The sequence below is a fragment of the Meriones unguiculatus genome, chromosome 3, assembly GCF_030254825.1.
Source record: "Meriones unguiculatus strain TT.TT164.6M chromosome 3, Bangor_MerUng_6.1, whole genome shotgun sequence".
In the NCBI taxonomy this organism is placed as follows: Eukaryota; Metazoa; Chordata; class Mammalia; order Rodentia; family Muridae; genus Meriones; species Meriones unguiculatus.
In genome coordinates this window covers 67,662,525-67,734,613 of record NC_083351.1, presented here as the reverse complement: position 1 = coordinate 67,734,613, position 72,089 = coordinate 67,662,525, and the positions used below count along the sequence as shown (strand labels likewise).

At 39.1% G+C, this 72,089-nt stretch overlaps 5 gene segments (V, D, J or C); all 5 read left to right on the top strand.

Moving 5' to 3' along the window:
• Positions 1–13,193: 13,193 nt before the first annotated feature.
• On the top strand, positions 13,194–13,973 carry LOC110553959 (T-cell receptor beta chain V region LB2-like). The segment is given in 2 exon segments: positions 13,194–13,423; positions 13,552–13,973. Coding segments are annotated over 2 exon segments (549 nt in total).
• A 15,659-nt stretch (positions 13,974–29,632) lies between these two features.
• LOC132653080 (T cell receptor beta variable 16-like) lies at positions 29,633–30,208 on the top strand. The segment is given in 2 exon segments: positions 29,633–29,757; positions 29,869–30,208. Coding segments are annotated over 2 exon segments (444 nt in total).
• Positions 30,209–41,668: 11,460 nt separating this feature from the next.
• On the top strand, positions 41,669–42,272 carry LOC110553961 (probable non-functional T cell receptor beta variable 23-1). The segment is given in 2 exon segments: positions 41,669–41,736; positions 41,878–42,272. Coding segments are annotated over 2 exon segments (444 nt in total).
• A 2,735-nt stretch (positions 42,273–45,007) lies between these two features.
• LOC110553962 (probable non-functional T cell receptor beta variable 23-1) lies at positions 45,008–45,611 on the top strand. The segment is given in 2 exon segments: positions 45,008–45,123; positions 45,225–45,611. Coding segments are annotated over 2 exon segments (405 nt in total).
• Positions 45,612–46,995: 1,384 nt separating this feature from the next.
• On the top strand, positions 46,996–47,690 carry LOC110553963 (probable non-functional T cell receptor beta variable 23-1). The segment is given in 2 exon segments: positions 46,996–47,094; positions 47,215–47,690. Coding segments are annotated over 2 exon segments (525 nt in total).
• The last annotated feature ends 24,399 nt before the right edge of the window (positions 47,691–72,089 follow it).

Here is a 72,089-nt window from a genome sequence, read left to right as displayed (position 1 = left end):
TTACACCCATGAGAATGGCCAAGATCAAAAACTCAAGTGATAACACATGCTGGAGAGGTTGTGGAGAAAGGGGAACCCTTCTCCACTGCTGGTGGGAATGTAAACTTGTACAACCACTCTGGAAATCAATCTGGCACTTTCTCAGACAACTAGGAATAGTGCTTCCCCAAGATCCAGCCATACCACTCCTAGGCATATATCCAAAAGAGGCTCAAGCACACAAAAAGGAAATTTGCTCAACCATGTTTGTAGCAGCTTTATTTGTAATAGCCAGAAGCTGGAAACAACCCAGATGCCCCTCAACTGAAGAATGGATGCAGAAATTGTGGTACATCTACACAACGGAATATTACTCTGCAATGAAAAATAAGGAAATCATGAAATTTGCAGGTAAATGGTGGGATCTGGAAAGGATCATCCTGAGTGAGTTGTCCCAGAAGCAAAAAGACACACATGGTATATACTCACTCATATAAACATACAACATAGGACAAACCCACTAAAACCTGTGCATCTAAAGAAACTAAGCAAGAGAGAGGACCCTAACTAAAATGTCCAATCCCCATCCGGAAAGGCAAAGAGGATGGTCATCAGAAGAAGAAGAAAACAGGAAACAACCTAGGAACCTACCACAGAGGGCCTCTGAAAGCCTCTGCCCTACAGACTATCAAAGCAGATGCTGAGCCTGATGGGCAACTGTTGGGCAGAGTGAATGGAATTTTATGTAAGAACTGCGAAATAGTAAGAGCTGGAGAGGACAGGGTCTCCACAAGGAGAGCAACAGAACAAGAAAATTGGAACACAGGGAACTTCCTAGAGACCACACTCCAACCAAGGACTATTCATAGAGATAACCCAGAATCCCTGCACAGATATAGCCCAGGGCAGTTCAGAGTTCAATTGGGTTACATAGTAATGTGAAGAGGGACTGCCTCTGACATGAACTGACTGGCCTGCTCTTTTGTCACCTCCTCCTGAGGGGGAGCAGCCTTACCAGGCCATAGTAGAGGACAATGTAGCCACTTTTGATGTGAACTGATGGACTAAGATCAGAAAGGAGAGGAGAACCTCCCCTATCAGTGGAATTGGGGAGTGGCATGCATGCAGAGGGAGGAGGGAGGGTGGGATTGGGAGGGGAAGAAGGAGGGGCTTATGGGGGGATGCAGAATGAATAAAGTGTAATTGATGAAAAATTTAAAAAAAAGGGAAAAAATAATTTAAGAACCTTAAATGACTTTCAAAAGTGGAGGAAAACATGGAGTTAGTCAATTTACATGGAGCATGTCTCGCCCCTGGGGGCAATGGTCTCCTGAACCTACTCAGACCTCGGACACCACCACTGCTAGTCCTAGAACTGATGCAGGATGTTCCAACGAGGGGGTTAAGGCTTCTCATAATATTTCCTATAAGCCCACACCTGTTTGTTTATATCCCCCATTTCTATCCATTATTAGCCAGATAGAGCCAAGTAATTGTGGTAATGATACTTGCTTTTTTGCCCAATGCTGGAATGCTAGTAAATTTACTAGCTGGTTACTCGCATGCCTCGCTGGGTGCCTGTGCCCGATGATGCCCCTCACGCTTTGACTCTCTTCAGACAGAAAAGGGATCTTGGAATTACAGCCGCCATTGTTACTGCCATCTCATTGGCTGTTGGAGCTACCACTGTGGCATTAGCCAGGAGTCATACTGTGCAGACTGCTCAGACCCTGAATGACCTTTTAGCCAATGTAGCTCATGCCTTAGATGTACAAAAAGGAATTAATGCTCAACTAAAAGGAGGCTTGATGGTGTTCAATCAGAGGATTGACCTCGTGCAGGAGCAAATTGATACCCTATGGCAAATTGCTCAACTTGGCTGTCAATGGAAGTATGCTGGACTTTGAGTCACTAGCATACAACATGAGAATTTTTCCTGTGCTGCAAATCTGTCTAAACAATTGTCTAGCTATATTTTAGGTAATTGGACTGGAGAATTCGATACTATGATGGAGCAGCTGAGAGTGGCCATTGTCATGGTAAATTCTACCAGAGTGGACGCAGGACTAGCCACAGGATTATCATCATGGATTGCTGCAGCCATGAATCATCTGAAGGAATGGGCGGGCATGGGAGCGTTAGCAGGCCTTCTGGTGTTGGTCTCCTTGGTTTGCCTGTGGTATATATGCAAGATTCGAGTCTCACAACAGCGTAATGCAGCCATGACCATTCAGGCCTTTACAGCCATTGAAGCAGGACAGTCTCCCCAAGCATGGTTGGCTAAAATGTTTTGCTCAGGATGCGAGGCTAAGCACTGCACTCAGGGTCAGCCACTTTGGACCCAGGGAAGAGCATGTCTGATTGCATGCGGGTTGATGCCCCAGGTCCTTCCTCTGAGAAAAAGGTGTCGGACGGGTCTGATGCTCTTTGGGTGGATGACACCTAAATGAACATCGGTACAAAGTCCCAATTTATTTCTAATATCAGAGATCAGACCTCTACTCTTGCCTGATGCGTCTAAAACAAAAAGGGGGAACTGTAGAGAGCTGCGTAATGCCGGGCCTTAAAGATGGAGCTGGTTTCCGCCTTCCACCTTCCTGATGGTGAGTGCTCTCTGTCACGAACAACTCCACATTTGGCTAAGGCTGAGGATCTGGCTTGCTTCCATGTATGTGGACCTATCTGCATTGCCCACGTGGCATGCTGGGGTTGGCTACCCAGAGGCTATTTAAGCTGTGGGCTGCCTTTCCCCAGAGTCAGATGATTGTTCAAGGTTCCTGAATAAACTGCATTGAAAAAAAAAAAGAAAAAAATTCATACTAATAAGAAAATAAAGCTGTGTATTTTTGCAAAAAATGTTAAATCTCTTTTAGATATTTGACACAACAGGATTCCTCAATGTTTTTAAAAATAGACTAATATTTTTATTTTTTAAAAATGCTGACAATGAAATTTACATAATATAAAGGGACAGAAATTTAATGCCACATCAAAACCTGCTGAACATTCTGTCCTAATCTCAAATCTAAAGTTATTTAGCCATTTTTTTGAATCTCAAGATGTCAACTCAAACATTATTTTTTAAAATGGAGAATTCCAAAGAATTATAACTCAAGCATTCTTGATTCTAACTTGATACTTGCATGGTAAGGAGTGATCAGAGGAAAAAGTAAAAGTCTTTGTTCTCTGGAAGTGAACCATGATGTCTCAATAAGAGCATAGACATTTTTATACACATTAAAAAGAGTACAATCCACAATGTACAGCAGTCTTGACTCTGTGCTGGTGTGTTTCAGGTTTCATCGATTGCCACTGCATTTCATGACAGTTTTCTCCTGGGCTCAGAACCAAGGCTGCAGTGAAGTCACCGAAGGCTTTACTGACTAGTGCCATGTCTCAGATTCATTATATACTTTATTAAAAATTATACTTTATTAAAAATTTATACTTTATTCAAAATTGCACTTTGAATCTTCAGAAATGTTTTAATCTTATCATTTTTTTTCTGTGACTCCTCACATTATACTACCCCATGTGGGTTTGCAACCCATAGTTAAAGAAACTGTGTCCTGGAGGAATGTAAGATAGAGTATAAAGGGCAGGGATTTGGTGTAAGAAGGGTCAACTTGGGGTGACAGCAGAGTAGAGTAGGTACTATGCTAGGTGCTTCATACATGGTCTTCTGCTTAGTTTTCTCCAGTTTCCCAGAAGATGTGTACTGTCTTTCCATTTTACCAATTCAAGGACAGTTGATAAGAAATACAGGAAGCTTCTTGTCTAATGTTTGAAATGTCTTCATGGGGTTCAATTCACTGTTATCATCATGTTTAACTAAAATTGACAAAAGAGTTAGAACAAGCAGTTAGAGAAAACTCCAGATACAGAGAGCTCAGGAATGATTATCAGAGGCAGAGAAGTAGGAAGCCAGGTGGCATAGACATTCCCAGGAAAGTAAAAAGCAGCAAGTTTTGTGGGAAAAAAAAAGACAAGGCTGAGTGAATTTCCTAGTATTGGCCATAGATTTGAGCTCCGATGCTTCTTCTTGTCCTGTGACTGCAGAACTTGTGAACAGTTGTGGAAAAGTCTGCTATCGCTGTCTTCATCACCACCTTGACTAGATTAAGAAATATCTAAATGATTAAGTAATATCTGGGTGTGACAGTGGTGTTTCCATGGATGACTTGGTTAGAAGGGCCCTGACTCAGTGACTAAGTGAAGCCATGGATGGATTAAAAACGTAAATAGAATTTGGGGAGTGGTGGGCTGTGAATGGGTAGATGGGTCTGCTGGGGGAAACTTCGTGAAAGGAGCCGTGTCCTTGGAGGCTGTGTCTGACTGTGGCATCTTTCTTATTACTCTCTTCTGATTCCTGTCTATCACGATGTGAAGGGTCCCTTTATCTGCTTCCTGGGTGTTGAGATTTAAGCTGTGCTTGTCCTGGGCTGGCATGGGATTGATTGGTTGTCAACATAACAATTTTAATATAGTTTTCTTTCTCTTTTCTTGTCTTTTTATTTTATTTTAAGTTTATTGTTTTTTCTTTTGTTAGAAATGAATTTTTCCCCATGCAATATATTCTGATCACAGTTTCCCCTTTTCCTACTCTTCTCAGATTTTTTCCCATATCCCCTGCCATCTGGATCCACACCCTTTCTGTCTCTTGTTAGAAAACAAATATGTATCTAAATAATAATAATACAACTATAAAATAGATAAATCAAAACCAAACATATTAGAATATGGCAAAACAACCAAAAGATAAAGAGCCAAAGAAAAGACACAAGAAATACCTAATTCTTATAGATGCAGAGACACAAATATTTGCATACACAATAATCTCATAAAAACACAAAACTGGAAGACATAACACTATACAAAAACCTGCAAGGTGAAAGAAAAACAACCTACTACCACCAGCAAAAACCAACGCTCTGACCTAACATTATTAGAGAAAGAATCTCTAAAGATGCCACTGAGCTAGTTTTGTGTTGGTCATCTACAGTTTGCCTTTAAGAGTGGCTTGTTTCCCAAGAGTGACTCCTTTAGAGAAAACCGGATTTGTTTTCGCAAGTGGGTATCACTTGGAGATAGCTTCCGGGTTAAGGATGAGGTGGGCATCTTCTTTTCTCTTCAGCTCTATCTGGTGTAAACCCATGCAGGCCCCAGGCATGCTGCCTCATTCCTTGGGAGTTCATATGTGTGCCAGCCCTCTTGTGTCTAGACCTTGATTCCTTGATGTCCTTTATCGCCTTATGCTCTTACATTCTTTCAACTTCTGCCTTTGCAGAGTTCCCTGAATCTTGAGAGGAGGAATTTGATGAAGACATCAGTTTTAAGGCTGAATGTTCCAAGATCTCTCACTCTGTATGTTTTCTGTCTGTGGATCTCTGTATTTGTTCCTATTTGCAGAAAGATAAATGTGGTATTAGTTGCTTATATGTAGATGTTAGCTATTAAATCATTGATAAACAAGCTATTTGAATAACCACATAAAAGCAATCTGAATTAAATCCCCAGATAAATTTCTTTGTAAAACAAGGAAATAAACAACAAATTCCAGTGCTAAAATCCAGGGGCAGATACAAAGCAGGCTAGATTTTGAATGCAATAAATGCTGCAATGATTATTCTGACCTCTGCCACAGCCTCTGTAAAATGGTGAGAGCCTACTGATCAAAGAGCGCCATTAGCAAATTCCTAGGTGCCCCAGACCAGTCCATTGGAGTTTGAGCAGGAGCACTTCAGGGAGACAGATACGAGCTCTATGCCAAGCATTATGTTTCTTAATTACTCAGAGAGAACTAGACTTTCCATGCTTCGCTGTCCCTGTCCTGGCATCAAGACTGATCATGCGTTTCTCCAGTTCCTGTCTGTTTCATTAGTATAATCCCTCTTCTGCCCATGTTCCAGGTCCTGCCTCTTTGCCCTTCAGTCATCCAGAGATGATTATGTCCAGTGATATGTGCAGATTTGGACAGTGCAGAGATATCTCATACTCTAGCATTCATGTCCAGAAATGGAGGAATGAGATGTTTGTTCTTGCAGCAGAGTGATTTGTGAAGTCACTCCTAATAAATCTATTCTATCTTTGTTACTTTTCCTGTTGGTGCGATCCTCTGGCTAAAATGCTCAATTCCCATCCCGAAAGGCAAAGAGAATGGACATCAGAAGAAGAAGAAGAAGAAAACAGGAAACAACCTAGGAACCTACCACAGAGGGCCTCTGAAAGCCTCTGCCCTACAGACTATCAAAGCAGATGCTGACACTTATGGCTAACTGTTGGGCAGAGTACATGGAATCTTATGAAAGAAGTAGAAAATAGTAAGATCTGAAGAGGACAGGAGCTCCACAGGAGAGCAACAGAATCAAAAAATTTGAACACAGGGGTCTTTCCAGAGACTCATACTATAACCAAGTACCATACATAGAGATAACCTAGAACCCCTACACAGATGTAGCCCATGGCAGTTCAGTGTCCAAGTGGGTTCCATAGCACTGGGAAGAGGGACTGCCTCTGACATAAGCTGATTGGTCTGCTCTTTGATACCGCCCCCTGAGGGGGGGGGAGCAGCCTTACCAGGCCACAGAAGATAACAATGCTGCCACTTCTGATGAGATCTGATTTTTAGGATTAAAACTCCTTTCTAATAAGGGAGGACCTCCCTTATCAGTGGACTTGGGAAGGGGCATGCATGGAGAAGGGGGAGGGAAGGTGGGATTAGGAGGGGAGAAGGGAGGGGTTTATGGGGGATACAAAGTGAATAAAGTATAATTAATAAAAATTTAAAAAATTATATTAAAATAAAGAAAGAGAGAGAGGAAGGAAGGAAAGAAGGAAGGAAGGAAGGAAGGAAGGAAGGAAGGAAGGAAGGAAGGAAGGAGAAACAGTTCATAGGGGAAAGGAGGGTTTATTTTGGCTTACAGTTCAAGTCATTCATGGCTGTGAAGACCTGGTGGCAATAGTTTAAAGCTTCTAGCAATATTGCATCTACCTTCAGAAAGCAGAGGCAGATAAATGCTGGTTGCAATAAGAGAGTTTTTAATTTATTTTTTATTTATTACAATTTATTCACTTTGTATCCCAGCTGTAACCCCCTCCCTAATCCCCTCCCAGTCCTGCCCTTCCTCCCTTTACTCCTCCTATGCCCCTCCCCTTCCCATTGACCCTAGCCTATCAGGTCTCATAAGGACTGTCTGCATTGTCCTCCTCTGTGGCTTGGTAAGGCCTGCCCCATTTGCTCAACCATGTTTGTAGCAGCTTTATTCATAATAGCCAGAATCTGGAAATAACCCAGATGTTCCTCAGTTGAGGAATGGATACAGAAATTGTGGTACACTCACACAATGGAGTACTACTCAGGAGTTAAAAGCAAGTAAATCATGAAATTTGCAGGCAGAAGATTGTTTTAACAACAAATTATACACCAGAATGGGTAAAGGTCAGTCTTCAAGTCCTAGAGAAGATAAGAGCCCCAGACCTAGCAAAACTCAGAATTCATAAAATTATAAGCAATCCAGTGATTCTCAGTGAAAGAGAATGACAAGGCCAAAAAAACCCTTAATGACTTATACTTTCTTAGTATAAGGGACTTAGATTCCTCATGGAAGATAAATTCATCTTAATTAAGAAAAATCTCTCTTAAAGAGTTATTGAAGAGAATCTAAAATAGAGAAATGCTTTCTTTAGGTACAGAATTGACGGAAGTTATTAATAATTCAATGTCAGATGTGACAAAGGTTAGAAGAACTGAAATGGCCCTAAGATTCGAAGAATAAGAGTATGACCAACAAACTATAGTCTGCAAACAGAAGAAAAAGAAAACAGAGATATGTATTCAAATTCAGCTATATATAAGGTGCATCCGTGTTTTCCTCTTTCCATGGCTGGGGTTATCACAATTGCTGTACCACACCCCAAGACATGTGCACACATGTATACATGCACATACACACAGAGAGACATGAAGGCACAATAAACCTTCTTTCTACCCTCCCGTCTACCTCGCCCAGCAGGTGGCAGTATTAGATTCACAAAGCAGTCTATTCATTACATTTTCATTTTAACATTACTTAAATAAATTTTATTGTATATAATTAATAATCAGATACATTTAGATAGTGAAATGGTTAACAGAGGCAAATCCACTTATCCATCATCTTACATAGTTACTTTATTTTTGTGACAATGGCAGCTAAGGGTCTATTAAGTAAGAATCTTACAAGTGATCTGATATTAACTACAGTACTAGGGACTCTAGGCTCATTCATCATAGAAACCTGCTACTTTATAAGGTTTGAAGTATATTGTACCACTGTTCAACAACACTGATTTTATGTGGACATTATCTTCCTAAATATAAGTAAGATCATGCACTATATATACATATATTTTTGCTATCTGTCTATTTTCCTTGCTATATTGTTTTCCACATTAAATTATTTTGTGGAAAATTTCAGGATGTCTTTTTAAGGGTAAATAACTCTCTGTTGTATATATTTACCACAGTTACTTGTCTCTTTGCACATCCATGGACACTTAAGTTATTTGCCATCCTACCTATTGTGCCTAACACCATGATGAGCAGAAGAGCTCCGATATTTTCATATGATACTCAGTTTATTTTCTTCATGCACATGTCCAGGTGAGTATCTGTCAGGGCTCCTGGTAGTCATATTATCAGTTGCTTTGGGAGCAACCATAGTTTGGGTAGTGGTTACATCAATCTACATTCCACAGGCAGCAGAGAAGGCTCTTCTTGCCCACACCTTCAGGAAGCAACACTTGTCACATCGTTGTTTGATAATAGTTTTCCTAATGGGTATGATGTAATATCTCTTATGTTTGACTTACATTTCTCTGATGGTGAGTCATCTGAAGCGCCTTTAATTGTCTGTAGGTGAGGGCTCTGTACTTTGAGAATTTTGCCACCAGAAGAAAAATTTCACTCCTTTGGGTGCTCAGGATAGAGAAAGGATCTGGGCTTTCCATCAGAACTGTAGAATTTGAATTAGAAGGTTGGACCAGGCAAACCCCAAGAGCAAAGATTGATGTCCTCTATGTCAGTGCCGCCAAGGCTTAAAGATTCCAGCTTGGAGTAATGGTGACTTAAAAAAAAAGTTTCTTTTTACAGTACCTGGAAAAGAAAGTAAATACGGATATAATTTTTATTCATATAAGAAAGAAAGCTCTTTTGAACCTAGGCATGTATCCATGATTACAGAGAGTAAGATAGATGCATAAACTCAGGGGACATGGGTCGCTGGAAGAATTTATAGAGTGTTTTTTAAATGTTTATATTTGAATTATTTATATAAAACTCAAATGGAATGACATAGGATGGGAGCTGTGAATAACAAACTGTAAAATAAATTTCTTTCAAAATTATTGGGCCATTGCTGAGCTGAAGTGGGAGGGAGGGAAACTGAGAAAACTGAAATCATTTTAACCCTAAGCTATGTTCATTTTAACTTTCCTGTTTCCTAACATGTTTATATAGGTGTGACCTCTGGTAAATATCTCTGTTTAGCACCAGCCAAAAAATTGGAAATATTTGTTAAGAAGATGAAACACAGATAATAAAAACTGTGCTTAGGCATTTCAGTGTTTAAGAACGATAAACTGAAAATGAAAGTATCTTGAGCTCTTCCTCTTCCACAAACATGTTGAACCATATTGTATGTAGTTAACAAAATATTTAGCACTTTGACTGAAATACATGGTTAGTTCTAGGACACTATCCACTGGGCGATAAAGACCTCACAGCAAGCCCAGCCCACAGGAAGTAGCTAAAAAGTTCAGCTTTCTAAGGCTCACTTTTATGCCTCATTCTGCAGTGGGCACTACACTTCCTTCCTATGTTGCTCCTTGGAGTAGATGAGTTCTGGGCCAATTAATCAGCACCATTGGGTTCTGTGGCTCTGTTTGTCTCTGTTTCATAAAGTATATCCTGGACCTATATACTACCCAATGATTTTTCTGGTCTATACCAACACATATGAAAATAAGTAACTGCAAAATGGAATAAAAAGCAAATTTCATGTAGATTTTTAGTGGGATTTAAGGGACTGCAAAGATATTTGACCTCATAATGGTCTACTTCATTAAAAGACACACATCACAGCTCTGTCTTGTAAACTCTCTTCTTCCCCAATGTCCCATGAATGCTGGTCTCACCCAGAACCCAAGCTATAGGTTGAGGAAGAGATGAAAGGTTACAAATCTTCACTGTGAAAGGACAGAGTCATGGTGTATGGTATAGAAGCTTCTGGAGGAAGATCTGAAATTCATGACTAATACTAATACTCTTATGGCTAGAAAGGGTATTAGTCCAGGAATGCTGGAGAAATGGTTCTCTGATAAATATCCCAAGGAGAAATCCAACATCCCAAAGATGGAGCAGGCAGAACTGGAAGAGCCAGTGGTATATTTATGTGCTGGGTCATCACAGACATCAATTCAGACTCAAATGTTTCTTTGCCAGGAAGCAGCATGGCTGAGGGACACACATCTGTGTTATCAACATACCAACCTCAACACAATTTTCAGGTTGTGCATGAAAGTAGATGAATGTTACTAAACATGGAACATCTCAGCCCACCATGCTCAGGGAGTAAAACTTCACTTAAAAAGCATAAAGGATTAAGATGAGAACAATTGTCAAGCTGAGCATAAATTGACCTACACAGCTCTTCTCCTCTTTCTCCACACTGCATATGAAGTCAAATATCTTACACTTTACACATATCATTTTATGAGAGCCACTGAAAAGTTAGGGAAGGAAAACATTTTACTAATTTCATCACAAGTAAATTTTCTCCACCAGTTGGGTTTTTCTTTCTCAAAAATAAAATTAAATTAAAGGAGGAAAAGCAAAGAATAGTGGGTGACAAGGACAGGATTCAAATCCAAGAGTGCATGGAGTAAAAAGCTGTGTACTTTCTATGACACCATGCTGTCTGGTGTTCTTTATTGCACAATCTTTGCTTTGTTCTTTAAGTAGTTCCCACACAGGCTTGGACAGATGACAGGATGAGTAACCTTCTGTTACAAGCTTAAATGTCTAAGATTAAAATGTCTAGGAGATGGGCTAGACATGTAGCTCAGTGGTAGAGTATTTGCCTAACATAAATGGAACCCTGGGTTCCATTCACAGCCCTGTAAAGCTGGAATGGTGGCTCTTGCCAGAGATCACAGCCTATAATCTCAGACCTTGAGAGGTAGAAACAGGAGTATCGGAAGTTCAAGGTCTTCCTTAGCCACATAATGAGTTTAACACCAACCTGGGCTACATGATACCCTGTCTCAAAAATAAAATAAACTGCAAAATGAGAGTATTTTAGAGATGTTGGAAGATGAGCTGTATAAATCTGGAAATGCAAGAGCCCACAGAGCTTGGTCATTGAAATGCATCACCTCCAATGTTTGCTGCCTCAGTGTTTGTTTATTCTTTTCATTTGACAAATAGGACTTTATTGTTATCTGCTTGTATGAAGCAATTTCTGAAAGTCAAAAGACAGGCAAGTGCAGAGTCATCTCAGATGACAGCACAGGTGACACCTCCCGGCATCGCCGGCCTGGAAGATAAATCATGGCACTGCACTACATGTTTTATGTATCATCTTGATTTTTCTCAAATTATTTCAGGGGGTTCTGTTTCTGCCTCACCCACCTCGGAAAGAAAGACAGAAAATAAAGAACAAAAAAGTTTCATAAGATAGAGAAATGCTGGCTGGAGACAACACTAGAAGAAGAAGATAACCCCTTGATGACCCGAGAGAAGTGAAAGGGGAGGTGAGGTTCACCTATCCACAGCACCAGGCATGTGGTTTATTTTACACTTTGGTTTTTTATTATTAGTATTGTGTGTTTGTATGGATTGTGTACATGTATAAAAGTGTATGCACACATGTCAAGTGGAAACACATGGGAAGGTAGAAGGACACTTGTAGGAGTTGGTTTACTCCTAGGATCTGGGGTTGTATTCAAGGTGTCAGACTTGCACAGATCATGTTTTTACTAGCCGAGTCATAGTGCCCACTCAAAGTTTGAAATTTATAATATCAATTTTCCAAAAGTATTGCTTCTAAGGGATATCAAAATAATGATGTTTATAATAAAAATTGCAACAACAATGATACTAATAACAATAATAAAAGCAACCAAAGAAAGGTGGAGAGTTCTCTGACAACCATTTTAGGAACAGAGGAAGAAAATGGAGAAAACTTAGAACTCCACCAAACCAGAGAAACACAAATTAAGAGGGCTCACATTAAACAAGTAAATAAACAAACAAAAATTTCCATACACAGAACTAAGGAAGAGTTAAGCAAAAATAGTTTGTTTGTTCCCCTGAGACAGGATTTCTCTCTGTAGCCCTGGCTGTCCTGGACTGGCTTTGCAGACCATGCTGGCCTCAAACTCTCAGAGATGTCCCTGCCTCTGCCCCTCTGAGTGCTGGGATTAAAGACACATGCTACCACTTCTGGCTGACAAGAATACTTTTAAAGAGTATGTGATAATCCCACCATTCAGGGAGGCAGAGGCAGGTAGATCTCTGTGAGTTAGAGCCGAGCCTGGTCGACAAAGCGAGTCTAGAATAGCCAAGGCTACACAGAGAAACCCTGTCTCGAAAACAAAACAAAACAAGGTGTTTCAGCAACACAAGTAGACAAAAGGGGAGCCGATTACTAAAAGTTAAGAAGAAAAGCAGCAAAACTAAAAGAAGTAAAAGAAGAAAATGACTGAAATAAAATAAAATAAAAGAAGAAATTCAAGAAAGGAATTAAAGACAAAAACATTAAAATAAATAATGTAGAAGAAAGAATCAATGCAAATGAAAATTTGGTAAGGAGAATTTGAGGAAGGCAAAAAAAAAATATGTGTAGGGCTTGTAAGTGCTTAAAGAGGTAAAAACAACTGGAGGGAGGAGGCTGAAAAGAAGCTAAAAGTGACTATGGGGACGAGATGGGTTCAGAACATCACTGGTATCAGCTGAAGTGGGCTCCTGAGCCACACCGTGCCACACTTCCACCACAGATAGTTGAGTAAACCCTGGGATAGTTGAAGGCATCAAAAAGGAAGCCCATGGCCATGCATAACCAAGGGTCTATAATCCTCCTATAGCAGTCAAAACAATATAACCTCAAAATGCAAGCCAGAGGGCTGGTCTTAATAAGAAAGCTCCTCCTCCCTGAACTGTTGCAGATGCCTGGAGCTCCTGGCTTGTCCTCTGGTTTCCCTCCCCTTCTGCCACACTAGGAAGCCCGTTTTGAACATCTCAAGAATCTTCCTCCTACTCTAGTCCTCAGATTTAGCCACATGGAGCCTCTCAGCAAGCAGCGCTCCTTGTCTCTGTTGCAACTAATGCTCAGAGTCAAAGAGAATTACTTCTCCACTGTGAGCAAGCAGGTGCTGTTCTGGGTGGCCATTTTTCTCTTTGCAGTAGGTGAGTACTGGCTCTGGAGTAAGTTCCTGTCCCCTAGTGCACCTCTTAATCCCCCTGCCTCAGATAGTAGCACCAAGCCCTTCCCTGCCAATTTCCAAACTCACTATTTTGTTTTATTTTTTCACTAGGAACCACCCATGGTGGCATTACTCAGACACCCAAATTTCTGATCAGTCAGTCAGGGCAGAAACTGACCTTGAAATGTGAACAGAATTTCAATCATGACACCATGTACTGGTACCGACAGGATTCAGGGAAAGGACTGCAACTGATCTACTATTCAATAACAGAAAAAGATCTCCAAAAAGGGGAGCTTTCTGAAGGCTATGATGCCTCTCGCGAGAAGAAGCCATTTTTTCATCTCACTGTGACATCTGCCCAGAAGAACCAGATGGCTGTCTATCTCTGTGCTAGCAGCATAGCACAGTGGGGAACAGCCACCTCCTCTCTAAGCATAAACATGTCCAAGTCCTGCTTCCCCACCAGGTGGCTCTTAGGTCCTCCGCCAACACCTGTCCTTTCACTTCAGCCAGGATCTGAAACAAAGTAGCTACTGCCTTCTGTACGTTTTTGTTGTTGAATTGGGTAAAACTCAACCCATTCATTAAATTGGCCTCTAAAATTGCATACATATTCATAATACATAAATATATATCTATTACATATACATAAAAGAAGGAGTCAGAAAGACAGAGAAAGGGGAAGAAAGAGGTTGATTTTTTGTTTTGTTTTGTTTATCCATTTTTATTAATTAATTCAATTTACATCTCGATAATAGGCCCCTCCCTCCTCTCCGCCTAGTTCCACCCTTACTCCCTCATCCCTGTTCCCTTGAGGAATAGGGGAGTCCCCCCTTACTCAGACGCCCCAGCTCATCTATTTCAATGAAGAGTGAGTTCATTTTCCTCCCTATAGGGAATTCTATCAGGGAGAAGTGTTCAAAAAGCAGGCACCATAGTCCATGTCAGGTTAATCTTTGTTGCATAAAAGCTTTAAAAAATTTGTACTGAACACCAGAAAGAGAAAAATTGTTCCTTCCCTTGAAAAACAATAAAACTCCAATGGAAGGGAGGTGGAGAGAAAGAGAGAGAGAGAGAGAGAGAGAGAGAGAGAGAGAGAGAGGAAGAAGAAGAAGAGGAGGAGGAGGAGGAAGAGGAAGAGGAGGAGAAGGAGGAAAATAAACATGGGAGCCTTATTATTATGTGTGTGCTTCAATTAGAGTTGTTGGTGGAGTGCAGGAACTCCTGCAGCCAGTCTGGCCTGGTAACACCTAGAAGGACTTAAGGAGAAGGAAATTCTGTGATTAAAAGAAAACACACACACACAGCAAACAGCACAGACACACGCACAGTTATGAACAAACAGGACAAGAGTGTAACAGGTATAGGATGTCTGAAAGAAGAGTGATGAGATCAAGTCAGGAAAGGAGGTTGACAGATCCAGATGTGGTGAGAAGTGTGTGGGGGCAGGAGGGGAATTTGGAAGAATAAAATATGCTACTGAAAAAAAAATATAAGGTTTTCATCAGGCTTCTGTGTGGGAGACATAAGTAAATCTGTATCTGGAGTTTATAACAGATTTGGGCTAGAGAGAAATCTCTGAGTCATGGCCCGGTAGACAGGTGGTAGGTAAAACTATGTAAATGACCTTGATGTCTTCTGTAAATATTCTTCCTTTAAGTGTTACCATCTTCCCACTGGATTAGAAAACTAATGTTAATTCTTAGGACTATGTTTGTTTATAAATATTTATATGTTCACAGAGCTTTCTTTCTTAAAATATGTAATAGTCTCCACTATCAACAGCACACAACTGGGATTTCTTATTGAAATGGCTTAAATGATCAGTAGAAATGTCAAAGTTTCTGCTGTGTCTTTTAATCTCTGGTCTAGCTGGATTAATGTGGGATTTCTGGAGCATTTTTTCCAGGGTACCAGCCTTGACTCTATGCATTCTCTTTTAATTCCTTCCTTGATACGAGGTTTAGCTTTGGAGTTTCCTCTGTGCAAGCTGAGCCCAGGCAGTCACACAAAGACCAAAGTTTCAAAGATGTTGTGTATTACTCTTAGTTAGGATTTCTGTTGCTGCAAAGAAAAATCACGACCATGGCAACTCTTATGAAAGAAAGCATTTAAATGGGATTGATTAATCCCTTATCGTCGTGCTCTGAAGCATGGTGCCATGCAGGCAGACAAGGTACTGGAGAGGTAGCCAAGAATTCTGCATCTGGATGTGCAGGCAGGCATCAGGAAGGGAGAACCCTACTGGGGCTAGCTTGAACATCTGAAACCCCAACGCCCACCACCGGTGACACACTTCCTCCCACAAAACCATACCTACTCCCATAAGACCACACCTCTTAATAGTATCGCTCCCTATGAGGCTATGAGGGCCATTTTTACCTAAACCCTTCTTTTTGCTCTAACAACATGCCACTGGGAAGCAACTGAAGGAAGAGAGGCTGATCACAGCTTCAGATGACGCAGTGCTGTTAAGCCTCGGCAGCGAGAAAGTGTTTGCAGCAATGGGAGTTACAGCATCAGCTTTTCTCATGGCACCAAACAGTAAATAGAGAGCTCAGCCAAGAACTAGAAAAATATTGTCTTTGGTGCTTTCGCTCAGCAACTTAACTTCTCTTAGCTTGGCCACACGCTCAAAGGTTCCTCAATGTCTCCAGACAGAACGACCACCTGGGAACCAAGGGTTCAAACGCATGAGTTCACTGTAAGGTACATTTTACATTTAAACCACACATAGCATTCTTGGTCTTAAGAGGCTAACGGTTTTCTCATAATGCAGAATTTATTCAGCACAACTTCAGGACTCCGTGTAGTCTTCAAAGTCTCAACACTGGTCAAAGTTCCCGAGTGCAGTGCTCCCTCTGAGTTCAAGCTACTCTTTTGCCTGTGCCCCACTCTCAAACCAAACCAAGTTCCACACATCTGCTGGAAAGTGGTACAGAATAAATATTCCCATTCACAAAAGAAATCACAGAAGGACAGCAAGAAGAGGCCAGACCAGAGCAGTAACTGAGGTACAATGGTCCTTGATAGTCTAGCTTGATAAAGTATTACTTTTATTCACGATGGCCTCAACTTGAAAAATTCCCACGTATTGGAAGTGGGGAGAGGTAGAAGTAGAGCTGAGACGGACGTGGAAGAGTTAGGGGAAGCAGTAAGGGGTGACTATGAGCAAAGATATATATATGTATGTATATATGTTTGTATATATTTATTGTATGGATGTATGAACTTTTCATTCTCAAAAAATTAATGACAATAAGATTTTTAAAAGAAGAGCTCTTGCCATGAATGTGAGTGCTGGAAGATGGCCTTGGTCAGGCGGCATCCCTAGATATATCACAATTATTTGAACCTTTTCATTAATGTGTAAATTTGTATTAATATTTTAAAATATATGTTTATTTAATAATCACTTGCTACATTTACCCTTGCTGTCTTTACAATTTTCAAATAAAATTTATTTTGATGTACATGTAATGGGATTCTGTGTGGTGTTTCACACAATTCTGTGATGCTTTAATCAGATTAAGCTGACCTAGCTCCTCACACATTTATCGTGGCTTATGGTGACACATTCAAAACCTATTCTTTCTGCTTTTAAAAATATTCTCTCTAATGAACAGTAGCACACCAGAACTTCTCACTGCTATCTCACTAAAACCTTCTCTCCCCATCCTGTTGTGACTAGAATCCTATAATAAGGTTCTACGTGGTGAACTTTTTAATTCCACGAGTGAGGTCACAGGGTATTTACATTTTGTGTATTTGATTCATCTCACATAGTAAAACTATCTCTGTTTCGACCATGCTATTGCAGTGATAGAATGAATATCTCTGATAGATTTATTTCATTTCCTTTGGATAAGTATCAAGTTGTAGGATTTCTGGTCATATGCAATTTTATTTTAAGTTTTTGAGGAAATCCCACACTCTTCTGTAATGGCTCTATCGATTTATATCTCAAATAATAAAGCGCAAAAAGATTTGTTTTTCTTTCACACCTATCTCAGAATTCATTACCATAGAAAAAATGTTATTTTTTAATTCTTTATTAATTACACTTTATTCACTTTGTATCCCCCTGTAGTTCCCTCCTTCCTCCCCTCCCAAACCCCTCCTTCCCTCCCCCTTCTGCATGTATGTCTCTCCCCATGTCCACTGAGAGGCGAGGTCTTCTTTTCCTTCCTTCTGATCCTAGTCTATTAGGTCTCATCAGCAGTAGCTACATTGTCTTCCTCTGTGGCCTGGTAAGGCTGCTCCCCCATCATGGGGAGGGGAGGTGATCAAAGAGCAGGCCAATCAGTGGGGAGGGGAGGTGATCAAAGAGCAGGCCAATCAGTTTATGTCAAGGAGAGTCCCTGTTCCCATTACTATGGAACCCATTTGGACACTGAACTGCCATGGGCTACACCTGTGCAGGGGTCCTAGGTTAAATCCATGAATGGCCCTTGGTTAGAATATGAGTCTCGGGAAAGACCTCAGTGCTCAGATTGGAAAACTGTAAGATCTGGACAGGACAGAAATTCCACAAAAAATTAGTATTTTTAAAGATTTTTTATTTCCTAAATATATAGTGTTCTGCCTGCATGTACACCTGCCCACTTAGACGAGAGCACCAGATCTCACTCTGGATGGTTGCTGGGAATTGAACTCAGGACCTCTGGAAGAGCAGCCAGTGCTCTTAATAGCTGAGCCATCTCTCCATGCCCAGAAAATAATATTTTATATGTAGGATTGTTTTGCTTGCATCATGTGCACGCAGTACCGTGAAGGCCAGAAGGGGATGTTGTATCACCTGGGTCTTTAGTTACTGAGGGCTGTGAGGTTCCTGCAGGGATTAAACCAGCTTCTTTTGTAAGAGTAGCCAATGCTCAGGAACCCTAAATCACCTTTCCAGCATCTATATGTATTGTTTTTATCATGGCATCTTATGTTTTCATTTGTGTTTCTTTGATTAGTATATTTCACACCTGAAGAGAAAATTTCATTAACATTATGTAATATCTTTTTAGTCTCGTGTTTTATACAGCCACAATGTTAAGCCTAGTGCTTTTTAATGTTCTGTCATATTGTAGTACATAATGTCTAATATACTTGGTTTTATTTTCATTTTTGCATATTTATTTTCCCACATTCTTTTTACCCCTCATTTTCTGACTTATTTTGATTAAGTTTATCCCATTTCATTGTTCCCTTCTAAAAATACATGCTTTGGTCTAGTCTGTGATAGTTAACCATAAAATTTTTATCACAGTAACAAAACCTAAAATTAATCCCATCTTTATGTTTCTCTGGAGCATATATAAACCATAGAATAACACTTTTTACTCCTTTCTTGTTTCCTAACAGTCTGAAGGGTCAGATTTTAGGTCTGTCTGACTTTAATGATTAGTATTATCTTTCTGCTAGCATTTACAGTCACTTTCCTGTGTAGACACACTGTAGTCAGTACTTTCACTTTGTAGATTTGCTGTATAAACTAACTCTGAGCAGAAAATTCACCCTGCTCTGCCTCCTCCCTTTTAAACATGGTGCTTTGCTGCTTGCCTTTAATTACCGATGATGTATTTATTCTGAGCAGAGATGTAGAGAGCTCTCCCTCAGGGGCTGCTAGTCCTGGGTACCAAGGCTTATTTGCTGTTATCTGTTCTTCAATGCAGTGATCCTTAGACTTGGGCTCTAGCTTTTTCTCAGTGATCCTCACAGATACTACAATATTAAGTCTCCAGATTCCAAAAAGCATAGACAAAAAAAAAAAATGATACTGAAACAGTCTAAGAACTACAGCATATACTGATTGTTGACAAATAGATGGCTTCGGCCACAGCTAATTCATAATTTTAGGGCAGCATCAATGAAGACGAAAATATTATAGCCTTAACTAACATGGAACCAGAGGAAAAAAACCTTCCAACATTCAGGAACAAATAATTGATTATATAAATCAGGCCTGATATAAGTGGGGAAGAAAACAGATTAAAACGGCAACAAAAAATAAAACCAAAAACAACAACAACAAAAAACCAAGTTAAAGCCCCTCCAAGCTGGCTCTGGGGAAGGCGGGTGTAAGCTGGCTGTGGGTTCTGAGTGTCCCATACATTCTCAGGAAAGCATTTGATGTGAACCCCTATGCAGCAGCATGGGAGGCAGCTGGTGCGCAGAGCTAGATATTGAACAGGGAAAACCCTGAGCAATTTAGATCGCACTGATAACTTTTGCCTCCAGCAGTGCTGGAAGCTGAAGTTGGCCAGTGTTCTACAACTGAGCTATCAACACAGCCTAGCACCTTTGGAACTTGTTTGTTATGGCTTCAGATCAATAGTGACATTCAGTAAAATGATGGCAGCCGTCTTCCCTTGCAATTTCAACCCTGTGAACAACATCAGCCCAGAACTGTGTCAGGACAGAACTTCTCAGGAATATAGTTCCTGCCCAGCTAAACTAACACAGTAATAAAACACAGAAGAATACACCTGATGGCAATTGTCATTCCAAAGGACGAGGAAGGTTTCCTTCTGATTTCGGATGCTTCCAGCCATTTCTTTCCACCAAGTATCTTTTTTTTCCTCTTTTTTTTTAATTTTAATTTTTTTCTTCACCACTAATTCATTATACATCCTGATTGAAGGCCCCTCCTTCAGCTCCCCCAGTCCCACCTCCCTTCCTCTTCCCTTCATCCCCTTCTCCTGGTCCACTGAAAGGGGGAGCTCTCCACTATTGCCATCAACCCATCGCTTGTTAAGTCTCATCGGGACTGCTTGGATCCTCTTCCTCTGTGGCCTGGCAAGGCTGCATCATCAGGGCAAATGATCAGAGAGCAGTCAACTGAGTTCATGGTAGAGGCATCCCCTGCTCCCCTCACTCTGAGATCCACATGGAGACTGAGCTGCCAATCAGCCACATCTGAGCAGGGAATCTAGGTCCTCTCCATGCATGGTCCTTGGTTGGTGCATCAGTTTCTGCAGGACTCCCTGGGCTCAGAACTTTTAGTTTTGTCGGTCTCCTTGTGGGACTCCTGCCCCTTCCATGCCACTCTAATGCCACCCCATCTTCCTCCATGAGCAGTTTTATTTGAAATGGCCAGAATCTGGAAACAATCTAGATGTCCCTCGATGGAGGAACAGATACAGAAATTATGGCACATTTACACATTGCAATACTACTCAACTTTTACAAACAAGGAAATCATGAAATTTGCAGATAAATGGATGAGGTACCTCCCGAGTGAGGTAACCGAGAAACAGAAAGACAGGCAGGGTATACATTCACTAATAAGCGGATATTAGCCATATAATATAGAACAGCTATCTACAGACCTAAAGAAGCTAAACACTAAGGAGGACCCTAGGGAGGATGCTTACATCTCATTCAGAATGGCAAACAGGATAGACACCAGAAGTGGAGGAAGAGATCAAACAGGATGGGAGTCTACTATAGAGGGTCCTCTAAAAGTATTCACCCAACAGGGATCAAAGCAGATGCTGAGACCCAGCAAGTATCTTAAGCAAGCTGTCCTTGTTTGCTGCAGAAAAAAGTAGTTTCCATGAGGTAGCCCCATACTGATCAGACCCAAATTAGAGAAGAAAAGGAGTGCTGCCTCAGCAGCAGGCAGCTACCTTTTAACAGCTACATGAATGCAAATGTGGCACTAATGATATTTATAATAAATAAAACTTTCTGTACACACAAACAAACATACGGCGGGTTAGTTCTTAACTTCGCCTTCCTAGTAACTTGGGCCCAGAAATGCAGATGTACAAATTAAATGAAAGCACAGCAGGAGGTTGTCATGCAAGTGAAAGGAGAGTGCTTTTGGAAAAATGACAAAACAGCCTGCCAGCTCATAACAATTTCTGCACATTTCCAATACTTATCCATTGAAAAAACTACCCACCTCTGAATAAAAGATTAACCCAGCACATGCAAAACAAAAACAAAACTTCTTATAACCTTAGACCAGTGATTGGACAGTAACTAGTTTGACCTTCACTAGAGTAAAATTATTGTAAATAAGCTATTATCATTATCCTGTTTATATGAAGACATGGATCATAAGTTGTTACAATTAAGCCTGTCGATATTAAAAGAACATCATGCTATACTGTCATGTTATTATCACAATGTTGTATTTAGAAGACAGGAAAGCGTCCTCGCCAGTACTGTGAAGAAACGCTGAACTTCTAGCCTGGGTATTGTGGGCACATATGATGGTGTCAAGCTGAAGTCCTAGTGGTTAGCCATGATTCATGAAAAGTCTTGGTGTGAGAACTTTGCCAATGGAAGCAAAAGACTAATTCTAATGCCAAAAACATATCATTTCCATTTAAGAAACCCACTTAATCATTTCAGTGGTACATATCTCAGAGTGCTTTCTGCATTTAGAAGTCAATCAAGATGTTTCTGAGGCTTCTTTGGGCATGTATGTTTCTTGGCTCATGAGGGAATCTATGTATTCTGTATCATTGGCCAGGATTACCATCAGGGGGCAGACTCGGGCTTAAGAGATCAAGCTTCCAACCTCCCAGGGCTGGAGAAAGGACAAGGCCAGACCCCTTTTCAGAGAAGGTGGTGTGAGGCCAACACTGAAGATGTTGCTGCTTCTGTTAATTCTGGGGCCTGGTATGAACCTTGTTATACCTTGGAGGTTATGTATTTGTGTGTGTGCATGTGTGTATGTGCGCGCATGTGCCTGTGTGTGATGGGAAGTGGGGGACAGTGATTCTGGTGTGTCACAGAGGATGCTTGTGTAAGTACAAAGAAAGATTGTTTTCAGGAGCTTAAAAAAGGTGCTAGAGTGAGCCTGGGTTTGTCTGGGGTCATCTCTGTGTCAGGCTATATGTGCTTCTGGAGCTTCTGAGATCTTTCATCACTCTGACCTCTGTTTTGGCAGGCTACGGGCTTGGTGCCATGGTCTACCAATATCCCAGAAGGACCATCTGCAAGAGTGGAACTTCCATGAAGATGGAGTGTCACTCTGTGGGCGTTCAGGCAACTACTGTGGTTTGGTATCGTCAATCCCCTCAAAAGGGGTTTGAACTGATGGCAATTTCCACTGTGAGCTCTGCAGTCCAATATGAACAAAATTTTACCAAGGACAAGTTTCCCATCAGTCATCCAAACTTGACCTTTTCATCTCTGACAGTTTTAAAAGCTTATCCTGAAGACAGAGGCTTATATCTCTGTGGTGCTAGGGACACAGCGCTGGGCAGGAACAAGACACCTCAGCAAGAACCTTTGCAACAGCCATCCTTCCCCGCCACATAAACTGTAAGTACAAACCACAGCCCCTCTGGTTAAGACATCTGAGTAAGAGGGAGAGAGAGAGAGATAAGGAGAGAGAGAGGGAGAGAGAGAGAGAGAGAGAGAGAGAGAGAGAGAGAGAGAGAGAAATGGAGGGGCAGAGGAAGGAGAGCTTTTGAAATGATGCCTTCCATATTCAGAGTGTGACTTTTTATAAGGTAAGAAAAATTACTCCCAGGCAGATCAGCAGGTCAACCGGATCTGGAAAATCCAACAAGAGGTTCTCTTTTCTCAAGTGGTTCTAAATTGTGGTGAATTGATGATGCGTGCCAAACTTTTCTAGGAAATACAACACACAAATCTACTCACCCTAGCTAGGGATCAATCCCACAACAGACCAAAGTATGGATACCACCAAAGTCCAAGTTGGTGAACCAGTGAGTTATGTTGAGGTTACTTACAGGAATATAGGTGAGAGGTTACCCACAGGAGCAGAAATTACCCAGACAGCCTCATCACCAAAGCCTACCTGAGCATGGGGACCAGCTTACAAGACTGGGAAATCTGGAGCACACTGCACAGCTTGTAGGCAGATCAATAGGTTGGAGAGTGTCCTTTCCAGTCTTCCAGGCAGCTAGTTAGTTTCTGCTTCTTCTTAGCAGCTAGTTTAATCTCAAGAGTCTTCTTTGCATTTTTTCTCTTCTGGGAGTCTTCTTTGCAACTCAGCTTCTTCCATGTGAGGAGGACTCTCAGCTTTTTTTGCTTACTCTAGAAGGAAAGGTGCTACAGAATCTGTTCAGTTTTAGGAACTTCCTGAATCTATTTTGAATTGTTTACCTTCTCACTCCAGGAGCATCCTGCAGGATGGAATGTTTTAATCTAGGATGAGATTATTATGTAACAGTTGTCATCTAAACTATCCATCACATATTCCTTGACCTTTACCAAAGTGGGATGTAACAAAATAAAATGGTGTGTTAGTTACTTTTATCATTGCCTTGGGCAAATACATGATGAGAGCAACCTAAGGAGGAAGAAAAGTCTTATTTTAACCCATCGTTGCAGAATATAGTCTGTCCTGTCTGTGAATAAATGGAGGCAAGAGTTCAAGTAAGATAAGTGACATTTTAGACTCCTGTCAAAAGGGATGATGAACCTAACACACAGATAACACTCTCATTTTTATTCAATTGAATAAAAGACCTCTGCTCATGTCATGGTGCCAGTCACATTCAGGGTGTGTTATTCTTTCCCAGCCAAACCTTTTAGGAAACTGCCTCATAGACATTCCCAGGGCTATGTACCAACAAAGGTTCTAAATCCAGTAACAACGAAAATTAACCCTCCCATCGTACTCTTGGTCACCTCGGTACCCAAACACACCATTTTAAAACAACATTTCACTCTTGACTCACAAAGTCTCATTTTCATCTCATGACATAAAATCAACTTCATCCATTTTTAGGAGTCCTTTAAGTCTTACCTTGTTCAAAAACTGATCAAAAGCCAAAGATTTTCATCTCTTTTCAGACTCCAGGCAATGTCTTTAACTGTGAACCAAAATAACCCTTTCTTTCCTTAAGTCGCTTTTGTCAGGTGTTTTGTCACAGCAATGAAAGAAAAGTAAAGGATACAGATGAGAACTGCCAAGCAATACATTTTCACAGATTACATTTTTAATGTTTTATTGAATAGACAGCAATTCAAGAATAATGTGAGGCCAAACTGCACATGGTTTGGATACTACCAAGGGTGTACCATGTACTCTGCCAGTTGTAAAAGATTATAAGGCACCCCCCCCACCACCACCAAGACAAAAAGATTGATGGTGTAGGGTATATTTGTCAGTTTCTGACTTTTTGATCTCCTGTTAAATTGAAGTTCTTTATATATTCTGTATATTAGCTCTCTGACAAATATAGGGTCAGATATAGATCCTTTCCCAATCTGTAGACTGTCGTTTTGTTCAGTTTCATGATGTCCCATTTATTGATTGTTGATCTTAGAGCCTGTGCTGTTGGTGTTCTGTTCGGGCTGTTCAGGAAATTGTCTCCTGTGATGATGAGTTCAAGGCTCTTCCCACTTTTTCCTCTAACAGGTTTAGTATGTCCATTTTTCTATTGAGGTCTTTGATCCACTTGGATTCTCGTTTTGGGCAGGGTGATAAGATTGAGTTTTTCTACATGTAGACATCTAGTAAGACCAACACCATTTGTTGAAGATGCTGATTTCACCTTAAAACCATAGAACGGCTAAGATAAATAACTCAACACATGCTGGAGAGGATGTGTAGAAAGAGGAACCCTACTCCATTTCTGGTGGGAAGGTAAATTTGTACAACCACTTTGGAAATCAATCTGGCACTTTCTCAGACAATTAGGAATAGTGCTACCCACCTATACCACTCCTAAGCATATATCCAAAATATGCTCAAGTAAACAAGAAGGACATTTGTTCAACCATGTTTGTAGCAGCTTTATTTGTAATCGCCAGAACCTGGAAACAACCCAGATGTCCCTCAGTTGAGGAATGGATACAGAAATTGTGGTACATTTACACAATGGAATACTACTCAGCAATTCAAAACAAGGAAATCATGAAATTTCCAGGCAAACGGTAGGATCTAGAAAAGATCATCCTGAGTAAGGTATCCCAGAAGCAGAAAGACACACATGGTATATACTCACATATAATTGGATATTAGATATATAATATAGAATAATCATACTAAAATGTGTACACCAAAAGAAGCTGAGCAAGAAGGTGAACCCTGTGTAAGGTGCTCAATCCTCACTCAGAAAGGCAAATGAGATGGATATCAGAAGAGGGAGAAAGCAAGGAACAGCACAGAAACCTATCACAGAGGGCCTCTGAAAGACTCTACCCTGCAGTGTATCAAAGCAGCTGCTGAGACTCATAGCCAAACTTTGGGAAGAGTGCAGGGAATCTTCTGAAAAAAAAGGGGGAGGGGGAGATAGAAAGACCTGGAGGAAACAGGAACTCCATAAGGAGAGCAACAGAACCAAAATATCTGGGCACAGGGGTCTTTTGTGAGACTGATACTCCAAACAAGGGCCATGTGTGGATTTTACCTAGAACCCCTGCACAGATGTAGTCCATGGCAGCTCAGTGTTCAAGAGAGTTTCTCAGTAATAGAAACACAGACCATCTCTGACATGAACTCATGGAATGGCTCTTTGATCACTTCCACCTGAGGGGAGAGAAGCCTTAGCAGTTCACAGAGGAAGACGGTGGAGCCAGTCCTGATGAGACCTGATAGACTAGGGTCAGATGGAAGGGGAGGAGGACCTTCCCTATGAGTGGACTAGGGGAGGGGCATAGGAGAAGAAGAGGTAGGGTGGGTGGGATTGGGAGGGGTGGGGGAGGGGGCTATATCTGGGATACAAAGTAAATAAACTGTAATTAATAAAATAAAATAAAATAAATAAATACTAATGAGATGAAAATGAAAAGAAAATTTAAGTCTGAAATAAGGTGAAAATATGGTAACAAGTCTATTGCCTAGAGTCATTTATTTCCCTTCTACACAATGAACTGAAGGATATTTAAGTCCATTGCGACAGTCACTCTGTTCGGGCCTGCCGCACACTCCCGCTGCGTATTGGAGATAGTCTGCTGCTCACGTGCATTGCTTTTGGGAAGTATGGCAATAGCATTGACCATGACACAATTTGAATGCTTGTTCTTCTCTTTTCTGAAAGAGGCTCATAGAAATAGAGCTAATAACATATTCCATTAATGAGCAAGCGAATTTCTTTTTGTTTTTGTTTTGTTGTTGTTGTAATTTTCAAGACAGGCTTTCTCTGTGTAGCCTTGGCTGTCCTAGATTCACTTTGTATATGAAGGTAGCCTTGAAATCACAGAGATCAGTCTAATTCTGCCTCCTTGAGTGGGGACTTTCCATTTCTTATATAATACCTCCTGGATGCATATGAAGTTAGTTGGCATTTTTCAATTCAATGCCAACAGGAATATTCTGTGGTATTCATTTATGGAGTTTTCACCCAGTTGATATATTATAGCTACCCCAGGTGTCTAAGAGTCCTCATTTGACTAGCTACTTCACAATCTATAAACATAGCTACTACCCCAACTGGACTAGGAGAAGCATTCTTATTTGATTGACTAATGTCAATTCCAAATATTCACGAATAGTTAATGTCTTTTTATCTACTACTCTTGTTTCATTTTAAAATTCTGTTAAGATTATTCTAAAAAAATTAAAGTGATTAATTTATTGCAGGTAACCATGGAATATCTGAAGTGCTTGATATTGTAGATGTATGTCTTATTTTCCTTTTAAGAAGAAATAGGAGAAAAACTAAGAAAAAATAGGAGAAATACGGGAAAAAGTGTTGTTCTGGAAAGAAATTGTCCTAATTAGTGATCAGAAAGGGGTTAGCAATGAAGCTGACTCAGAGGATGATAGTGATGATGAAAATATTAAAAAAAGAGGTGGGGGTGTTAAAGATGTTTAGGAAATGGAGTAGCATGAATAGCAATATACAGGAGTTTTGAAGATGACCATTGTAGCCATGTGGATTAGGAGGGTCATGGGGAAAAAAGCTGGATTTATGTTAAGATTCAGGGAGCTCTGATCCTAGGAATATGCTGAAATCATTCCAGTGTACACATCAAGTTCCAGAGAGTGGCTAGTAGGAGAGGCACATATTTGGGACATTTAACAAAGCTGCAAAAATGAATGTGCATTAGGCCTCTGTAGACAGTGTATACCATATGCAAAGAGAGCAGAGAATTAAAGCATGCATCTGCGCATATACCCCGCCTAGAGAAAGTTTGAAAAAGCAAATAAGTAATAAAGTATTTGTCAATGTTAAATTAAGGACTGTGTGGCTCGGTAACCGATTGCTGGTCAGTTATATGTACTACAGAAAGATCACCACACTAAGTACCATCTCCTTTGCAATTTCTCTACGCAACTTAGAATGCCTTCTGTGGAACTGGGTCCTACCCCTAACACAGGATCAAGAAAATGAGCACATATGGATGAATTTGTGCTTCGGAACACCAGGGGGCGGTGTGGGATTTTCTGAAGAATACTCTGTGCCCCTTACAGAGAAGACACAAAACCTCAGACTGCTTGGATGCTCCAGGAGAGTTGGTTTAAACGAATAAGTTGGGATATCTGGGAAGACAGTTGAATAAAATATTAGATTTTTCAATCCCCAGAGTATCCACCATAAATGTGAAACCTGAAATTAACGTGTTCCGGTTAAATGCATGATCAATACTTAAATGATCAACACCAATGACAACTTTTATTAAACATTGTTCCGATTTTACAGTTAGTGGAACAAGAAGAACTGTGGCCATAGGAAGGAGGAAAAAGAAAGTAATTACAGGGAGATGAAGTTTAGAGAAACACAAAAGACACCCATAGAAGCATTATACTGCTAGCAACCAACATCATGGGTTTACTGGAGGTAACGTGAACATAAAAGATCAGTTTTATTTACACAGACAACAGTCCTAGCACACAGCAGCAAACAGTTTAAAGGGAAACATTTCTTAAGCATATACAAAAAGAGACACCCCAAGAATATACATCAAATAACAAAGGATCAGCGAGGGGTATATGGGAAAGTTTGGAGAGAGAAAAGCATGTGAAGAAATGATGCAACTATATCATAATCTCAAAAATAAAAAGTATTTAAAATAGTGACAACATACAAAATTCAAAACTACTGGGAACAAATACACAAGAAGATAAGCAAACATAAACATTATTAGTTGGAAAGAATAGTGAGACAGACAGCCAAAAAACAATTAGTATTCAGGTGATAAAAAGATAATAATGAGTAAACAATAGCTAATCAAACAAAAACTAATGTGGCCAAAGGACCATTTTGGGGTCATAAAAGAAGTCCATGAATATTCTCTTTGTAATAAGTAAATATAAATTAAAATTATATTTTACCATAAGGCACAATTTTAGTTTAATAGACAAAATTCGAGAACTACTGAACATCAGTTACAGCCATGGATGTGGCTCACTAAAAATACTCATAAAGTATTGGTATGTTTGGCTTTATCATTTCAAAAATGATTTTGTTATGTTGTGTAAAGTTAATGTGGCTGTTTGAATGTTCCCAAGGTCAGAGAAAAACCATATGTGCAGTCCAGACAAGTGTACAAGATATAGAGGACATTGTTTGTAGCAGCACAAAAACTGCTGTGGTGGAAGCATGAGGAATGCGTAATGGACTCCAGGAACTGAGTATAATGGAATGCTAAGTATGAATGGGAATGAACTGTCTACAATTGGACATATCCACATGAATCTGAATGAAAAATAACATCCTAGAGAATATTAATAGGATAACTCTTCTTAGATAAATTTAAGTGACATACAAGATTGCATGAAATAATTCAATATTCACATATAAATATTAAAAACTACAATGAAAAATAAACGACAGGTGTAAGTGTCTGCAAGTTAGCTTTCTGCACGTTAACTGAGCATGGTGAATTCTAAGAACAGTAAAGACTCAAAACTCAGGACATGATCCAGCCCTTCAGCTTACTGGTTCAGTCAAGGCCATTTGTTTTATCAGTGTTCCAACTGCATCACATATTTGTCTAAATAACTTTGTAAATCTCTAAAGTAGCTTCTCTGTGGTATTGTGCATGTGGCAAGAACTATGGTGGATATCCAGAAACTATTTAGAGTCGTTTACTACGCTAAAGTGTAGAAAGCAAATTAAGTTTAAAAAAATCACATAAATAAATAAATCATACATGAGAAAATTTATTGAAAACAAGGAAAATATTAAGTCATAGGGGAAAAGAAATAAAAGCAAGCCAAAACTCACATCATCAAGGACTCAGCTTCAACATCCCCTCCCACATCCTGTAGAATGTTTCTGCCTCATTTGTCTAGCAACTGTGCAGTCCATGAGAGTGATTATGCCATGAGCAGATTGACTAAGGGTGGTGCGGAAACCTTAAGACAGTCAGTTGGGGTTTCCTCTGGGTCGACCATGCCCTCCACACTTCTCTTCTGTGTGGCCCTTTTATTCTGGACTGCAAGTAAGTCTCTGTTTTTAGTGTCTTATATTCCAGTATCAACAGGTTCTCTTACATCTCTGTCAATCAACTCACGTTTGGACTTATCTTCAGCTTTATTTCCTTCCTCCACAGGCGCCATGGACACTGGGGTCATTCAGAATCCTAAACACCTGGTCAAAGGAAAAGAACAGAAAGCCAGAATGGATTGCAGCCGCAAAAAAGGGCATAGCTATGTTTACTGGTATTACAAGAAGCTGGGAGAAGAGCTAAAGTTTTTGGTTTACTTTCAGAATGAAGAAATCCTAGAAAAAACAGATATGATTGACAAAAACATTTCGGCCAAATGCCCCACTGACAAACCATGTTTTATAGAGATCCAGTCCAGTAAGCTCACAGATTCTGCTGTGTACTTCTGTGCTAGCAGTTTATCCACAGTGCTGACTGTTGGTTTTTCTTAGAACACAAACTCATTATGGACCCCACTCAGGAAATAAGTGCTACGTTAGCTTGCTGAAAGCTAACAGAAACAGAATGTGAAAGAGTATGAGAGAGAAGGAAAATATGTAAATTATGGGTCTAGGTGAAAGAAAGGAGAGAGAGAGAGAAAGAAAAGCAAGATGGGAAGAGAAGTACAGGGAGAGTGGCTCAGTTTCCTGAATGTGCTGAATACAGGCAAAATTAATCAGGATTCACTGATTTTACTTTTTTCTTTCCTTATCACCATAGATATAGATATATAGATGTTATATACAGAGATAGATAGATAGATAGATAGATAGATAGATAGATAGATAGATAGGTAGAGATATAGAAGTTCCCCAGCATTTCTTTTTTCCCAATATTTCTTTGTTGATGTCTTTGATATCAATAATAACACTTCAATATTGATTTGACATTTTCACTATTCCATGTATTTGTTATTTTTTTTGGATGCATTTCATTTTATTGATATAGAAATTCATTTTTTGGCTTATTTTGGCTTGAATTCTCAACCTGTCTAAACTTCCTGAGTTCTGGGATTACAAACATCAACTACTGCATCCAACTTCTAAACATATTTTAATAAATTTATTAATTATTTTATAATATTAATCAGAAACCTATTTAGTAATTCATTTCTGCAAAGATTTGACATCAGATTAAACAAATATAGTCTTTACACTTCTCAATTAAGACCACCCTCAGCAGATTGCATAATACGTTTCCAATATAAGGAGTCGTGAAAATAATCAAAATATCTAATGGATCTACGAAACTATCAAAGTAAAACCCATCATTTCACACAATGAATATACAATAAAGCAAGTGTCTTCAACAATATCGGTAACTGTAGGCAAACCTTTGTGAACCCCTGATGCCAGCTGTTTTTCACATGAATCAGCTGTTCCCTGTTTCGCTTTAAGATGGACAATGCTCTTTCTCATCTGTCACAAAACTTGTAAAATTTATGCAAGATGCTCACTGAAAAGTGTATTTTGCTCACAAAAGCAAACTTCCACATTAGGAATACAAGGAGTCCACGTGGATAAACATGCCATGCCGTGTGAAGAATTTGACTGCTGCACCTTGGTGAGGCCAGTCTGCACATTCCCATGGGCCGCATTCATGGTGCTGGCAGCCATATATCACAGGTGTCAACAATAAAGAGTCAAGGCAGTGCTCTCCAGGAGCAGTAATTCCCACTTCCCCACTTGTTTTGCTGAGAACGAAACATTTTCTAAAAATAGTTCATTAATTTAATAATTTGTAAGCATTCACTTGAATAATTATCACAAGGAGTGTGGGGGAGAAGGATCAGCTGATACAAGTGTAAAAGCTATAATAATGAATTAATCTGATGGCAATTTGTTGCAGAAATAATTTGCTAACTAAGTTTCTTATGTACACAGTACAGCATAGACTTCTTAGTAGTGAGATTTTTTGTTTCTTTCAAAAGCCAGTTATTTTTGTATTCAGCTACTTCGCTGAAGGTGTTTATCAGCTGAAGGAGTTCTCTGGTTGAATTTTGGGGGTCACTCATGTATACTATCATATCATCTGCAAATAGTGATAATTTGACTTCTTCCTTTCCAATTTCTATCCCCTTGATCTCCTTTAGTTGTCTTATTGCTCTGGCTAGGACTTCAAGTACTATGTTGAAGAGATATGGAGAGAGTGGGCAGCCTTGCCTTGTCCCTGATTTCAGTGGAATTGATTTAAATTTCTCTCAGTTTACTTTGATGTTAGCTATAGGCTTGCTGTATGTTACCTTTATTATGTTTAGGTATGTACCTTGTATCCCTTATCTCTCTGAAACTTTAAACATGAACAGGTATTGGATTTTGTCAAATGCTTTTTCAGCATCTAAGGGGATGATCATGAGTTTTTTTCTTTCTGTTTGTTTATGTGGTGGATTACATTGATGGATTTCCATTTACTGAACCACCACTGCATGCCTGGGATGAAGCCTACCTTGGTCATGGTGGATGATATCTTTGATGTGTTCTTGCACTCAGTTTGCGAGTATTTTATTGAATATCTTTGAGTCAATGTTCATAGGAGAGATTAGTCTGACATTTTTTGTTGTTGTTGGGTCTTTGTGTGGTTTAGGTATTAAGGTGACTATGGCCTCAAAGAATGAGTTTGGTAATGTTTCCTCTTTTTCTATTTTGTGAAATAGTTTGAAGAGTTTTGGAATTAGCTCTTCTTTGAAGATCTGGTAGAATTCTGAGCTGAAACTATCTGGCCAGAGACAGTCTCTGACATGAACTCGTTGACTGCTACTTGATCACTTCTCCTTGGTGGAGTTACCTTGCCAGTCCACAGAGGAAGAGGATGCAGGCAGTCCTGATGGGACCTGATAGGCTAGGGTCAGACAGCAGGCAGAAAGGACCTCCCTTATCAGTGGACTAGGGAAGTGGATAGGGCAACAAAAGGGAGGGGGCTAAACTGGTATACAAAGCAAATTAATAATGATAATAATAATAAAGAAAAACTGTTTTTGTCTTAATCACAGGTGTGGGTTATGGGGCAGGTTCAGATTGTCCAGAGCAGCTGACTATACAGTGTCTCGTGCTCTGGCAGGGGCCTGATTTGTGCCAGCTGCAGATAGTTTAGTTCTGGGAACTCTTGAGAGGGTATAAATGGGAGAGGCCTGAGAGGGCCCATGGCAGCTGCTGCTCCCCTGCCAGGTCATCTTGCTGTGTTTGCTATTGCTGGATTGCTGTTTGCTGAATGGCTGCAGATTCTGAAGACAAAGATTGGACTTGCCTCAAGGAATTCTATATCTCAAATCATCAGGGAATAACTCCCCCTTTCCTCTCTAATTCTCTTTCTCTCCTACCTAGTGTTTGGAGGATGGAAGGGATTACTGTGAAATAAGGGTTGGAAGGGAGGTTGAGGTATAAGAACCCAATAAAATAGATTTTATAATGTAGGCCAACACTTCTTCATCATTTATCCCTTTGAGTTATCTTTAAAGTATGCTACTGCATAACAACAAATACAACAAAGATCTTGGATCCACTAGCACTGCATGTATTTCTCTCAAAAAATGCAGACTAATATGTATATTACCATATCCTATCATTGAGTTATGGGGCAGATTTTTAGTTAATAACACACACTATTTCAAAAAAAAATTAAAAGGCAGTGTCTCATTGTGTAACATAGGCTGTCCTAGAATGTCCCATGTGGACAAGGCTGTTCTTAAAAATCACAGAGACCCTCCTGCCTGTCCCTTCTGATGCTGGGATCCCAAGGAAATAAACAGATAGTGTGTGTTTCTTTCCGTGATCCCAGTTATGGATATTTTTTGCTGATTACAGGCTTTCTTCACACCAAGTCCAGGCTTTCATTCTGAGGTTATGTGCTGTCATTGCACAAGCCAGCAATGCTCCTCAGGAATCATGCACATGTGAGGATGGTGATGGTAATGAGGATGACACAGGTAACGCGTAGTGTGGCTGACAGCAAATAGACTGCGTAGAAGGCTGATGATGCAAATTTCCTTCTTGTTCTCAAGAACAGGATGGGATTTTGGTAAATGCTTGTTCTATTTTGAGTCCAAATGCCAGTACAAAGTAACAGCTACTGTTACCATTGGACAGCACTAGGAATCATATGCACATTGGATTTTGTAGGCTATGCATGCTTCCTAACATTTTTCTATGCATGGCTTCACGCATGAAGTATATTCTTTCCTGAGGCAGAAATTTTTAACCCATGATCTCTGGGCCTCTAAAAGCTGCACAGATAAAATTTAGAGAATACACAGGTTTGAATGAAAAAAAAATCTTTATTTTTCATTGATGTCTAACTGAAACACATCATTTCCTGCTACAATAAAAATACTGAGTAAAAAATAACAGTTTTGGTTACATCTGTGACAAACTTGATAATGTAAATCACATTCATTTTCATTTGCATATATATTGCACTCATTACAGGTATTTGAAAATCAAATTTTTCCACATTACATTACGTAGAGTAAATACCATTTATGTTCATCACTGTTGTGAAATCATGGCAGTTTTCAGATTAATCAGCATATATATTTCATTTACTTTGAAGTTGTCTATATATTAGTACATCGTAAAAGTTTAAAGTAGTATTTTGACATCTGCATTTGGAAAGAGTTGTAATATTATGAATTTCACTTTATACCTTTAGATATTATTTTCCAAAGGATTTTTTTGGGGTTTGTCAGACTGACAAAAATGAAGAGGCCTTTATACTGGATGAGGCTCTCACCTCATTGGTATGACTGAAAGACTAAACCTAAGATTTAGCAAGTGGAAGTAACTACATAGATATTCTCAATAAAGAAGAATTCTCATTCCTTCTCTCCTTCTCCTTCCAGGGCCACTTCCTACCTCTTTCCTTTTTCTTGTGATCATGGTGTCTCTGACTTCCCCTTTCTTCAGCATGTATCAAAAACAACTACGAAGTCATTGTATTCCAATCAAAAGATGAAATGAAAGCAGTAGACCTTGTATAACTGATGACCTTGGCTCAAATATAAAGTAACATTTGTTTAGTAGATTAGCAGTGTTTGTTAAGAAATGATTAACGTCCTTTCTGTTTACTTAAGACTCTTGAGAAGAACCTATTTCATACCATAAATTTACACTGTTCAAATTCTAATTAAAATTTGGTGCTGGTAAATATTCTCATTAGCAGGTAAAATCCCATATCGGTACAAGTCTGTTTTCTCTTGACATGGTATTAAATTCTTAATGCTTTTTTTTATTAGAATACCGTATCCTAAAATTAATGATAATAAACATAAATATTTGTTTTTAGCTAAGAACTGCTCTAAATTTTCTATATTATTTTGAGATAGATATATAACAGAAGAGAAAATTATATCAAAGAGGGGTCAAGTAATGTTAACAAGGATGCTTAGCAGGAACGTGGCAGGACTAGGATTTGGGCCTCGCCTACTTCCAGTCCTTTGCTCTAATCTATATAGTGAGGCTTAGGCTCTTCCGTGGTTGCTAAGCCTCCAGGAGCAATCTCACCATGTTCACCACATCAATTGCTTATGGTAAGCACAGGCACTGGATAAAATGCTTTCTAAAAGGAAATGACAGTAGCTCTGAACTGCCTCCTATGTGTGGGTTTCTTCGTCTCAGAAATATTAGTGAGAATGAGGGAGTGAGCAGAGTCTAGAAGGCGCATGTGTGTGCCTTCCCAGCGCTGACTGCAGCAATCACACAAACACATGACATTCTGAGTATAACTTTGGCCACAAAATAAGCGATACCAACTAGCCCCATTTGGTATTTTTGCATTTAGAAGGGATATACACAGCTTCCAAAAGCAGAAGAAGAAGTCCAAGATACTGGATCTTCTTCAACCCTTCTCTTACCATCAGAAAGACTAGCTGCGACAGTTGACATGCATCAATGGCAAATTCTATGCATCCTGCTGTGCAGGGCACATGGATTCCAATTTCCCAGAGTCCATGATGGAGCTACAGAGAGATTTTTGTCATTGAAACTAGCAATTATATAATTTGCCTTTTGATATTTTTTTTTCTCTTTGGAGCAGGTGAGTCTGAGTTCAACACAAAGTAAATCCCTTCCCAGGTTTGCCAGATCCCTGCCCCGCACCTCCTTTTCCCAATAGCATAAAGCTTCCTTCCGAACACAGTCCTCAGTCCGTGTCTCTTTTGCCCACTGGATCAATGGATGTTACAGTCTTTCAGACAACATCCTTATTCAGTGGAACTTGACAGGATTGACTCTAGGGTTTCCACAGAACTGTCTATAATGCCGTGTACTGGTACCAGCAGGACCTAGAAAAAGGACTGAAACTGGCTCATGGCTCAGCAGTTGAAAAAGATGCTCAGGGTGAAGATGCGAAGCTGCCGCATCTCTCTAGAAGAGATGGATTCTTTTCTCTTACCATTTAGTTGACCTGTACCAACCAAATAGCTTTGTTCCTCTGTTCTGGTAGTACTCCTCACTGTCACAGGTCGGGCCCCTTGGTGCAACAAACTCTCCAGGCTTGCGCTCTTAACATATCCTCGTTTACTCTATCTCTTCTATTAGCTATTATTCCCTGTTCTACCTGCTGAATTCTCACAAACTGCTTCTGAGAAAAATTCCACAAAACATGCTTTTGTTTTGAGGATATACTCTGTCATGCTACTCTTTTCAAACACTGAAGTTAGCTGAACAGTAGAAAGATTAATCCACAGAGCTAATAATCAAACTGGTACATAATCAGAATGGACTCTAACAAGAATGAATACAATATAGTAGTAAATAAGACTCTAATTGGACTTCCTTGGGAGGTCAGCGCGCATACCCACTTTTTTTGTTTTTTGTTTTTTTTGTTGTTGTTGTTGTTTTTGTTTTTTCTGGTTGGCACAGAAGAAGCTAAAAGGAGGCCATATCATAACTTTTCCAGACTAAGTTGGCCTTGATCAGAATATGATAGAAAAGGGGAGTAACATCTATGAAAGCCTATCGAAGAAAGCAACATTTGGAGAGCAATTATCAAACAGGAAGCTGGCATACTTTGTCCAATAGAACAAGTTTGAGAAAGTAAACTGAATATGGTTTTGTTGTTGTTGTTGTTTAGCTTGAGTTCCTGGGTTTGTAGCCTTTGCCTTTCCTCAGCAAAGACAGGTTATCAATTTTTTTTTCTCCCATTGACATTGGTTCTGTAGAAAGACCACAGTTTAAAATGAAACAGGATCTTGTCAACAATAGTGATTCTCATTTGAGATGAAAAGGTTCTCAGTGGTTTAATAGGACACTGGGTGAACTTGAAGTAGGATATAAAGTATCTCAATATGAAATGAAGAGGTAGTATAGCTGGAATATGGTTTAGATTCAACAGAACAGTATATAAAGGATCAAACCATGGGCCCAGAAATTCCATCAAAAATATGAATATAAAAAGCAGAGAAAAATATCTTGGAAATGCAAAATATAGTTTTCTTGTAATTAGGGATATTAAAGTAACCAAAGGGCTGGGAGCAATCATTTTGTAAAATAAAGGTGTAAAGGAAGAATAATATTTGATATTTCTAAGAAAGTGAGAAAAAAAACCCCAGAAAGGTCCCAAAATTAAAATTGATCAAAGGCATGTCTGGGGAGTAGGTGGAAGTATCTGACATGCTATATGCTAGCTTACACCGGTTAGTAGGACTTTTCTTTTTTATTATTATATATTATTTATTATAATTTATTCACTTTGTATCCTGGCTGTAACCCCATTCTTCATCTCCTCCTGGTTACCTCCTCCTTCCCTCTTCTTCCCCTATGCCCCTCCCCTAGTCCACTGATAGGAGAGGTCCTCCTCCCCTACTATCTGATCATAGCCTATTAGGTCTCATCACGACTTGCTGAACCCTCTTCTTTTGTGGCCAGGTAAGGCTGCCCCTCCCTCAGGGGGAAGTGATCAAAGAGCTAGCCACAAAGTTCATATCGAAGACAACATCTGCTCCTCTTACTAAGGAACCCACTTGGAGACTGACTGCCTATGGGCTACTTCTGAGCCTGGGGTCTAGGTCCTCAAGTGAAGATTCTTCATACTATATTCAGAAAGACACGAGCTGTGGATTACACACACACAAACTCATACACACAACCTGTAAAGCTCAATGAATCAACATGAGTCAGCTCCCACAGCTGCTCATAGAACCTGGGAGTATGGATGGCTGAGGGGCATATGAAGGGCATGTGGATAGAAACATGACATCTTTCCTAATCTGTTACTTCACAGAAGTTCTTTTAAAGTCGAACGTGTTTAAAATCACTGATATTTTTAGAAAATTAAATCAAAGAAAATTAAAAATTTACAGGATCTCAAAAAAATGATCAAAGATTTTATTGAATTTTTATATGGATTGAAATTTTATATGCAAAGCCAAAAAAGGCCTTGTTTGGTACTCATTTAAACAGTTTTAAAATGAAAACATCTATATTAAGATTTACTCTTTACTAGCTTATATTAATTGTGAAAAAGCAATGTACTTCATTGGGACATTTTGGCACATGTATATAAGGTGCATTGAGCATACTTATCCCTTACTGTGTATAGATCCCTTCTTATTAGGTTGTCTTCATATTTCCTAATAGTTAATTTTCTTTCACATCTTAAAAATTCATATACAAGAAGAAACATACAATATGTTCTGAATCTTTCTGAGTGTGGTATCATTTAACAGGTAGCTTTTGGTTGTATAAATTTTCCTATAAACAACGTGCTTTCACTCTTATAAATGTCTGTATAACATTCTATTGTATATATGTTGCATTTTCTTTATTTATTCACTGATAGATATCCTTATGTATTCCATAACTTTGTTATTGTGCAACGTGTCCACAAAAAACATAGTTATTCAGGTTATATCCTCTTCATGTAAACTTTATTTCCTTTGGCTCTAGACCCAGGAGGATTATTCCTTGACCATATGGCAGTTCTATCCTTATTCTTTTGAGTACTGATTTTCATAAAGGTGGCACTAGGAGATGAATACAGTACATATTTTTAAAGATCAGTTTTCTTAATTTATCTAATGTAATCAAGTCAATCAAATATGAATAGGCTTTGCTTACAGTTTGATAAGATAAATCTTAAGATTATGTGGAGCTGTAAAGGGTCAAGAATAGCCAAGGCCGTCTTGGTGTAAAAGAAGCAAATAAGAGAGATGAGTTTGACAAAAGTAGTATTCAACAGAAATAGTAACCCACAGAGAAATTACATATAGATGAATACTATGAATATTATGTATAGATGAATAGATCAAGGTAAAAATCTTGTGTATTTATGAACAGTAGTAAAAATTCAGGTGAATAATATATTTTTCAACAAATAATGGTGGGAAAGTGAATATATGCACATAAAAATGCACCTGGACTATGAATTCACAGTGCAATTAATTCAAGTTGTAGAGGAATGCTTGTAATGAAATGATGAAGTTTCTGTAATGCACTATAGTAGCAAAGTTTTGGGTTCTCACAGCAAGCAAGTATTTACAAATCTCCTTCATTATTAGAGTCAAATTGATGAAAGTGGCTGTATCAGATTGATATAATTATCAAAGTTAAATATACAAGATTTAAAAATTAGCTATATGCTATAGATATCTATATTTTTATCCATATCAAATTTGTATTGCTCTCAACATTATGTGCTCAGGAAAGGTTAGTACAGAGAACTTCACAAATTAATTAAGAAATGTCTCCTTGGTTTGCCTGTGGTATATATGCAAGATTAGAGTCTCACAACAGCGTAATGCAGCCATGACCATTCAGGCCTTTACAGCCATTGAAGCAGGACAGTCTCCCCAAGCATGGTTGGCTACCATAAAAAGCTAAAATGTTATGCTCAGGATGCGAGGCTAAGCACTGCACTCAGGGTCAGCCGCTTTGGACCCAGAGAAGAGCATGTCTGATTGCATGCAGGTTGATGCCCCAGGTCCCGCCTCTGAGAAAAAAGTATTGGTCGGGTCTGATGCTCTTTGGGTGGATGACAACTAAATGAACATCAGTACAAAGTCCCAATTCATTTCTAATATCAGAGATCAGACCTCTACTCTTGCCTGATGCGTCTAAAACAAAAAGGGTGAACTGTAGAGAGCTGCGGAATGCTATGCCTTAAAGATTGACTGGTTTCTGCCTTCCACCTTCCCGATGGTGAGTGCTCTCTGTCACAAACAATTCCACATTTGGCTAAGGCTGAGGATCTGGCTTGCTTCCATGTATGTGGACCTATCTGCATTGCCCACGTGGCACGCTGGGGTTGGCTACCCAGAGGCTATTTAAGCTGTGGGCTGGCTTTCCCCAGGGTCAGATGATTGTTCAAGGTTCCTGAATAAACTGCATTGAAAAAAAAAAAAAAGAAATCCAATACACATGAAAAATAGGCAAAATGGAATTTTTTAGTAAAGTTACAGATATGCACACGTGCTATCTATTGATCCCATCCCTGATAAATTATTTTCTTATATGTGAGAATAAGACAAGAATACTTAGTGTAGCATTACTTACAGTGGCAAAACATGAAAATCCCTAAAGGTACATTGACTATTCAAGGGATAAATAAATGATAGTAATTATCACACAGAAAATGAAAGAAAATGAAAGTTCACTAAAAGTGAGCACAAGAGTAAAATAGTATTTTATAAATTTGGATGAAAACTACATTGCAGAATGCCAAATAGTCTAAAAACATGTAAAACCAAATAATAACTTGTTATGTTATGCATTAAAATGTAAGAGACATAAAAAAGCCAGGCATCTTAGTGCATAACTGCTATTTCAGTACCCTGGAAGATGGGGCCAAGAGTCAGGGGAATCCAGGCCATCCTCGTCTACACAATGAGTTTGGGTTTGAGGACAGTCTGAGCTACACATGTGACACGATTTCATAAAATAAAAATTGAAGAAGGGCAGCTCTCAGCAAAAATGTCAATCTTATTTAAAAAAACAAAACAAAACAGAGAACATGGATGCAGAAGAAAACAAGAGCTTTCAAAACTTGTGATAACTATTTCCTAACACAAATTAAGTACTTGAGTGTTTAGTCAGTTGGTGTATTATCAAACTTTGATCAACGTATTTGATGTCAATTTAGACGATCACGGAATCTTCAGTTGAATGTGAAAGAAAAAATCCATAGACATACGCACTTCAAGTTGCTAACCTCTTCCCCTAGAATGAGAAGAGGAAAGAGTGAGAAGAAAATAAAGCCAAAAATTCACAAAACGATTGTACAACTTAAAAGGAACAGTGATTGAAAACTCAGACAAGAAGAAGTGGGGTTAACCAAAACAAACTCTAGTAAATTGAACAAGCTGGAAAACAGAATAAAATATTAGTGGTTAGTCACAAAAATATGAAAGAGTAGTAATAATAGGGCACAGGTACACAACGTTAGATGACAAACAGTTGGGAACAATATCCATCTGTGATATAAAAATCAATACACAAGTTAATGAGAAAGCATGCTTGGGAGACAATCAAGAAACACTGAACATAAATGGTCCTTAATATGAATATACATCGACAGGGAAGGATAAAATTAGCTAAAAGGGCATTATCAGAGAACAATTAAAAATCAATTAGTAAAAAGTAATGTGGCTCAGTCTATATACATACCTGCAAAAATTAGTATGCTTTTGCACACACATGCATGCTCATGAAAAAGGTGACCAAGAAAGAGAGCTTCAGAGGTTATCACTAATGCACGAACAGTCTGGTCTTTGTCTGGTAGTCATAAGATGCTTGGTGCTGTGACTTATTTTACTTTTAGCTGTATAAAATATGCATGTGCTGTTTGTATTAGTTATAAAAAACAAATTTATTTACTCTGTTAAAAATTTCCTTCTATATTGTGAAATGTGTCAGCAAAATCATGTGTGTAAAGTAGGGTCTTTGAATCTTAAAAGGGATCGTGTTACAGGAAAAGCACAGACAGTCTGACACTTCCTTTTGCTAGCCAATGCAATCATGGACGCGAGGCTTCTCTGCTGTGTAGTCTTCTGTCTCCTGAGAGCAGGTCATTCTGGTTTTGGGATTCTTGATAGTAGCTCCAAGCCTTCTTCTTCTTCTTCTTTTTTTTTTTTTTTTTTTTTTTTTGTCATGATTACTTCTTGGGCCACTTGGACTTTTTCATGCTTTCTGATTTCTTATCTTCTAGGCTCTTTGGGTGGCCAGATTATCCAGACTCCACGACATCTGTTCAAAGGGAATGGACAGAAGGCAAATATGAGCTGTACCCCTGAAAAGGGGCATACTTTTGTTTATTGGTATCAACAGAAGCAGAACAAAGAGTTAAGGTTTTTGATTTCTTTTCAACGTCAAGATGTTCGTGACAGTATCGACCTGGTCAAGGAGCGATTCTTGGCTGAGTGTCCCGTAAACTTGCCCTGCAGCCTGGAAATCCAGTCCTCTGAAGTGGAAGACACCGCACTGTACCTCTGTGCCAGCAGTCTCTCCACAGCGCTGAAATGTGCTTTGTCTTTAGCGCACAAACCCTCCATGGAGCCCACTCAGGAAACAGGTGATGGGCTGGAAGGAAGTAACAGAAATTAACTGGAGCCAGTGTGAACAACAGATTTCACAGGACCTAGAAAATGCCTAAAGGTGGAGCGACTTTTCTCAAAGATGGGGGGCCTGAACTGGGAAGAATGGTGCTTTTCTCCTCTTTTCTCTGCTTTGTGTGTTTCTGTTTGTGTCTACTACCTATCTCTTTTCGTGTGGTACTCATGGTAAAAATAATGTGGTCAACAAAGATGCCAAATTCACTTTCAGCATTCTACCATGCTGATAAAGATCAACCTGGCTTATCCAGAGTATGAGTTTAACAATCTCAAAAGAGTAGATTGTGGTGATCTAGCTTTCCCTTCTCAGGGAACACCCACCACCAGCCACGTGTGCATGGGTTTTAGGTTGCATAAATGTTATTTTATTATGTCTGTTCTCTAGATTTTCATTCTGCTCCCAAGCTCAAGGTAAGAGAAACACTCCATGTTTCTGTGTGCCCTTCACAAATGCATTTCGTCCAGAAAAGTATTTCAATTTTTTGGTAAGCACTAAATACTGAATACTAAAACATTTTATAAGCCTAAAGTTATTATCATTGTATGATATATATCCAGAAATGTAATTATTGATAAATGAAGGATTATAAGGAGGCACATTTTATGTACTTCCAGATTACGAGAGGACTGTTGAGACTCACTGTTGGCTCCATTCTTAACACAGAATTTCAAAGACTTTCTCACAAACCCTGGATCTCCCTAAGATGTTTCCCACTGACCAAGGACGGCCACTTAAGCAGTTCAAAGTGGAGATTTTCCATCTCTTTCTCTCTTTAAAGACACTGCCATTTTTATCATAAAGTTGAAGAGGCTAATTTCAGAAACATAAACTCAATACTTCAATAGAAAAGGGCAAGGGGAAGAAAGATGAGAAGAAAGGTGCTGTGGTAGCTAGGACTTGGAATCCAAGCAGGCAAAAAGCAGGAAGAGTTCAAGTGTGAGGCCAGTCATAGATGATAATTTATGTTTTGTAAAGAGAGAGACACTAATGAATTAAGAGTATTAGCATTGCCCAAAGTAATACATTCTATTAATTTGGATATCCTAATTACTTTAAAAAGTCTAAAAATATAGATGTGTAGCTTATAATAATAAAACAATACAAGACAGTTCTTTTCCCCCCTATTTAAATGTTTTTAAACAATTTCTTTATTATATCCCAATTGAAGTCCCCTCCCTTAACTCCTCCCAGTCACACCCTCCCTCCCTCCCTCTTCCCCCATCCCCTTCCCCTAGTCCACTGAAAGGGAGAGTTCCTCATTATTGCCATCTGCCCACAGCTTGTTAAGTCTCATCAGGACTGCCTGGATCCTCTTCCTCTGTGGCCTGGCAAGGCTGCATCACCAGGGACAAGTGATCAAAGAGCGGGCAATGACGTTCATGACAGTTCTGAATGAATGAAATATCAGTAAGTTTTAGTTAACAGGACAAGGAAAGCCTTCCCTTCTGTTATAAATTTCTTTGGTGGTACAGGAAACAGTAACATAACAATTGCATTTGCAAAGGGATCAGTTCACAGGAAGGTTGCACACGAAGTCTGCAAACACAGCATTGTCAAGTAGCTTCATGTAACTATTTTCTCTTCTGTCTATCTCTTGCTTTTCTCTCGCAACTTACTTTCCTACTCATTAACCCAGTCTTTACGGGGGAGAGTAAGACAGTCTACAAAGACAAGTTCTATTGGTCTCATTCTACCCAGCTAATTAAACATTAACTTGGTTTTTTTGTGATCTGAGGTTTAAAATCTCAAGACAAAATTGATTTGTGAAGATCTAGGCAAGACTATGTCTCAGAAAACCCATTGTAGATACATATGTATCTATTTTAATGCCATGTTAGTTATTTTAATAATGATTCAAATTTGACACTTTGATTCCCCTCCCCCCAGGCTGAAAATGAGTGAAACACCCCATGTTTCTATGCACATATCCTATCTGGTTTGTTTTTCCCCCCACAGGTGCACAATATTTCCTCCACATCCAGTTATTCCAGGAAATAAACCAAGTTTCTTCCAGCTCATTGACAGCATTGAAAACCCTGGACTGAACATGCCATGAACTTTTAAAATCTCCCACAGTACTGTACAGTCAGAAACATGAGGGTTGAGGCACAGTCTATTGCATATATGACTCACTGTACATACTTTAAAAGCTTCGCTTTATCCCCAGACCCACATGGCTAAGCACCGCATATCTGCTCCTGACACAGCCCAGTGACTAGACAGAGACAATCTAGACGTGACAGTAGGTTCAGTGGATTCCATAATCTTTGAATTTCTCAGATGTGTTTTGTGATAAAGATACAGATGATGATTGAAGAATAAATAAAATCAATGATTCAACAGGAGAGAAGAAGGAGAGACAGACATGTATAAAAGTGTATAGAGGAGCAAGTACATTTTTTGAGATGACTCAGGCCTACAATTGATGGGCTACATAGCTGATGTTGACAGAAAGAATGAGAAAATTCTAAAATATCATTATATTATAAAAATATAATTAATAGATTAAAGGTATAATCATTACCTAAAAGTAACATGATATTTTAAATTTTGTACTTTGTTTATTTTAATGCTTCTTACTGTTATGACAGCAAAATAGTGGTAAAATTATTTTAATTGAATAAAACTTTAACTAGTTATATTTATTGATTACAGGAAAGTTTCTGGTGCTATGAGCTGCTTTGGTGGTAACATGAAGCAATAGTGTAAGGACTGAGTCTACCTAGGGATGATGTCACGGGGGGTGTTGAGGAAGCATGAAAACACCACATCCTTCGCTGCTCCAGTGTAGCCATGGGTGCCAAGCTCCTCTGCTCTGTAGTGCTATGCCTCCTGGGGGCAGGTGAGACCTAAGCTCCTAAGAAGAGTCTTGTTGGACCCAAATGATTTTCCTTGCTGCAGTCTCTTCCTAGCCTAATTAATTTCTGATTAATTTTCTTCTAGGCTCCTTTGATGCTGCAGTTACTCAGACTCCAAGACATCTGATCAAAACGAAAGGACAGAAAGCAAAGATGAACTGTACGCCTGAAAAGGAGCACAATGCCGTGTTCTGGTATCAACAGACACAGAGCAGAGAGTTAAAGTTCCTAATTTACTTTCAGAATCAACGGCCTGTTGATCAAATAGACATGGTTAAGGAGCGATTCTCAGCTGAGTGTCCCTCAAGTTCACTCTGCAGCCTGGAAATCAAAACTTGTGAGGCAGAGGACACCGCGCTGTATTTCTGTGCCAGCAGTCAGTCCACAGTGTTAAACTGTGCACTTCCTTCAGTTCACAAACCCTCCATGGCGCCAACTTAAGAAGCAGGTGACGCTCAGGGTGGGAAGGGAGTCAGTCAGAGAAACTAGCTGGCGCCAGTGTAAACCACAGCAGACTTCACATGGGAGAGAGCGATTAGGAGAGACACTTCTAAAGGTTTTGTTTTTCTGACCCTTCATATCATTTCTTTCATCTGATCTCCGTAGTGAGAATGAGATGGTTACCAGTTTCATAAAGTTAGTTGGCCTCATGTTGGTATACTCCTAAATTTGTTTACTTCTGAGCCCATATTTAAAATCTTAATAGAAAATGGGTTGGCAATAATTTAGTCAGGATTGTCTTAGTGAACATTTAACTCTATCCACATATGTAGTATCCTAAGGTCATACATATGTATCATATTATATATCATATGTGTATACACATGTATACAAATACATCATAATATGATACATACTATGATGCATAATATGATACATATGTAGTATCATAAGATCACACAATGTTGTTTGCTTGCATTTCCCCTAGAACTTATGTAGAGCAAAACCCTTCATGTTTCTGTGTGCTCCTCCAGTTTGTCCCTTCTAAATAGAAGGAAATATTAAAAATCTGCTTTTTCCAGAAAGGAAATAAGTATCCACAGCTTCCTCTCAGCATTGAAATCCTTATACATAACATATCATAGGACAATTACAATAACTTCATAGTAGTTCATGCCTCAGCATTTGAGTGTTAAAACATGAGTGTTGAAACATGGAGTGCTAAGACATGGAATGCACTATGTGTATTCTATTTTACACACACACACATGAAACCAAAGGAATATTCATAATTAATGTATGTTCCAGTCACAGTGTGAAACACACAAGCCTCTCTCCCACATCTTCATCCCTCCAACTGTCATTATCCAGTGACAAGATCCTTTTCTAGCACTGACAGTAGCTTTACCATATTCCATAAACTTTTGTGGCCCTGTCCCAAGACATCATCAGTTTTTTTATAAAGATGCAAATGAAGACTTAAATAATGTCAATAATTTAATAGGTAATAATAATGATTTTGATGGAGTAATATATGCAGAGAATAGAGAGAGAAATCTGTTGTGGCAGTTTGAGCCTGTAATCTTATCAATGGGGCAGCGAGAGAGAATCACTAATGTATTAAGAAAATAGAAGGGATATTATGTATGTAATGAAATTGTATAGTACTGTAAGCATTGTCCAGCAGTAATATATCTTAATTCTGATATTCTTATAATTTCATGACTTTACAAAATGCGAATGTATTGTTTATGTTAGTAAAATAAACATAAAGTGCTCTGAATGAATAAAGAGTCGGAGAGCTATATTCATGAAGACGAATGAAAGCTTTTCTTCTGATACTAAGGACTTTCTCAGCGGTAACACAAAGCAGAAACATCATCGTTGAGTCTGCAAAGGATCATGTCACAGGAAGGTGGCAGGTGAACCGTGACCACACCGCGTCCTCTGCTGCCGTAGTGTGGCCATGGGTGCGCGACTGCTTTGCTGGGTGGTGCTTTGTCTCCTCTGGGCAGGTGAGTACTGAGAACAAAGGGAAAGGTCTTGCCCTCACACTCCAAACTACTGTTCCCAACCTTATTCCCTTTCAGAATCCCTCCTGCGCTATTCTCATTTTCTGTTTCCTCCTCCTCCAGGATCTTTTGATGCTAAAGTAACCCAGACTCCAAGATATCTGATCAAAGAGAAAGGACAGAAAGCAAATATGAGCTGTTTCCCTGAGAAGGGGCATACTGCCTTTTACTGGTATCACCAGGACCAGAAAAGAGAAGTTAAATTGTTGATTAACTTTCGAAATGAAGACATTATTGAACAAACAGACGTGGTCAAGAAGCGATTCTCAGCTAAGTGTCCTTCAAACTCACCCTGCAGTCTGGAAATCCAGTCCTCTGAGGCAGGGGACTCAGCACTGTACCTCTGTGCCAGCAGTCAGCACACAGTGCTGAAATGTGCTCTCCCCTCAGTGCATGAACCCCACTGTGGACAGGACTCAGGAAGTGGGCAATGCCAGACACTGGAAGACAGGAACAGAAATTTACTAGGTCTTGCACCAACCACAGCAGATTTCATGCAAGGCTGGAGGGCTTTTAGAGTCACAGGAGCAATGGGCTGACATTTCTGAAGCAGGCCAGGTCTGGAATAGCTGTTCTTCATACCCCATCATTCTCCTCTTTCTCCTACCTCGTGCTTGTCTGAACCTACCCACCATCACTCTCCTTTCACACAATGCTCACGGCTGGGATAAGAAAGTCACTGAAGTTTACAGCTTCTCTTGGCATCCTTCTATCATATTGATGTTGATTAGTAACAGTTTTGAGTGTGTATTTGAGATGTAGTTATTAAAAAATATTTAAGTGTGTGTGGGGGGTGCATTGCAAATGCATACGCATGTACACATTTGAGTGCAGATGCTTATGACGTCCACAGAGGACACCACATCTCTTGGAGCTTGAGCTACAGACTGTCGTGAGCCACTTAATGAGAGTGCTGAGCTCTGAATTACTGTCTCTCCTGGAGCCAGATGCCCTTAACTGCTGATCATTTCTCTAGCCTCCTGAATTTGTGCATAAATCTTAAGAGAAAGAAAGAAATAGTTATGGTCTACTCATTCTTTTCTTTTTAAAATTATTTTTATTTTTTTAATTTATTTTACATCCCAAGGGTGCCCCTTCCCTCTTCTCCTCCCAGTCCCCCCTTTTCCCTTCCCCCATCACCCTTTCCCTTCTTTCTTTCTCCCCATATCAAGCTTCCCCAGCACATCAAGTCAATCAGGACAGAGCACATCTTCATCCCCTGAAGGTAGGCAAGGCAACCCTGCCAGGGGGGAGTGATCCAAAAGCAGGCAATAGAGTCATGTTAGAAACAGCCTGCCTCCACTTGCCAGGTAACCCATATGAAGACCAAGCAACCGATCTGCTATGTGTGTGCAGGAGGCCTAGGTCCAAGTCATGCACATTGTTTTCTTGAGAAGGACCCCATTCTAGCCACATGTATGTACGTATTGAAAGTCATGAAAATTTCATTTTATTATGGATGAAATTCTGACACTCAGTTTCTCTCCTAAGCTTAAAGTGAGTAAAGCCATGTTTCTGAGAGTTGGGCAGTCTCTCCAATCTAATGACCCATGACACTCTGTGTCCTCTTTCTGGAAAAGAAAACAATTTTCCTCCAGTCTTCTTCGAGCATTGAAAACACTTGTGTGGAACATTCTGCATAGTTATCATGTGTCTTTTCAAAGCACATTATTGTATTATATGCCCTGTATCATAATAATTGACATGTGGAGGGCTATTTTACTTTATTTTGTTTTATTTATGACATAGCACCAGGGAGTGTGTGAAAATTACTGGATACTCTACAATCTAATAAAATAAATACATCAGACTTACTTTATTCTCTTTTCACCTCATTAAATTTTCTTTTTTAATTAAGTAATTTTTTATTAATTAAAATTTATTCACTTTATATTCCAGCTGTAGCCCCCTCCCTTGTCTTTTCCCAATCCCATCTACACTCTCTCTTCTCCTCCCATGCTCCTCCCCAAGTCTACTGATAGGAGAGGTCCTCCTCTCCTTCCATATGACCCTAGCTTATCAGGTCTCATCAGGACTGACTGTGTTGTCTTCCTCTGTGGCCTGGTAAGGCTGCTCCTCCTCATGGGGAGGTGATCAAAGAGCCAGCCACTGAGTTCATGTCAGAGACGGCCCCTGTTCCCCTTACTGGCTAACCTACTTGGAGACTGAGCTGCCATAGGCTACATCTGTACAGGGGTTCTAGGTTATTGCCATGGATGGTCCTTGGAGTATCACTCTTAGAAAAGATCCCTGTGCCCAGATTATTTGATTCCTTTGTTCTGCTTGTGGAGCTCCTGTCCCCTCCAGCTCTATTTCCTCCTTCTTTCATAAGATTCCCTGCACGCTTCCCAAAGTTTGACTATGAGTCTCAGTATCTGCTTCGATACCCTACAGGGTAGAATCTTTCAGAGGCCTTCTGTGGCTAGGCTCCTGTCCTGTTCCCTGTTTTCTCCCTCTTTCAATATCAGTCTTGTTTGCCTTTCTGAATGAGGATTGATCATCTTACCCAGGATCCTCCTTCTTGTTTAGCTTCTTTAGGTGAACAGATTTTAGTATATTTATCCTATATTATGTGACTGATTTTCCACTTATAAGTGAGTATATACCATGTGTGTCTTTCTGCTTCTAGTTATCTAGTCAAGAAAGTTTTGAAGTGTCTGTATGTTAAGAAATACCAGTCTTTTGCCACTTCCCAAGATATCATTATTTTTTTAACATAAAATGAAATTTCCAGCTTAAGAAACATTAAGTAAAATCAAGTTTTAACAGAAAGAAATACATAAATAAGAGAAAAACCTGAAGTGTGATGTTTGTGCACCCTTATTTTTTACTTCACAGTTCACAATGACAGGATATAGAATAAGCATAGAGCTCCATCAGTGGATGAATGCATAGATTAATGTCCTGCATATATACAACAGGATTTTATTTATCTGTAAAGAAGAATGAAGATTATATAGAACAAGAAATCATTATGAAAAGAAAAATTCTCCAGGCTCAGGAAGAAAATAACAAATATCATGTTTTATCTTATATGCTGAAAAATATCATATATTCTCCAATAAGTAGAATCTAGGGTTAAAATATCGATATGGCATGAAAGCAGTAAAGGGACTGTGAGAGATGAGGAAAAACCAAAAGGGGTAGGTAGTGGAAAGCATAATGGAATAATATGTACAATTGGAAAATAAGAGGAAGCAGTTGAGAACAGGAAGGAATTACAAAAGGAAGGAAATGAAAAGGGACAGGGGAGCTTTCAAATAAGAATAAAGTTTAATGATATACATATATGAAGACAAAAATGTCATACTGAAACACATTGCTTTGTATGCCAATTTTATTTTATTTTAAAAAGTAAGCTTGGCTCTTTCTAAGTAAGGCTTAAAATCTCAAGAACACAAATGACTCATTATAATCTAGCCATAACTTTCTCAGTGAGCTCCAAATTCTAGCCATGTGTACATGTACTTAAAATCACATGATACTCCTCTACTTTGAATGAAATTCTGCCTCCTAAACTTTCCCTCTGACTCAAGGAAGTGAGTCATCACATTTGCTTGCTTACCTTGTCTCTTCCTTCTAAGCCATGCCCAGAACCTCCTCCATATCTACTTATACAGGAAAGAAACCAGTTTTGCTCTAGCCAGCTGCCAACACTGAACTGAATAGTTAATGGAATAATAGATCTTAATAGCATTGTCTAAAGAGAAACATGGCCTATCACATGCGTGCTTCATTTTACATGATTGCATATTAACAGATCACTCTACAAAATTACTCTTTATCTCCAGTTCCACATAGAGTTTCATAAGACTTTCTCCCATGCTTCCATCTTTCCTCTTGATACTGTACACGGACTGGATTGTGCCAGTCTAGCAGTGACAGTAGGTTCAATGTACACCACAATGCTGTGCTCTGTCCTAAGACATCACCAGTCTTACAATAAAGAAGCTGATGGCATAAGAAATAATAAAGCTAATAAGTGTACTTAGAATAGAGAAGCAGAAAGAGTTATAGATATGTTAATATGTAAAGAGATGTGTGTACATGTGAGATGAGTGTTTTAGGGAGGGAGGGGTGGGAGAAGGGAGAGAGAGAGAGAACCACTAAGAGTGAGAAAACCAAAAGGGGACTTGTTGGGAAGAGGAAAGGGTTTTGTGAGAAAAAAGAAGGCAATGGGGTGACAATGGGAGATAATATGATCATATCATATTGTTTATATATAAATGAACAGAGAAAGAACAAAATACAATAAAAAATTAAACTTCTGAGATTCTACTCTTGGCTGAAGAGAATTCTCTGTTTAGCTCTCTACCCCATTTTTTAATTGGATTGCTTGATTTGTTGCTTTTAAAAATTTTTTAATTCTTTATATATTCTGAATATTAGCACTCTATCAGATATAGGATTGGTGAAGATCTTTCCCAGTCTGCAGGCTGTGGTTTTGTTCTGATGACAGTGTCTTTTGCTTTATAGAAGCTTTTCAGTTTCATGAGGTCCCATTTATTGATTGTTGCTCTTAGAGCCTGTGCTGTTGGTGTTCTGTTCAGGAAGTTGTCTCCTATGCCAATGAGTTCTAAGTTCTTCCCCACTTTTCTTCTAAACAATTTAATGTGTCTGATTTTATATTAAGGTCTTTGATCCACTTGGACTTTAGTTTTGTGCAGGGTGATAAGTATGGATCTATTTTCATTTTTCTGCATGTAGACATCCAGTTGGACCAGCACCATTTGTTGAAGACGATGTCTGTTTTCCATTGAATGGTTTTTTTTTGTTTGTTTGTGTTTTGTTTTTTGTCAAAAATCAAGTATTCATAGGTGTGTGGTCTTCTATTCGATTCCATTGATCCCCAGTTGGTTTCTATGCCAGTACCATGTAGTTTTTAGTATTGTTACTCTATAGTTCAGCTTGAGAGTAGGGATGGAGATACCTCCAGAAGATTATTTATTGTAGAGGATTGTTTTAGCAATTCTAAATTACTTGTTATTCCATATGAAGTTGACAATTTTTTTCAATGTCTGTAAAGAATTGTGTTGATAATTTGATGGGAATTGCATTGAATCTGTAGATTGCTTTTGGCAGAATAGCCATTTTCACTATGTTATTCTTACCAATCCATGAACACGGGAGATCTTTCCATCTTCTGATATCTTCTTCAATTTCTTTCTTCAGAAATTGAAGTTTTTCTCATACAGGTCTTTCACATGCTTGGTTAGAGTCACTCCAAGGTACTTTATGTTATCAATGGTTGTTGTGAAGGGCATTGTTGCTTTAATTTCTTTCTCAGCCCTTTTGTCTTGGGTATACAGGAGGGTTCTGATTTTATTGAGTTAATTTTGTATCCAGACACTTTGCTGAAGGAGTTTATCAGCTGAAGGAGTTCTCTGGTTGAATTTTTGGGGTCGCTCATGTATACTATCATATCATCTGCAAATAGTGAAACTTTGACCTCTTCTGTTTCAATTTGTATTCCCTTGATCTCCTTTAGTTGTCTTATTGCTCTAGCTAGAACTTCAAGTACTATGTTGAAGAGATATAGAGAGAGTGGGCAGCCTTGTCTTGTTCCTGATTTCAGCGGGATTGGTTTGAATTTCTCTCCATTGAGTTTGATGTTGCTATAGGCTTGCTGTATATTGCCTTTACAATGTTTAGGTACATTCCTTGAATCCCTGATCTCTCCAAGACTTTAAACATGAATGGGTGTTGGATTTTGTCAAATGCTTTTTCGGCATCTAAGGAGACAATCATGTGATTTTTCTCCTTCAGTTTGTTTATGTGGTGGATTACATTGATGGATTTTCGTGTATTAAACCACCCTTGCATGCCTGGGATGAAGCCTACTTGGTTGTGGTGGATGATATCTTTTGTGTGTCCTTGGATTCGGTTTGCCAGTATTTTATTGAGTATTTTTGCATCAATGTTCATAAGAGACATAGATCTTTTTTTGTTCTCTTTTTTTGTTGGGTCTTTGTGTGGTTTAGGTATTAAGGTGACTGTGGCTTGTAGAATGAGTTTGGTAATGTTCCTTCTGTTTCTATTTTGTGGAATAGTTTGAGGAGTGTTGGTGTTAGTATTTCTTTGAAGGTCTGGTAGAATTCTGCACTGAAACCATCTGGCCCAGGGCTTTTATTTTTTTGGAGGGGAGACTGTTAATGACTGCTTCACTTTCCTTGGGGGATATAGGGCTACTCAGTCTTTCTACTGATCTTCAGTTAATGTTGTTAGGTGGAATCTCTCAAGAAAATTGTCCATTTCCTTTAGGTTTTCAAATTTTGTGGCATATAGGCTTTTGTAGTATGACCTAATGATTGTTTGGATTTCCTCAATGTCTGTAGTTATGTCACCCTTTTCATTTCTGATTTTGCTGATTTGGATAGATTCTCCTGCTTTTAGTCAGTTTAGCTAAGGGTTTGTCTATCTTGTTGATTTTCTCAAAGAACCAGCTTTTTGTTTCATTGATTCTTTCAATAGTTTTATTTGTTTCTAATTGATTGATTTCAGCCCTGAGTTTGATTATTTCCAGCCTTCTGCTCCTCCTGGGTGTATCTGCTTCTTTTTTTTTTTTCTAGGGTTTTCAGTTGGGCCATTAAGTTGCTTGTATGTGATGTTACAAATTTCTTCTTGAAGGCACTTAGAGCTATGAATTTTCCTCTGAGCACTGCTTTCAATGGGTCCCATAAATTTGGGTATGTTGTGCCTTCCTTTTCATTGAATTCTAGGAAGTCTTTAATTTCTTTCTTTATTTCTTCCTTAACCCAGCTGTCATTGAGTAGCAAGTTGTTCAGTTTCCATGTGCGTGTCGGCTTTTTGTTATTTCCGCTGTTGTTGAGGCCCACCTTTAGTCCATGATGGTCAGATAGAATACAAGGGATCATTTCGATCTTCTTGTATATGTTGAGGCTTGCTTTGTGACCAACTATATGGTCTATTTTAGAGAAGGTTCCATGTGGTGCTGAAAAGAAGGTACACTCTTTTGAGTTTGGGTGAAAAGATCTGTAGATGTCTATTAGGTCCATTTGATTTAGGGACTCTGTAAGTGCCTTTATTTCCCTATTTGGTTTCTGTGTAATTGATCTGTCCCTTGGTGAGAGTGGGGTGTTGAAATCTCCCACTATTAAGGTATTAGGATCAATGTGTGATTTAAGCTTTAATAATGTTTTATTTACAAATGTAGGCGCTCGTGTATTTGAGGCATAGATGTTCAAAATTGTGATGTCCTCTTGGTGGATTTTTCCTTTGATGAGAATATAGTGGCCCTCATCTTTTTTTATTAATTTTGTTTGAAAGTCTATTTTATTAGATATTAGGATGGATACTCCAGCTTGTTTTCTGGAACCATTTGCTTAAAAAACATTTTTCCAGGCCTTTACTCTGAGGTAGTGTTTATCTTGTTAAGTAGGTGTGTTTCTTGGATGCAACAGAATGTTGGATCTTGTTTCTGCAACCATTCTGTTAGTCTGTGTCTTTTTATTGGGGAGTTGGGTCCATAGATGTTGATAGATACTATTGACCCACAATTGTTACTTTCTTTTGACGTGGGGTTGGTGGTGTTGTTGAGTTTCATTGCCTGTATTCTTTCCTTGTCTGTGTGTGTGTGTGTGTGTGTGTGTGTGTAGTTATCTGTTTCCTCTGTTTCCTTAGATGTAGTTGTTTTCTTTGGGTTGGAGTTTCCCTTCTATTAACTTCTGTAGAGCTGGGTTACTGTGTAGATATTGTTTAAATTTGGTTTTGTCATGGAATATTTTGACTTTTCTGTCTATGTTGATTGAAAGTTTTGATGGGTATAGTAGTCTGGGTTGGCGTCTGTGGTTCCTTAAGGACTGCATGATTTCTGTCCAGGCCCTTCTGGCTTTTATAGTTTCTGTTGAGAAATCTGGTGTGATTCTGATAGGTCTACCTTCATATGTTACTTGGTCTTTTTCCCTTGCTGCTTTTAAAATTTTTTCTTTGTTCTGCAGATTCAGTGTTTTGACTATGATGTGACGTGAAGAATTTCTTTTCTGTTCTCGTCTATTTGGTGTTCTGTAGGCCTCTTGTATGTTTATGGGCATCTCTTTCTTTAAGTTGGGAAAATTTTCTTCTATGATTTTCTTGAAAATATTTTCCTGACCTTGGAGCCTGATGTCTTCTTTTTCATCTACTCCTATTATTCTTAGATTTTGTCTTTTCATGGTGTCCTTGATTTCTTGGATGTTTTTGTTTGGAACTTTTCTGATTTTATTTTATTTTTTGAGTGACATGTCAATTTCTGCAAGTGTATCTTTGGCACCTGAGATTCTCTCTTCCATCTCTTATATTCTGTTGGTGATGCTTACCTTTGTACTTCCTGATCTTTTCTCTATGTTCTCCAGCTCCAGGTTTTTCTCTATTTGTGTTTTCTTTATTGATTCTAATTCTGTTTTCATGTCTTGCACCATTTCCTTCATCTGTGTGAATGTGGATTCCTGTCTTTCCACCATGGCTTCTATTTTTTTATCCATTTCCTCTCTACATATTGCTAATTGTGCCTCTACTTGTTTGGCTGTATTTGCATGTATTTCTTTGAGAGCTTTGTTCATTTCTTCTTTATTTGCCTTCATTTGTGTAGATATTTCTTTGAGAGCTTTGTTCATCTCCTCTTTGTTTGCCGCAATTTTCATGGTCATTTCTCTGAGAGCTTTATTTATTTCCTCCTTGTTCTTCTCAATTTCTGTGGCTATTTCTTTGTGGGCTTTGTTCATTTCATCTTTATGGGCCTCTAGTAGCTGGAAAAACATAGTTTTAAAGTTGTTTTCTTGTGTATCTCGTGAATTGAAGTGTCCATTGATTTGTGAGGTTGCTGGTAAAACCATAAGGTCTTGATTTTTGTTGGGTGTGTTCTTACGTCTGCCTCTGGCCATCTAGTTATCTATAACCCTCACTGTTTGCTCCTGGAGTTTGTAGTTCAGGCTAAGATTGTCTCTTTCTGTTTTCTGGACTGTTTTTTCAGGAAGATGAGAGAGGTTCACTGGTTTGGGAGTGTGCATTGTGGTTTCAGTTTTACCTATGTAAGGAATGTGATGCTGGTGGGTGCATTCTCATGTGCTTTTAGTGGGCGCAGTGTGCATGTGAGGATTCCCTGACTATTGCAGTGGCCTGCAGGCCACTATTATGCAGCTCTGTCTGGGATCCAGGGATTGTTTGCCTGGATTTCACTGGTAGTCCTGCAAGGTAGAGGCTTCAGCATTGGGGTCCCTATCCCAAGAATCCCTATGGTGCCCACAGTAGGGGTGTGGGTGGCAGGAATCTCTTGTCTGGTTGCTTGCATAGAGAAGCCCTGAGTCTGGGGCAAACACTCCCTAGATGACACACTCCCTCCCTTGCAGAACTAGTTTGCTTGCACAGGGGTTCCCCTTGCTCTCTACTTTCCGATTTGATCCTTCTGGGGCAAATGCGGGTGTAGGCTAACAGTCAGCTCTGTGGGGCTGTAGCAGCAGGACTTGGTGTCCACATGCCCTGTGTGCTGCCTTTCTGACCTTCCCCTCCGCCAGGGAAGGCTTATGGTGGCTGGTCCTGGGGTAGCATGGGAAAGAGTTGTGTTGAGCATCCTCAATCCCAGATCCCGGGCCCAGATCTCTCTGCCAGAAGCAGCCCTAGCGCATATGTTGGCAGTTGCAGGAGAGTCCCAGGTAGGATTGAGTGTCCTCAGATCCAGAACTTAGGTTTCTCTGCCAGGGGCCGCTGGGTGCACTGGAGAGGGGGTGCTGTGGCCTCTGGCAGGCTGCTTCTCTGACCTTCCCCTCCACTAAGATAAGCTTATGGCAGCACTCTCAGGGGAGTTCCAGGAGGGGTTGGGAATTCTCAGTCTCCAATTCTGAGCCAGGGGTTTCTCTGCCAGGGGCCGAGGCCACTGATGCTAGGACTTGATTCTAGACCTCATTGCGCTGGACCCAGGAGAGTGTCAGGACATGTTGAATGACCACAGTCCCAGATCCCGAGCTGAAGTTTGTTTGCTAGGAGCAGCAGGCAGCCCTGGGGTCCAGGCTCTGTGAAGCTGCTGTGCACCTCTCTATCCTTCTACTCCACCAGATCAGGGTTATGGCAGCATTCATGGGGGTCGGGGGGTATCCAAAAGGGTTGGTTTTTGTCAGCCCTAGATCTCGGAGGTTTTTTTTGGTGGAAGCTGCAGCTCTCGCTGGGGCTGGGGTACAAACAGTGTGGTCTGTGTTGGGTTCTGCTGGCAGCCTACAGCCTCCTCAAAGAGGGAGTAGGGAGTTGGATATGGGGAAGTGCCTGGGGATCACCTCCCGGGTGTCTCCTCCTGGAGGAGTCTTTCGTGACCCGATTCTAGATGGACTCAGTTTGTAGTTAGTCTCTTTCTTCCTAGAAGTCTAGATAACTCTGTTCAGGGTTGAACAGCCCCTTCACTCACCAATTTCGGCATTGCAGGTCCTTTGCCCTTCAGCTTAGGTGCACACTAGCCGCTGCCATCTTCTTCTGTCAGGCCACTGGGTTATAATTAAACAATGAAATTATATTGTTGGCAGGTCCTGGAAGGATGTTGAAAGGAAAAGGGGGATGAGGGTGGCTATGATCAAGACACATTGTCCATAAGCAGGGATTTTTCAAGGTATAAATTTAAGGTATTATTTTTAAAGCAAATGGGTAAAAAAACAATTAAAAGAAAATACTAATGTAAGCATTACCTAACAATAGCACAATATTTTAACTCTAATATTTGTTGATTTTAGGGTTTCCAAAATATAGCTGTACTCTTTATGTTAGTAAAATAGTTATAAAACACTTTTCTGTGGATAGACCTTCAGAAATCATAGGTACCATGTAGGGAAAGTTCTTTTTCTGCTGTCATGAATGTTTTAATGATAACAGGAAGCAATACTTGGCCACATCCTCTGTCAAGGGAAACATCACAGGAAGGTTGGTGACAAAACTAGACATACTTCCTTTGCTGCTCCAGTGTGGCCATGGGTTCACAACTTCTCTGCTTTGCAGCCTTTTGTCTCCTGTGGGCAGGTGAGATCTAAGCATAAACTTTTCTCTTCCTGAAGTTGCCTGTCCCAGATTAAATCCTTTCTCTTTGTCAGCATCCATGCCAGGCTATATCCACATCTCCTGTTTACTTCTCTTCCGGGCTCTTTTGATGTCAAGGTTGTCCAGACTCCAAGACATCTGGTCCATGGAAGAGGAAAAAAAGCAAAGATGAGCTGCAGTCCTGCAAAGGGACACACTACTGTTTTACTGTACCAACAGATGCAGAACAAAGAGTTAAATTTCTTTTTTTTTGTGATTTTCCTTTGCTTTTAATTTAAATGTTTTACTATTCTGAGAAGAAGATCATAAATACATCATATTTTCATCATTTTCACCCCCTCTTTCCATCTCTTCTGATATGATGTATATTACATATGTATTAGACATATATAATATATTACATATGAAATTTCTTGATTTACTTTGAGAGTAAACAAGTTTTTGAACAAACAGACTTGGTCAAAGAGAGATTCTCAACGAGAGTGTCCCTCAAACTCACCCTGCAGCCTGGATGTCAAAACTTGTGAGGCAGAAGACTCCGCACTGTTCCTTTGTGCCAGCAGTCTGTCCACAGTGCTGAAGTGTGCACTCCCTCCACCAGAGAGAGCCAACCTAACCAGCAGGTGATGCTTTGAGAAGGAAGTGACAGAAATTAACTGGAGCCTATGAAAGCCACAGCAGTGACCAGAGGATGTTGGGAAGAGAAGGAGCGGCAGGCTGAAAGTGAAATGGGGAAGGTTGAACTTCACACCACGTATTTCTCTTTTGTCTGTCTCTTGACTCCCCCACAACTCCAGTATTTTTCTGTTCTATCCTATTTTTATGGTAAGAACTTGATGGATACCAAAGACAATATATTTCCATGGAGTCATTCTACCATGTTAGTAAGCATCAGTGTGGATCTGGAAGAGCTGGAGTTTAAAAATCAAAAGAGAAAAAAAAAATAGTGTGTGATAACTCAGTCATGAGGTTGTCAAGGAACACTCAATTATGGCCACATATCAATGTGTTTTAAAGTTGCATCATTGTTATTCTTTTAGTGATTGGGATCTGCCAGTTAGATTTTACCTCTGACCTCAAAGTGAGTGAAACACTGCATTTTATATCTGTGTGTTCATCTAGTCTGTCCCTTCTAAATAATTCACATCTTTATACCCAAACTTCTCATGGAACAACTCCACTCTCAAACAAACAATGAAAACCTCTGTTCAGAACCTGCCATATAGTGCTTCGTAAGCTTTTATAACCATCTATAATAAGGACTGTATACTAACTCAGAATCAGGATATTTGAGAGATGGAGGGTGTATATTTATGTTATTCTGTGTATTGACCTAATCCCCGTAGGGCTTTTCTAGAGTTCTAAAGTCTCACTTTAAATTGTGTTAGACTTACTACTTTTCCTTCCTGTCTTCGAGTGCAGTCGTCCTGTGATGTATATTGAGGAAGTCTAGCAGTGTCAGTACAACATGACATGCCGACAGACTCTCACCTTCTCTAAAGGCATCACGTGATTATAAAATGCAGATGAGAACTTAAAAAATAGTAAGTAAAATAAAACATTTAGTTGGAAAAGTAGGTACAGAAATGAAAGAGAAAAAGCTGATTACAGTTGTGCATACCTGCATTTGCAAGAGTCAAAGTGCTAAGTATGAAAGATGAGAGATTTGACAAGTTCAGCCTGGGCTTAATAGCAAATCATTCAACATACACACACATACACACACATACACACACACACACCTGGGGGGGAGGGGAGAAAGAAGAAAGAGAGAAAGAATGACCAAATGACCAAATGAAATGAAATCAACTTTCTTTCAATCTCCTGCCCACAGTAAAACCATTTGTACCAAAAATTTCACATAATTCACTGTTTACCTTTATAATTACTCTTTATTATATTTCCATTGTAATACTATGAGGTTCATATTTTGTTATTTGCTTTATAACATTTTACAGTTTGGATTTTTATGACATCAGTATAAAATATTTGTAAATGTATAAACTATCACCAAGTCTGTTTTTTGACTTGGTGTAAAATCCTTGGTTTGCCTGTGGTATATATGCAAGATTAGAGTCTCACAACAGTGTGATGCAGCCATGATCATTCAGGCCTTTACAGCCATTGAAGCAGGACATTCTCCCCAAGCATGGTTGGATACCATAAAAAGCTAAAATGATACGCTCAGGATGCGAGGCTAAGCACTGCACTCAGGGTCAGCCGCTTTGGACCCAGAGAAGAGCATGTCTGATTGCATGCGGGTTGATGCCCCAGGTACCGCCTCTGAGAAAAAGGTATCGGACTGGTCTGATGCTCTTTGGGTGGATGACACCTAAATGAACATCAGTACAAAGTCCCAATTTATTTCTAATATCAGAGATCAGACCTCTACTCTTGCCTGATGCGTCTAAAACAAAAAGGGTGAACTGTAGAGAGCTGCGGAATGCTATGCCTTAAAGATGGAGCTGGTTTCCGCCTTCCACCTTCCCGATGGTGAGTGCTCTCTGTCACGAACAACTCCACATTTGGCTAAGGCCGAGGATCTGGCTTGCTTCCATGTATGTGGACCTATCTGCATTGCCCCCGTGGCACGCCTGGGTTGGCTACCCAGAGGCTATTTAAGCTGTGGGCTGGCTTTCCCCGGGGTCCGAGGATTGTTCAATGTTCCTGAATAAACTGCATTGAAAAAAAAAAAAACTATCCTACTGACAGCATGAAGTAGTTTATCAAACAAGAAAGTGACAACAAGATAATTATGAGTATTCAAAGGGATCATGTCACAGGAAGGGTGCTGATGAGGAAAGAAAACACCTCACCATTTTCCTACCTCAAAGCCACCCTGGGTACAAGGCTTCTCTCCTATGTAGCAGGCTGTCTCCTGGAAGCAGGTGAATCCTGAGTACAAAAGGTCAATCCTTCAATCCTTGTATTGAGGTCGCCAGTCATAAAAGCAGCCCTTTCTCTGTCAGGCCCCTTCCTATGTTCAACACTTTTGCTTCCTCCTTTTCAGGTTCTTTTGACTGTGAAGTTTCTTAGACTCTAAGACATCTTGTCAAAGGGAAAGGACAGATAAGCTGTATTTCTGGAAAACGACACAATTTTGTTCATTGGTATCAAGAGAAAGAAAACAAAGTTAAAACTTTAGATCAGTTTCCATAGTCAACAATTTTTGGAACAAATATTCTTGGTAAAGGAGCAATTCTCCACAGAGTGTCTCTCAAACTAATCCTGCAGACTGGAAATCCAGTCCTCAGAAGCAGGAAACTCAGCACTGTTCCTGGCACGAGGCATCTACAGCAATGAGATGTGTATTTTGCTTAGTGCACAAACCAGTCACAGACCCAACCCAGAAAGCAGGTGATGATTTGAGTTGGAAGTGAATGACAGAAATTAACTGGAGCCAGTGTTAGCTACAGCTTGCTTCACAAAAAGCCAGAGTATGTTCAGAAGTCAAGTACTGACAAACTGCGAGCTTTGAAACTGCCCGAGTCCAGTGTGGGAAAGCTGATTTCTGTACCACATTTTTTCTTCTTTTGTCTGTAATGTGCTCTCCATGCTTAGTATCTTTTCCCTTTCAAACAGTATTCACAGAAGAAATAAGACGGTAGATAAAGATCACAAATTCTGTCGTATCATTTCACCATCCTGATAAAGATCAGCCTTAGTCTTTCTCAGCCTGGATTTTAAATCTCAAGAGGCAGAATCAATTTATGATGAGCTCGTGGCAGACTCCTCAAGGAATACCCACCTCTGGTTACATTTTTTATGTGTTTAAAGCTCTATAAAAGTCATTTTATTATGGATAGACCTCCTCCACTTATATTCTTCAAGATGAGTGAAGTATGTTTTTATGCATGCATCCCTATGTGTGGAGTCTGGCTTTTCATATCCACTTGTTTCAGAAATGAAATCAATTTTCTTTCAAGCTCCTGCCAACAATAAAAGCATTATACCAAAAATTTCACATAGTTCACCATGAACCTTTATAATCACTCTATATTATATTCCCAGAATTGGTACTAATAAGATATGGTATGCTACATTTTTTTTATTGTTTCGTGTATTTCTCCATGTATCACTAGGTGTCTGTTCAAACTTGTTGAATAGACTACTGGCAGTGTTGAGTTGCTAAAATGTTCATCATTAATGTGAGTACCTAAAATTAAAATCCAGAACCCACATTAAAAAAAGAAAAAGAAAAAGCCAGACACAGTGATGTATGTAATGGAAAGCGCCATAGCAGAGGGCCCTCAGAACTTTTCTGGCTTTGTTTTGGTTGTTGTTATGGAACTATTTGCAATGTGTTTAATGGTGATCACAGTTTTCCATGCCCTCTCTACAAAAGTTCAGGAAGAAAAATCAAGGAACGGAATATTAAGTTATGCACAACAGAAAAGTTACTCTTCCCAATAGAAACTAGATTGATAGCAGCCTGAATTCAAAGTTCTCTAGCTGCAAGACTCTTATCAGTTCTTTCTAGAAAAGGTCTGCAGATACACTTTAGCAGCAACTAAATACTAAAATATCATAAACTGGGTTTTGCATGTTATAGCCTAAAATGGGACAACTGACCTAAAACTTAGAATTTTCTTGTTTCTTTGCTTGATTTTCATTTAAAGGTTTTGGGTTACAATGATATACATTTAAGGTGAAATATCTGAAAAGGACAGTGATGGCCCATGCCTTTAGTCACACAAAGGAGACAGAAACAGGCAGTTTCTGAGTTCTGAGATCAGCCTAATTTACATAATAAAATCAGAGTGGGAACCCCTGATGATTAGCTCCTTGCAAAGACAGTCCAGTCATTCAAAATGACAAACTTTTCTGTAAGGTTTCTATGTTAAGTTATTTTTCTTTTCTTAATAATGTATGGTATGTCCTTACTGATCTACAGGCTATATGCACATCAACCTTAGGTTTATGCAAGGAGTGATGGTGACACACTGCTCTTTGAATGTGAGACATTTTCACAGGGGACAAGAAAGACAAATGGGACTTACAAGTGGCAAAGTACAGGCCAGCCTAGTTAAGTCCTGAAAACTTAGAGACTATAATCTGTATGTTTAAAAGGCAAAAACATCCATCCCACGTGAAAAAGGGGCAAGGCAAAGACAGCCAGAGTAAATGTAAATACCCAGATATAAGATGCCTAGGATATGCTTAAACTCTAAAGGTAAAAGGAAGTTTATATAAAGTTTTGCTATTCCATGAACTTGCACAGCCATGTTTATTGCTTCATTATTTACAATAACCAACATATGGAAAAAGTGTAGATAAACAGTCATTGCTAAATAGATAGTGAAAATCTCTTACATATACACAATGAAATTGTATTTATTCCCAGAGAAGAATGATACTATGACTTTTAACCAAGACTAACAGATAAATATTCTATCTTCTCTCATATGCAGAATTTAGATTTCAATTTCTACATACAGAAACACACATTTACACATTACATTGAAATTATAAAGGAATTTATAGAGGGAAAGAAGAGGTCTTAAGGGAGGGAGAGGGTATGAGGGAATAATATATCTAAGTGACATGACAGCAGAAGGAGACACTAGAGGGTAAGGAGTGAGGACATCCAGGGCGGCATAGATGAGCAAAGCATAATGGTACATATACAGAAAATGAGAGTGTTCATCTATGAGAGGGCTTGATATGTGAGGGCACCTTCCACCAAGCCTGGCAACCGGAGTTTGATCCCTTGTACTCACAGAAAGAAGAGAGCCAATTCCAGTGACTCATAGACCCCTAGAGTTTTTGTTTGTTTCTTTTTTGTGGCCCCTTGATGAATTCACTTAATGTTGACTTAGAGTCTGGATCTTCCTAAAGAAAATTGATACCATGCATCATGTTTAATCAAAAGAATAAGTCATTGGGTTCCATAATTTGCCATACTCTTTAACATATTAAACAGATATTATACTTGAAGAATATTATCATTCCCTCCATGCTTTTCCAACACATTTATAAATATCCTGTTTACATGCAGAGTTCAACCTCTTTTTTTTTTTATTGTGAAGGACTATGGTATTTACTTTAAACTCATATATTTTTCCTCTACTGCTATTTTGTGTAATAACTATATTCACCTAGCATTAAATTTGTGTAGTTTCGTATGTTAAATAGCATAGAGTAGTCTGAGATTTTCATTGTTATTAAATGCTTTGTTTTAATTTAAAATTGTTCAGGGTTGATTGCTCTTATAGCGCCCTCTCTCCACTCTCTTTTTTCCTTTTCTCTCATGTTTCTTTCTCTCTCTCAATTGTTCTATCCTCTCCTCTCTTTCTCTTTTCTCTCTCACTTGTTTTGTTTCCCTTTCATCTCTTTTTACCTCTTTTTCTGTCCTTCTCTCTCCATTCTCTCCCCTCTCCCTCTTTTGTCTCCTTTCTTTTTTTAATTTTAATTTAATTTTATTTTTAATTACACTTTATTTACTTTTTATCCCCCCTCTAGTTCCCTCCCTCCTCCTCTCCCAATCCCTCCCTTTCTCCCCTTTCTCCACGCATGCCCCTCCCCATGTCCACTGGTAAGGGAGGGTTTCTTTTTATTCTTTCTGATTTTAGTCTGTTAAGTCTCATCAGGAGTGGCTGCATTGTCATCCTCTGTGGCCTGGTAAGGCTGCTCCCCTCCGTCAAGGGGAGGTGATCAAAGAGCAGGCCAATCAGTTCATGTCAGAAGCAGTCTCTGTTCCCATTACTATGGAAACCACTTGGACACTGGACTGCCATGGTCTACATCTGTGCAGGGGTTCTAGGTTATCTCCATGCATGGTCCTTGGTTGGAGTATGAGTCTCTGGAAAGACCCTGTGTTCAAATTTTTTGGTTCTGTTGCTCTCCTTGTAAAGCTCCTGAACTCTCCAGAGCTTACTATTTTCCACTTCTTTCATAAGATTCCCTGCATTCTGTCCAAAGTTTGGCCATAAGTCTCAGTATCTGCTTTGATAGTCTACAGGGCAGAGCCTTTCAGAGGTCCTCTGTGACAGGTTCCTAACTCGTTTTCTGTTTTCTTCTTTTTCTGATATCCATCCTCTTTGCCTTTTGGAGTGGGGATTGAGCAGTTTAGCCAGAGTCCTTCCTCTACATTAGTTTCTTTAGGTGTACAGATTTTAATAGGTGTATCCTATATTATATGTCTAAATGAGTGAGTATATACTGTGTGCGTCTTTCTGCTTCTGGGCTAGCTCACTCAGGATGATCCTTTCCAGTTCACACCATTTACCTGCAAATTTCTCTACTTTCTTTTTTTAACTCTCTGTATGCATCATTAGTGTTTATAATCACAATGCAAATAACAAGTTAATAAAACAAAACCCCAAAAACTGTTAGAATGTATGTGAAGGGATGAAAGGATGACAAGAGAGAGAAAAATATATTATGACTGGTGATCATTTAGAGTGAGATTTTTATCTATCTACCTTTTCCATGTGCATTTCTCTCATTACTGAGTTTTCGTGCTGAATCACACAATAATGCTTCTGTTCTCAAATGGTTCATTTATATCTTTAGGCTGTTTCTTATTGAGGTGTCTGTATTTTTTATCAATGTTTTATAGGAATTCCTGAGATATACTAGATAATAAGTCCCTTGAATTTTGATCATTCAAGATACTGCCTTCAATACAGCACAAGGATAAGAAGTCTAACAACCAATATGTGTGGAAAAAACAGGTGGTCTCATTCTTGAGAGCGTGTCTCCATTATTTTTATGGGCTAGTCCTTCTTGGGTTCCTAAACATCCATACTACTCAGTGTCTTTAATAATCACTCACATATTTGAGCAGCATAAAAAAGTTCTATCATTTCACCCTAAAATTTCTGTATACAACTGAGTTTTATACAGAAATTCTTGTTCTAAAGATTCCTTAAGCTGTGCATTTTTAACAAAGTTCATTGAAATTATTTTTTCTTTTAGTCTTTCCCCCTAATTGTATCCTGTGGTCCTATAGCTAGGGAGCAATAACACTTGTTTTTCAAGACTCAGCTTTTTTTGTACATTTTCTCTTCCATAGCCTAATCTGTCCTCTGAAATCACCAGTCTCGTTAACTCCTTGAGTGGCAGCTGCTGTGTTTTGGTTCCACTGATCCTTACTGGGTAGCTCTCACTGCATTAGGAAAGACTGGAGAATCTGTAGTTGTACTACAGGGCTATCAGTCCAAGCAGGAAGGGAATGGAAAGCGTGAGGAGACATAGACATGTATTTCAAATAATGTGCACATCATGATGAAAAGTATAAATTTTAAATGAAAATTGTCACATTCTCTGTAAGAGAGATTTATAACTGGATAAAAAAATCCTAAGGCCAAACTCCGGGGAAGGGGTATAAAAACTGCTAGCAAGTACCATCTACAACTCTAATTTTGAAATGAATAAAAGCATTCCATGCCTATTAATGTCTTCATCAGATGGCAAGGCTTTCACAGTGATAGGTTTGTGACTGGATTCATGTCCACAACGTTACACATGTGTAAAGCATATGTACTTCTTGTAGACTGAGCCCTGTTCTAAGAGATAATATTTCACTGATGTTCATAAGGAAGTGATGGATGGTGGTTTAGCCACCTCTCAGATTCAAACACCTCACACATTTCAGATGTAAACTTCTGGAGTTGTGTTTTCTGTTTGCCACTCCAAACAAATAAAGTAGGCTTTGCTCTGGACATTAGTATAGTGTGAAGGTAGAGGGAAAACAAACAAACAAAAACCTGCCCTTGGGGAATTGTGTATACAAAACATATCTGAAAGTGATCAATGTATTTTTCCACTCAATTGAAGCAACTGCTAAATCTTAGAAACATACTGTTGTGGTTTCAGTTGCCCAACTATAACTGGCCATATCAAATGTCCTTTTCATAAAATCTGAAACTGGAAGAAGCTTATGAGAAAAGACATGAACACAAAAGTGGAAGCCAGTATCAAAATTTCTTTGGAGACCTATTAAAGATGGAACAGAAAGGAGGAAAGGTCATTTTTAAGGATTATTTCTTCACTAAGGAGATTACACAGTCTGGCTGAGATATATAAGGTCCTTCAGGGTTTTCAAGATGCCACTGGTGAATAGATCTATCAGCAAGACATGCTGAGATCATGCTGTACAGAGTCCAAGGCAGTTAGACAAAAATAGCCTCTATGGTCTATCACATCTCTGCTTCCATATTTCCAGAGAATATGTCTAGTTCTAAACTTGAATAATGTTGACTCTAAGAAAAGTATTAGATATGGTAAAAAAAAAAAAAGAAAATATAACCATACATAGAAGCCAAAAATGTCAATAGAAAGAAATTATGGAATAACACATAAGCTGGAAATTTCAGTCAATGAACTCTTGTCCAAAGGAATTAAAGGATATTTTCAAAATCTAAAATATCAACTGATATTTTTTGACCCTAGAAATCAAGGCAAGGGAGCAAGATACAAAATGTCATGCCCATTAGGCAACATGGAATTTCTTTATAGGTACAACAGACATTAAAACAATGATAGGATATCATAAGCAAGTATGTAACAATTAATTCTATGTAGATGGAGAAACAGAATTTAAAAACCAACTCATGTTGAAATCTGTGTAGAACTGTGTATACAAGAAATGGAATTATTTATCAAAATTATTTTTTAAAGAAAACTACAATGCTTCCTTCCCTCTTCCTGATGGAGGAGCAACCTTACCAGGCCACAGAAGAAGACAATGCAACCACTCCTGATGAGACCTGATAGACAAGGGTCAGACGGAAGGGGAGAAGGACCTCCCTTTTCGGTGGACTGGGAGAGAGACACAGGTGGGGAAGAGGGATGGTGGGATTGGGAGGGGAGAAGGGAGGAAGGTACAAGGGGGATACAAAGTGAATAAACTGTAGTTAATAAAAACAAAAATAATTAAATAAAAAAAGAAAGCTACAAACCCAGATTCCTTTTTTGATGAAACACATCAGAGTATAAGAGCAAGTAAAACCAGGCAAGTTAAAACTCCAGCACCGGTTGGAGAGAGGTTAGTGACCTCTTCTCTGGCTGAGAAGCTATAGGATAAAGTGTGGAAAACAAGAGGTAAATTTTATTTGGGAGTTTAGCCACTTGTAGGTTGCCCATGAGCTAGAGGATGGCCCTACACATTACACTATTGAACACAATGACTTGTGAAGAAGAAACAGAGGATAAATGTATATGGGGAAGAAGAAAGGTCATGGGGAGCCAAGAGGAGAAGGAGAAAAAACTGTATTCGGGATAATTGTGTGAAAGGAGAATCAATTTTCAATTAAAAAATTAAAAAGAAAAATTAAAGGACATGATATTGGAAGTGGGAAGTGTTAGAGCAGATCTGGGGAAGTTGACAGGAGACAGGGAATGGATAAGACCATAATGTATTATATGCATGAGACCAACACAATTAAATGCTTTTCAAACTTAAAAATAGAAATTTGTATCAATTTCACATAAATTTCTTTAGAACACTGAAGATAAACACTCTAGAAAACATTATCTGAAATAATGTTTTATTTTATTTTATTATATGATGACAATAAAACCTAATGACAAAATGTGACAAAAGTATTATAGAAGAACATTTATTATCACAAAATTCTCCACTTTACCAAATATATGTGTATGTGCACACAGATGAACATACAAAGAAAGTACAATGTGATCAACACTGCATGAAAAACTATGTCTTAGAAGTAATAAATAAGCTATCTACAATACCAGCTAATGAGGAATAATTACCAGGCCATTTAAAAATGCAGAGGAAATTTTTTTAAATATGTATTCATTAAAGATAAGCGCTGTAAGGAAATCAGTAATGAATGTAAACTTTCTTAATCTAATGGAAGTTATTGTTAAATTTTTTTTTTAATTTGAATCAATATAACCTTTATTTCTCTATCTTTGACAAAGCCATTAAACTTGATCTATAGTTTTATATATTGTTTTTTTTAATATTTACAATTTGTTCCCTTTATATCTCGATTGTAGCACTTTCCCTCATCTCCTCCTAGCCCTATCCTCCCTCACTCTTATCCCTCAATCCCCCTCTCCTAGTCCACAGAAAGGAAGTGTCTTCCTTCCCTACTATCTGACCTAGCCAATCAATTCTCATCAGGTCTGCCTTCATCCTTTTGCTCTGTGGGTTGGCAAGGATGCATCGCCAAGGTGAAGTGATCAAAGAGCAGGCAATGGAGTTCATGTCAGAGACAGTCCCTGCTGCCCTTACTGGAGACCCACATGGAGACTGCAATGCCTGAGCAGGAAGTCTCGGTCCTCTCTGTGTGGCCCTTGGTTGTTGTCTGACCCTAGCTTAATCAAGTCTCTTCAGGACTGGCTGCAATGTCCTCTTTTGTGGCCTAGCAAGGCTGCTCCTCCCTCGGGGGAGGATTGAAGAGCTCACCCTTGAGTTCATGCCAGAAAGAGTCCCTATTCCCCTTATTAGAGAACCCATTTGGACACTGAGCTACCATGGGATATATCTGAACTATATATCCCATGGTTCTAGGTTATATCCATACATGGTGTTTGGTTGGAGAAACAGTCTCATGAAAGATCCCTGTGCCCTGATATATTTGGTCCTTGTGGCACTCCTGTACTCTCCATGTCTTACTAACTCCCCCTTTTTTCATATGATTCCCTGCACTCTGCCGAAGGTTTGGTTATGAGTCTTAATATCTGCTTTGATACACTGCTAGGTAGAGTCTTTCAGAGGTCCTCTGTGGTAGGCTACTGTCCTTTACTTGCTCAAGTACACAACAAGGACATTTGCTCAACCATGTTTATAGCAGCTTTATTCATAATAGCCAGAACATAGAAACAACCCAGATGTCCCTCAATGGAGGAATGGATATAGAAATTGTGCTGCTTTTATACAATGGAATACTACTCAGCAATTAAAAAACAAGGAACTCATGAAATTTGCAGGCAAATTGTGGGACCTAGAAATGATCATCCTGAGTGAGGTATCCCAAAAGCAAAAAGACAAACATGGTATATACCCACTTATATAGACCTATACGATAGGATAAATATACTGAAATCTATACACCTAAAGAAGATAACAAGAAAGAGGACCCGGGGTAAGATGACCAATGCTCATTTAGAAAGACAAATCGGATGGACATTGGATGTAGGATAAGTGTGCTTCTATTTGCATTTTTCTACAAGTAGGCATCATTTTTTTCCATTGTATGATTTAGGTATATTTGTAAAAAATCAGGTGTCCGTAGGTGTGTGGGATTATTTCTGGGTCTTTGATTTGATTTCATTAATCCACCAGTCTGTTTCTAAGCCAGTACCATGCAGTTTTTATTACTGTTATTCTATAGTACATACAGCCTGAGATCGGGGATGGAGATACCTCCAAAAGTTCTTTCCTTGTACAGGATTGTTTTAACTATTCTGGTTTTTAGTTTTTCCATATGAAGTTTAAAATTGTTTTTTTAAGGTTTGTAGAGAATTGTATTGGTATTTTGGTGGGAATTGTGTTGAATATGCAGATTGCTTTTGGTAGAATGGCCAGTTTTACTATTTTAATTCTATTGATCCATAAGCATGAGAGATCTTTCTGTCTTCTGATATATTCTTCAATTTTTTTCTTCAGAGACTTGAAGTTTTGTTTTTAAAGGAGTTTTTCACTTTCTTATTTAGAGTTATACCAAAATACCTTAATGATTTTTGTGGCTATTGTGAAGGGTGTTGTTCCCTAATTTCTTTCTCAATCCATTTGTGTTTTGTATACAAGAGAGCTACTGATTATTTTGAGTTAATTTTGTATCCAGCCACTTTGCTGAAGGTGTTTATCAGCAGTAGGAGTTCCCAGGTAGAATTTTTGGTGTCACTCAAATATACTATCACTTCTTCCTTTCTGATTCATTTCTCCTTGATCTCCTTTAGTTGTGTTACTGCTCTAGTTAGGATTTAAAGTACTATGTTGAAGAGATACAGAGAGAGTGGGCAGCTTTTCCTTGTCCCTGATGTCAGTGAAATTGATTTAAGTTTCTCTCCATTTAGTTTGATACAGACTTGCTGTATATTGCTTTTACTATGTTTAGGTACGTGCCTCATATCCATGATCTCTCCAAGAATTTAAACATGGAAAGGGTGTTGAATTTTGTTAAATGCTTTTTCAGCATTTAAGGAGATGGTCATGTGGCTTTTTGTTGTTTATTTATATGGTGGATTATATTGATAGATTGCCTTATATTGAAACAACCTTACATGCTGGGATGAAGCCTCTTTGGTTATGGTGGATGATATATTTGTGTTCTTGGGTTAGGTTTCCAAGTATTTTATTGAGTATTTTTTTTGCATCATTTTCATAAGAGGGATTGGTCTGATGTTCTTTTTCTTTGTATGGATTTTATGCGGTTTAGGTATCAAGGTGACTGTGGCCTCATAGAATGAGTGTGGTGATACTCCTTCTGTTTCTATTTTGTGGAATAGTTTGAAAAATATTGGTATTAGTTCTTTTTTGAAGGTCAGGTAGAATTCTGCTCTGAAACCATTTGCCCCTGGGCCTTTTTGGGGTGGGAGAATTTGATGACTGCTTCTGTTTCTTTAGGGGATATAGTACTATTTAATTTATTTACCTGAACTTGAGTCAGCTTTGGTAAGTGAAATTTATCAATAAAATTTTCCATTTCATTTATATTTTTAAATTTTGTGGTATACAGGCTTTTGAAGGAAGACCTAATGATTCTTTGGATTTCTTCAGTGTCTGTCATCATGTCCCCCTTTTCATTTCTGATCTTGTTGATTTGGATAGTGTCTCTCTGCCTTTTAGTTAGTTTGGTTAAGGGTTTGTCTATCTTGTTGATTTTTCTCAAAGAATGAACTCTTGGTTTCATTGATTCTTTGAATTGTTTTCTTTGTTTCTAATTTATTGATTTCACTTCTGAGGTTGATTATTTTCAGCTGTCTACTCCTTTTGGGTGTGTCTGTTT